We start from the raw sequence: 72,089 nt of genomic DNA on the forward strand, positions 1-72,089 counted from the left end.
AACTCTAAATTTTTCCATTCGACAGCTAGCATCAGACGAAAGAAGAATGAGATCAGAAAATTGAAAGATGAGGCAGGTAACTGGATCGACTGGAACTCAGGTTTGTCTTCTCTTATTTCTAATTACTTCAAGGACATATTCTCTTCTTCTGGTTGTGTGGCTGCTCCTGTACTGAGTCATGTTTCTTCAAAAATTTCTGTTGAGATGAATACGGAATTGTTACAACCTTATACAGAGAATGAAATTAAGAAGGCAGTATTCTCCATGCACCCAGATAAAAGCCCTGGCCTTGATGGGTTCAACCCATGCTTTTATCAACACTATTGGGGCTTGGTTGGACCGGATGTTGTTCAGTCTTGTATAAAGTGGCTAAATGAGGGGGCTTTTCCTGAGAGCATTCATGATACCAACATTGTCCTGATTCCAAAGAAGGCAACGCCTGAGAGAGTCTCTGATCTGAGACCAATTGCGTTATGCAATGTCATATACAAAATTTTGGCCAAGGTAATTGCTAATAGACTCAAAAGGGTACTGAATACCATCATCTCTCCAACCCAAAGTGCTTTTATTCCAGGGCGCCTTATTACAGACAATGTTATGCTGGCCTTTGAGGTTAATCATTACCTAGAGCATAAAACTCGAGGGCGACAAGGATATGTATCTCTTAAGCTTGACATGGCTAAAGCATATGACCGAGTGGAGTGGGGTTTTTTGGGACAGATGATGCAGAAATTGGGCTTTGATGACAGATGGATATCCCTGGTTATGTAGTGTGTTACTAAGGTCAGGTACAGTGTTATTCACAATAATCAGACTATTGGCCCCATATTGCCGCAGCGCGGACTTCGACAAGGGGGCCCTATTTCCCCGTATCTCTTTCTAATTTGTGCGGATGGGTTGTCTGCCTCTCTTCAGGCTCTTGAAGCTCACGGTCTGATTCACGGGTGTCGTATTACGAGGTCAGCTCCATCTATTTCTCATTTATTTTTTGCTGATGACAGCTACCTGTTTTTCAAAGCCAGTAGCGAGGAGAGTCTGGAGGTTCTCAATTGTTTGCACCAATATGAAGCAGCTTCTGGGCAAAAAGTGAACTTCACAAAATCATCTATCTCTTTCAGTAAGAACTGTAATGCTGACCTGCGACTTGCTTTAAGCACATTATTTGGGATCTCCCGAGGAACGGGTACTGCTACATACCTGGGTTTGCCAGTGATAGTGGGTCTTCCAGTATATTGCTGACAGGGTCAGGGCTAGAGTAACAGGATGGAAATCTAAACTCTTATCCAGGGCAGGTAAAGAAGTTCTCCTTAAATCTGTCATCCAGGCTCTTCCCTCATATGCCATGAGCTTATTTTTGCTTCCCCAACTTCTTTGTGCGGATCTGGAGCGCATGATGAACTCATTCTGGTGGGGCTCGTCAGGCACAGCTGAGAGAGGTATCCACTGGAAATCATGGGAGAAGCTGTGTTTACCAAAGGCGGAAGGAGGTTTGGGCTTCCGTAGATTACACCTGTTTAATGTTGCTCTGTTGGCTAAACAAGGCTGGCGCCTGCTTACCAGCCCGGACTCCCTATTGGCCCGTGTCTACAAAGCCAGGTACTACCCCACTACCTCTTTTCTAGAAGCTGAGGTGGGCACTAAGCCCAGCTTCATTTGGCGTAGTATTCATGCAGCCCAGTCACTTGTATCTTCTTGAGCTAGGAGAGTGGTTGGGACTGGGGAATCTATTAAAATTTGGGATGAACCTTGGCTCCCGGATCTGATTAATCCATATGTCGAATGTCATCCTCTAACTGGCTTGGATAGTGACAAGGTGGCGAGTCTTCGGTCTGTATCAGGAGGCTGGGACCTGCAACTCATAAGAGGTATTTTTGTAGAAAGAGATATCGAGCTTATTCGCAGCATTCCTCTTAGTTTACGGGCTGTTGGTGACTCGTGGGAATGGTTCTGGGACTCAAGAGGGAAATTCTCAGTGAAGAGTGCCTATTGGCAATTGCAGTTACTTCAGATCGGGCCCCAAGTGAACCCACTAGCTGCTGGATTTCAGTGGGAATCAGTCTGGTCTCTTAAGGTATCTCCTAAGATTAAAAATATGTTGTGGCGAACCTTATCCGACTGCCTCCCATCGCTGCAAGCGCTCAGATCCCGTAAGGTCCCAATTAGCAATATCTGTCCTATGTGCAATCTAATGGAGGAGGATAATCTTCATGCGCTAATTACATGTAGAAGAGCTCGGTTATTCTGGTGTTTGACAGGTTTGGTTGGTCTGATTGACGGTTGTTCGTCGTTCTTGGATTTTTGGAGGAAAGTGATGTCGAGTATACCTGGCAAGGCTGACTTGGTGGCGACGAGCTGCTGGTTTTTATGGATTAACCGCAATAATCAGGTCTGGTCACACAAATCTTCAACACCAACTTTTCTTCATGCATCTGTTCTTCAGTTTATGTCGAACTGGCGTGCCGTTCAGACCCGGCACACGGCTGCTGACGGTGGGGAGGAGCCAAACCAACTGAAGTGGCGCCGTCCGCCACTTGGGCTGCTCAAGCTAAATATGGATGGTGCGATCTTTGCAGACTGGGGTCACGCAGGCTTTGGTTTCGTCGTAAGGGGCAGTGCCGGAGAATTCATTGCAGCGAGCAACGGCACCCTACACTGTCGGCTGGACCTTTTTCTGGTTGAGGCGATGACTTGCCGAGAGGCGCTGAGCTGGTTAAAGGATGCAGGGAGACGAAATGTGTTATTGGAGACTGATTCCCAATTGCTAGTGTATGCCATCAAGCGAGAAACTAGTGGAAATTCAGCTCTGGATCTAATCATTGAGGATTGCAGACTTCTCTTGAAAGACTTAGGAGATGCTTCCCTCTCTTTTGTTCGTAAAACAGCCAATTCGGCTGTCCATTCTTTAGCTCGTGCAGTTACTTCAGGCATAGATAGGACGGTTTGGCTTTCTGACCCTCCCCCCTGTATCTGTACAGCTCTATCTTCTGATTTATAAGATTTTTTCTTTCTTTCAAAAAAAAAAAAAAAAAAGATGTAAATGATATTTAATTCTTTGAAGTCATTTGTTCGAAAGAAATTTTTTAGTATTAATCAGTAGTACATCCGACTTGTCGGGTTTTTTAATAAAACCTGATGAATCCAAATCCAGTCCATTCCGTAATAGATTGAGTCGGGTTCAGATCTAAAATATGAATCTCAAACCCATCAGTATATTAAAAAAAATACAATTAAAATGTTACAACAACTTTTCTTAATAAATAAATAGTACACGCAATACAATATTTAATAAGTTTTAAAAAATTCTAATAAGCTAATCGTTTATCGAAACATCAAATCCAAAATAAATTACAACATAAAAAAATATAATTAATTTATATTTATAAATTAATATATATATATATATATATATATATATATATATATAAATTAATATATACTGGACCGATAGAAAATTCATATAGTCCAAGCCCGTCCAGATTCTGGCGGGTTTATATGGACTTGAGCCGGATCGGGTCTGACACCAATTTCATGTGTCAAATTTCGGCTAAATGGGCCTAGGCGGGCTCGCCAGCCCATATCCAAATCTATTAATTAGTAGGCAACAAATCTTTAGAGATTATACACTCTAACCAAACAAGAATATAAAAGAAATAAAAGGACTAGCATTGGAATGAGTACTCCTAACTAAACTGTGAGCAACATTAGTCGCTAATCTAGGGTAAAACTTTACTTCACATTCTGTCATGTGAGCAATTAACTCCCTACTCTCTTGTATAACACACCCTAACTCAACCAGGTCCGGCTCCGGTGAGTGTAACTTATCATCGACCATCTTAGCATCCATTTCAAAAATAATACGAAATGGCTACAGTGACAATACCCATTCGATGCTACTCTTCAAAGCCAAAACCTCTATAATAGCAGGAATTGGCTGCCTCTGGTCCATCGTACTGCACACCGCCAGGAGACAGAAAGTTAATGTTTAGAGATGGAGAAAACTTAAAAAATGATGATTTTGAAAAATAAAAAATATAGTTCTATAGTAAATATACAACTTTAATTTTTAACTTTTTTTTTTTAATTTTGAAGTTGTTATCGGTCAAATCTGACAAAGTCAACAAAAAAAATGAAAATTTTACAAACCACACGGTTCAGTTTGTAAAAAAAATTCAAATACCGATCTATAAAAACGTGAAACTACGTGACGTTTATTTGAAATTAATTTCAAAAGAAAACAAAAATTCACTCTTTTTTTCTCGGGTAACAAGTTATTTAGTTGCAAAAACTGAGCAATATTTGGGATAACCAAATTTTAAATTTTGCTTATACAAGTAGGTAAATAATTTAGGTAAATTAAAAAGCATTTTTGTTTGAAAATTCTTCTTGAAATTCTGAAAATTTTAGATATGAATCCTGAATTTTCAGAAATTTTGGAAATTTGGAATGTTTTGAAGAGAGAAGGTAAAATATATATTTCAAATTAATGAGACCTATAAAATAGGTTAAATAATTAGTCAAATAATATCGCATCTTATTTTTATGTTAAAACTGAAATTTAATTTTCCTTAAAAAAACAACTGAAATTTAATTTAGAAAATAAAATGTAAAAAAAATATCTAAATTAGAAAGGCAAGAGTGTAATTTACACAAGAAGCGAGCAACTAGAATATAAGGTCACGTGCCATATCACGTGAGAAAACCAATTAGGGTTTCTATCGATTTCCTTCAATAAATAGCCTGCTTCAGCCCTCTCATCTCCATAAAGGTTTACCGTCTTTGTTTCGATTCAGTATTTTCCTTTCAATTTTTCTCTAGATCTATATACTCTACTTCTCTGCTATGATGAATTTTTACTGTGTACCAGATGCGGCTCTCTTATGAGTCCGTGTTTGATGGCAATACAACCCTCTAAGAAGTTATGAGCTCATTGTTTGATTTTGATGATTTCTTTCTTGTCTTCTTTTTTGTTAGTTTTCGTTTCTAAAATTAAAATTTTGAGGGTGAAGAGGCGAAGTGACGAAAGAAGTTCATCAGTACACTGATTATTGTGATGTTATTGTGAATCTCGACAGGTTCTGATCGCAATTTAACCCTCAAAAATTTAAAATTATTCTGTAAATTTTGGTCGAAAACTAGTTTATCCACTCGATTTATATTTGCTTCTGATTTGTGGATAACTGGGCATGTGATGAATCTCATGATTTAATGGGTAATTTGCGACTGAATTTTATTATTTGATGCTACATCACCTTGGAGAACTGATTCCCTTTGTCTGATTGAAATCCATAGCATAGATGATTAGGAAACGAATTGCTGCCTCTTGCTGATCTTTGTTGCACTAGATAATCCTTTTATTCTTAGATTTACAGTGAACTGGTTTACCATTCTGGTAGATTTGTGCCCTTATTTTGATGCATAATTGATAAAACTCAGATTTCCATTTCAAATAGGGCAACACTATGTTAGCGGCTTTGATTTTGGTTAGATAAAAGCTGGATTGTGTTCTGATTTATAAGAACCAAGAAATCAAACACATGATTGAATCTGAACAAGTAATTGTTGAGATAATTGTGTAAATTTGTTAGGTACATGGTTGAATCCGAACAAGCAACTTTTGTTTAGTTGCATAAAGTTTAATTTCATAAGTTTCTGTTTAGTATTATTGACTACTTCCTTTTTAGATTGACATTAACCATTATCATTGCTTTGGTGGAATTAGAATCAATTGAATCCAATTTTTCCTCAAATCATTCACTTCTGATAAGCTTGCAAAAGTGTCCTGGACTAAATCTTTTTCCTTTCTCAACAAACCTAACTTTGCCTCCATTCCTTTATTTTTGTTTAACAAAATCTTCTTTTGGTCATCAACTTTCCTCATCAATTGATCTCTTTGTTGACAAATCTGGCTACATTTTTCTCTTTCATCTTTAAGGTTAACCTTTGACTCAACAATCTCAGCTTTTAAGAACTTAATCCCATTCTCCTTCTCTGCATTCTATCTCACCAAACTTTTCGGGGGAACTCTCATTGCATCTATTTGAGTTTTGATGAAAACAAGAAACCATCTCTTCTCTATCTCCAAGCATACTCTCTTCTTACTTTCGAGAACGAATTTAGTTTCCCATTAGATTTTCTCGGCATCAGTCTGACCCAGTTAAATCTCTAAACTATCTTTGGCATGCAACAAAGATTTAACTTGAGAGGGATCAATTGGATGCTTAAATCTTTGTTGCTGAAAAAAATTTGTCATATTGCTGGAAAAAAAAAATCTATTTGGAAACTGAATTCCTTCATGAAGGTGAAGAGAGAGTATGTTTAAAGATAAATAAGAGATTTTTGTTTGATTTATGTTTCTTATGATCTTGTATATGTTCTTATGGTAGTTTGATTTATGTTTCTTATGATCTTGTATATGTTCTTATGGAAATAGAGTTTGGTTTGTACAGTTTTTTTTTTTTTTTTGTGATGAAGGTTTGTACAGTTATATGCGTATTAGATTATTCATTGTGTTGAATATTAGTTATAATAATAATGCAGTGAAATAGAGAAGCCCTATATCATTTCAAAAGATTGAAAGTATTGTTAAAACCTTGATTCAACAATATGCGAAGTCACTATTTGATGAGGTGATAAAGTATACACTTGCTTTTATGCATTCTTTTTGGTTTAACAATATATGGGGTCACACCTTTAGCAATTTTAGACACTTTTGTTCTGTTTGGCTTTTAATTTCGTGTAATTTACAAAAGTAGACCATAGAAAAAGTACATTTAAATTTGTAGACTTATTTAGACATTTGTAACAATCGCGTCTGTAAAAAGTTCTTCAAAATTCAATATGATTAAAAATTATTTACGTTCTACTATTGTAGTAACAATTAATGGGTTTAGAGATGCAACAACTTGTTCTGTTGCCAAAAATCAATTTTCTTGTAGTGGGTGAAACTTTGAAAATTTATTAGTGAAAATGATTCATTGGTTGATATGCATATAGAAAACATGAGCATTGGACTCACTTCGATGAATTATTTTCAGAAACCATTTGCCCTAATGAAATCTTAAAAAAATGGAATCTATAGATTAAGTTTTGTATAAAATACAAGTTAGGTTTATGGATCCATATTCCATGTGGATGGTAATTTCAATTCCAATTTTGCATTAAATAACAAGAAAACAATGAGACATGCTTTAATAAATTAGACAAAATACCACAACTAAAGTTCTTTGATTTGCTAATTGTGTAAGAGGTAGTTCTCATTTTACATACAATCCAAATACATGAGATCAACAATAAACGCATGCGTCTCTCATGCTAAATTATTGGACTAGCATAGAATTTGTTCGCTTTTGCAATAGAGGGCAACTATACTCGCTTGTCGACCAACAAAACAAACACTATACAATAACAAGACTCCTACACTGACTAATAATCAAACCAAACTTAGAAAAATCATCGTCATACGAATTAAAAGCATCCATTGTAACCTTTGAATCTGATTCCAAAATAACTCTTCTGTAATTTAGCTCTTCGACCAAGATAAAACTTCACAAATTCGAAAAGCCTCTACTTATCTGATGTCAAAAAAAACTTTTCTTTTTGGAAATTTTTTTTTTCCCACAATAAGTAAACTAAATGAGCCATTAACAAAATATTGAACGTTCTTGTTAAACAACCAGACACATCTATCTACCGAATCCAAGCCAACAAGTGGTAATACGGGATATTCTATGATATCTGTCACTAATTAAATTTTTAATTAGTCAAAAGATGCTAATCCATTTAATATTAGCCACACCGATTAGAATATTTTTAATAAGATATACACTATAAGAAAACAGCTAGTTAGCTACTATTTTTAGCGACCGTATGAAAATCGGTCGCTAAAATACCGTCTATTTTCGTCGTCTAAGGTGATGTATTTTGCAAATATAAAAGATTTTTTATAGTATTTTTTTTTAATAAACATACTATTGGTCTTGTACTAGTTAATAATAAATTTAATGTAAGTATTTATAGCAACATCAAAATCTATTGGATTTATATCAATGATACAACTGAATAGTAAATAGATTAATTAAATATTTATAGGGTGAATACATGACTATTTTGCTAGGGGCAGTTGAAGTTATGGGCCAAATAGAGAGACAATAAATTTATTAAGACAAAGCACAAATGAATTGATTTTCCTCACAATAAGGAGCAATGGGTCACAATAAGGAGGTCATATGTGTGGATTTTTTTGCGAGTGTTCTATATAAAGGAACTCTTGCCCAACCTGTGTCTTGTTTGATTTTCCTCACAGGGCTCTCTCTCTGGCTCCTCCCTTCTAATTTTGTAAGGGTTTGACCCTTAACCCGCCTTGTGAATCCCTTCCAATTCATTGTTGTAGGAGCAATGGGTCACAATAAGGAGGTCACATGTCTGGATTTTTTTTGCGAGTGTTCTGAATAAAGGAACTCTTGCCCAACCTGTGTCTTGTTTGATTTTCCTCCCAGGGCTCTCTCTCTGGCTCCTCCCTTCTAATTTTGTAAGGATTTGGACCCTCAACCTGTCTTGTGAATCCTTACCATCAAATACTTGCTTTCTCTTATTGAATCTGTCAATATTCTGCATAATTGAAAAGGTACAGATTGTGGCCTTTTTATAGACTTATAATGTAACAAGAAGAGAGATTATAAAGGAAAAAAAGGTGGAGGAAGTATGGGAGGAGGCGGGTCTTACTGTACAGGTAAATAGATGTGGGGATGATGCGAGCAATTTCGCAGATTTCTTTTTTAAATTGTGCAGGGCTGGTGACCAGAGTCAAGGTGAACTGTTTATGATGATTCTATGGAACTGGTGGCAAGCCCGAAATGAAAAATTCTGGAAACATATGAGTCGACCGCCACAGATAACAGTTTGAGATAGTAAGCGGATCTTGGAGGAGTGGAAAATCACAAGGAATTGCAGATTATCAAGAGGAGAATTACGTACCTTGTCGGAATGTGAGAGGAAATGGCACCGACCGCCTGCGGGATTGCTGTCCTGCTGCTCTGATTCGAGCTTCTTTACTGTGCTGGGAGTTACGGGCAGCGGAGCTGTAATTAGGAATAAAGAGGGGGTTTTTCTGCAAGCTAGAACTGCAAAGATTGAAAGGTTGATGGAAACTAGAGAAGGAGAAGCTTGGGCCTTATTAAATGCGATTAAATGGGTTAGTGAGCTCGGAATGAACAACGTAATCTTCGAGACTGACTCGCTGGAAACCGTTAATGCTATTCACTCTAAGAAAGAAGATTTATCGGAGTTTGGAGATATTATTACCCAATGTCGGTCTGCCTTGTTACTAAACAACGGTTTTTCTGTCCGCTTTATCAGAAGACAAGCAAATAGCTTTGCCCATGCTTTGGCTCGGGCGGCTAATCAATATGCTAGTCTTAAGTTTTTTAATGTCTTTCCATCTTTTATTTCTGATTCTGTATTGAACTTTTGTCATTCTGTTGCTCATTAATGAAATTTCTCTTCAAAAAAAATAAAATCCTATATTTTAGCCACTACTTATTCCCTTAACAAAATAAAGATTCAGAAAATCATATTTTAGCCACTACTTATTCCCTTAACAAACTAAAGATTCAGAAAATCAAAATCTCAACACATATGACGTGATCTCTTTTAGAGCAAAGGTTGCTCATTCTTATGGATGTAGCACAGTGCTGGTTAGGATCTTCACTTCCTGTGTACGTGGATAGTTTAGGCATTTTCTAGTTCCATGGGAAGCTTTACTCGATGATTTGTTGTAGTAGCAAGGTTTTGCTAGAAGTCACTTTCCCATCGATGCTCACTGAGGGCTTTCTTATCTAGGAATCTTTAAATTTCACAACTCATGGCTCATTTTGGTCTACCAACACTCATGGAGAAATTGGATGAGTATGCCTATCTAAGGGTTAGGCTCTCGCGAGGTGCCCGTCACTCGCCTAGGCAACTTGACCATGTTCTTCTTTTGGCCTTTCATGCTCAGTTGAGCTCTTGGTTTGGAGGAACTCCAACAATTTGTGATTGTCCTTATAGATGACCTTTTGAGCTTCAATCATCTACCTTTACATTTCACTGTATTAGTCTTGCATGGATTTAAAGCTTCGAAGAGTTTCCATTAGCTTCTCAATGCATGTTTTGACATATTCGTCTGAGTTTATTTCCACGAAGACTCTTTGCTCGAGTTTTTTTTGTTCATTGTGGATTGTTTCATTGTTTATCCTTCAGTTGTTCTAAGTTTCCCACAAGTCTTTATAATGAATTTCTATTGTCGCTTCGCCTCTTCACCCTCAAAATTTTAATTTTAGAACAAAAAACTAACAAAATAAATTCATTAAAATCAAGCAAAAAACAATTAGAATGTTGAATATCTGAGCTTTAAACTTCTTAGAGGGCTGTGTTTCCATCATAGATGGGCTTATAAAAGAATCCATCTGTCACACAGTAAAAATTCATCACAACAGAGAAGTAGAATGTATAAATCCAGAGACAAATTGAAACGAAAAAGAGTAAAAAATCAAAACAAAGACTAATAAGTTATGGAGGAGAAAAAGGCCTAAGCAGGCTATTTAATGAAAGAAAAGATAGAAACCTTAATTATTGTTGTCACGTGATATGGCACGTGATCGTGTAGATTAAGAGGCTACATAGTAACCTTACTAGTCACCTATTAGAAATGTGTTGGGGTTTAGTGTCCTATAGTCAATTGTTCTAGGATATAAACCAGTTGTAATTAAATTGTTCTTTTATATCATTTGTTTTAATAAGATATGGTTTTCAACTATATAAAGACAATTACTTTTAAGAACTAAATAAGTCAAATAAAAGGAAATCCTTAAGTTTATTTAAAGTGATTATAAAGTGTTCATACAAGTATGAAGTGAGACAAAACATTATAATAAACTAATAAACTTAAAACCACCCCAAGTCAAGTAATATGTTTGAATAGGGATTGACATAATACTGTTGAGACTTGCATGTGACAATGTCTTCTGTTGTGAACAGAAAGCTGATCTCACAAGCTTCAGATATGTAGATATCTGGGCAGTTATATGGATCCGGTGAATGAGTTTATTAGAATTGGGGACCCGACTTGAGATAACAGGATGGATGGATTTATCCTATGTCACCTGTTCATCACATTAGTATTAATAGGTATAAGTAATCCTCAGACTCAAAGGAATATTAATTAGTGATTCTGGATTATGAAATGTGATACTTTGACTCTATTCAAACACGATCCATAACAGGGATGACTCTGGAGTGTGTGCGAGCAGACGTTGGGTATCACAGGAAGTAATTGCAGAATAGTTAATATTGGATTGAGCATTTGTCACTCCTGATAAATGGGAGATATGTCCAGGGATCACTTGTGGAAGACTTAACTCTAAATCCTTGCAAGGTGATGGATTAAGGGTTAAAATACAGATTTCACTTAATCTATCTATTCAGAGTTAACTCGGTCTGTACAAGTAAAACGAACGTCTCGCTATATATGACTTGACATAATCCATAGTCATAAGATTCAGTTCAAGGATGTAACTGATAAAAGATCGAATTATACTATACTTAATACGGAAAGGTCAACGACGGAATCATTCTGTCTTCTTATAGCTTTGGGGGAATGTTTACGGTTCTGCTATTCACAGTCCGCGCACTGATTACATTATGCAAAGATTAAATATAATTTTGGGAAATTAATTTAATGGTTGTATACGGCTAGTAGCAATAAGAACCTAATGGGTCACATATAAGACTTAGAACCAAAAAGAGGAATGGATTGTAATTAATAGATGGAAGCCCAAAATAGTTTTGAAGGCCCAATAAGGAATGGGGGGGGGGGGGGGGAATTGTGCATGGATTTTGCACATGTGGGAATTAATTTTAGACAATTATGACTAGATTATAATTGTGGTTAAATTAATTATAATTAATTTAGAAGGTTTAATGTGATTATAATTCTTCTAATTATAATTTTTTTTCCAAACAGTTGTGTGCAATGCACTTACATTAAAAAAAGGAAGATTACATTAAAGAGAGAGAAAAACCCTCAACCCATCCTACCAATGTGATTCGAACCCATGACCTCTAGGGTCATAGATAAGCTCTCAACCAACAGGCTAAATTCTATCAAACAACTTAATATTATCTTTATATTTAGATATAATTATAGATAATATTAATAGAGTATTATTTAGAATAAAACTCTAAATAAGTAACCTAATTCTATCTAACTAGGGTTTAGATACAAGATGCTATTTATACCCCCTCATAGGTGAATTTTGCCCAACCCTAATCCAGGAGAGAGAGAGAGAGAGAGAGAGAGAGAGAGAGAGAGAGAGAGAGAGAGAGAATTTCGACCTCCCTACCATAGAGGACGAAATTGCTCCACTTGCTTCCATCCGATTAATTCTATCTCTTGCTTTTTCTCTTTGATCTTGTGTTGATTTATTAGAGACAATCTTTATTGATTGTTTTCTTTTGGTTGAGATTCTGACTGATTTGATCTTGTGTTTTTCTTTGTGCTCGTGAACTCAGAACTAGAGTTGAGAGCACTTCGTTAGCAACGGTAGATAGTGTTGGTCCCTGGTAATTAGTTCCAAGGGGGGGTTAGGAACTAATATAACTTTTTCTCGTTTTAATTAAGCTGACTGGAAGTTATTTTTAGAGTTTATTAACTCAGCTTATGGTCAGCTTGGTGAGATATGTTTGAAGACAGCTTTAGTCAGATGTTGACTAAAGTTGTTTTCTTGTGAGTTGAGAATTGACACTCTTGGAGGTCAGCTTCTAACTCAGCACCACTTACTTACTCAAGATCAGCTTAGGCAATTTATATGCTGAGTAAATAAAGTAAACAACACATGCAATTATAAGAGAGAGTTTAGGGATTACTCAGTATCACTTATCCTGGTTCGGCCTCTCTGCCTACGTCCAGTCCCCAGAGTCCTCCGGGATTGTTGAATCCAATACTGAGCTCTTTAAAGGTAGAGCACAAACCGATTACAAGGCAGTTGAATATGCAAGAGTACCTTCCTCTATTCGTCTACTCAACTCCTACTAAGTGCTACAACCCAGCACCTAGATTTCTCTACCACTGAAATGCTTACAGCCAAGCACTCAGCTTAACACTCTCAATATTCCTATTGATCACAGACTTGTTCTTTTTGAACTAAAGAACACTTTAGATGATTACAAATCAATCTAGCATTTACACATAGAATAGAAAAGTTGGTGTAAGATCTTTTTGTATTTGAGTGCTTTCTAGACTTTCTCTCTTGTATTTTTCTTTCAAAATGTTCCAGTGATGATCCAAGTTCATCGATTGTCCTTTTATAGAAGGAAATCTGTAGATTTGATCGTTTTGAAATGTCTTAGCCGTTAACACCAAAACTGCTCTTTTGGGGGAACAATTTCTGGACAGCTTCAGACTGCACCGCCATTCCCTTTCTCTGTTTTCATCAGGCGTCAGGTTTGTCTTCTAGCGTCTGGTTTGTCTTTTTGTGCCAGTTGTCTGTTTCCAATAATCCAACGTCCCATGACTCTTGGAATTAGTCTTTTAGGTGTCTTCGAGGTTCCAATTATTGGTGCAGAGGATTGGCAGACTTTGTTCTTTAGTGAACAGATCCTTTATGCTGTCCTGACTGTCACTCACATTCGTTTGTTCTCTTCGAGTTATTCAACGTTCATGCTGAGTTCCTTCTAGGTCGGCTCCGTTTTGTTTAACCGCTCTTGAAGAAATCTTCAACTTTAGTCAGCTTCGTTTTGTTTCTGAATTTTACTCCACTCAGCTTCCATTCTGTCATGCTGAGTTCCGTTCTACTCAGCTTCGCTTGTGCTGACTTTTGTCCTGTCTTTACTTTATATATTTTTGCACTCAATATATAACAAACATATTAGTACAATTAAATCAAAGCATCTAAATTTAATTGCCTCTTAATCATGGATGATTTTGTCAAATCAAAATCTTGTGGAAAGGTGTTTCAACAGATAGTACGTCATATAAGGTATTTCCTTCTATCATTCTTTATATGAAATAACGATTAATGAAACTTGGTTTAAGGAAATAGGTAAAAAATTTTGTATTTCCGCTGCCCTATGATTGTCTATTTTCCTTCAAAATGAAGCTTAGTTTAAAATCAAAATCTAATCTAATCTAACACAAATAATAAGTGAAAATTAAAGGCCTAATAATAATATATACACAACCCCTCCAAGTTTGGGGGGCTAGGGATTATATTCGAGGAAATTAAAGGGTAATTTATAAAAGTAAACCTTAGGAGAAGTCCATTTACATTTTTAGACCTATTTCAACATATGCTATCAAACTAGACACTTTCAATACATTTTTCCAAAAATACCCTTACAAACCCCTCATATTCTTCAACCCATCTTCTTCAACTCATCTTCTTCCCAATCTATTAGGCAGTTTAATCTAAAGAAGAACAAACAACATTCTAAAGGACCATGTTTCAATTTAAGAACAACGAAGAAAACATAAACAGAAACTAAGAACAATAAAGAACAAGTAAAAGTAAATTTTGAATATTTAGAGTAAATTTCTTCAACTTCATCTTCTTCTTCAATCCACCTTCTACATAACTTTGAATGTTTAGAGTAAATAAAATGGTTCGCATTTTACAAAAGGAGAACCCATTTGGAGTTCTCATTTCATAAAATATGAATCCAAATCATAAAATGAGAACCTCCAAATGAGTCCTTATTTCATAAAATCTGAACTTCAAATAAGTGCTCATTTCATAAAATATGAACCCATAATAAAATGCAAACCTAATGTGTTCTCATTTTATAAAAAGCGAACCCAAATCATAAAATGAGAACCTAATGAGTTTTCATTTCCTAAATCATAAAATGAGAACCTCAAACGGGTTCTCATTTCATAAAATATGAACCAAATGATAAATTGCAAATAATAAAAAAAATCCTTACTTTCTCTACCTCAAATCCATTATCTGAGTTATAAATGACTAAAGTTGAAGTGATAGGCGGAGACAGAGACCCCACTTTATAAGAATTCATCAATTTCCTACTTTTTATTTCAAGTGGGTGTCCTTTCATTAATTTATATTAATTAAAGTTTAATTTCAAAGTGATATAAATTTTAATTTAAAATTAATAAAATAATTAGAATAAATTTTTTCTAATAATATGTACTGATATTAATAAAATAATATCCAATGATGCCAAGCTAAATAGAAGTAATTATAGGGATGGTAAAGATATTTTTATTAGGTGAATTGATGTTCAAATATTAGGAAAAATTAAATTTTTTATAATTTAAATTTTTTTTTGAGTAAATAATTTATAATTTAAATTCTTTTAGAGTAAATAATTTATAATATAAAATATTTTTAGAGTAAATAATTTACTATAATTTAAATATATATTTTTTTGTCACTGAAATAATTATTTTTCTGAATTAACACACGTTTAAAATGCTCCAGACTTAAGCAGTCCAGTAGCTTAGCCCTTGTTTGGGAGGAAGTTAATGAAAGTAAATGAGAGTAATTGAGAGTAATGAAAGGTTAAGTATTAAGTTAACATTATTTGAGAGGAAGTTAATGAGAGTAATGGAAGGTTAATTTAACCTTTCTCCCCCTCCATATTTAACTCTAACCTTTAACTCTAACCTCCATTAAAACGGTGATCAACCTATATAAAGTTCTTACAAATTGGAAGAAAAAAGTTAGGAAAAACCCTAAAATCTATTGGAAGAAAAACCCCTAAAACCAGTAAGGAAAAAACCCTAAAAATCAGCCACAAAATGATGAAACTTAGATTTCGAAGTCTGGAAACTCGGACATTGGAAGTACCTGTGATCTACTCGATTCCACAGCTCAAATATCATCTATGTTATTCCCTTTTTCACCCTCCTACTTTCCCATCTTCTCTCCGTTTATCTCTCAACGAAAAGGATGAGCTTTCCTCGCCCTCTCCCCATGACTCCTTGCTCTCTACCGGCATAACCTCCGGCGACCTCATCTATTATGACTTTTCTTATTCTTCTGCTCAACAACCAGGTAATTCTCCGTCTCAAATTGAAGATATAGGTAAGAGATTGTCCGAGCCAAATTTGTTGAGGAGGGTATTATGGGAAAATATGGGTAATGATTTCAGTGATAATAAGCTTGTTTTTCTTGCTGTTCATGCTGTTCTAATAGAATCTGGCTTTGTTGGTTTCAATTCCATGTCTGGATTGAGAGTTGAGAAAGAGAAAGCTTCTTCCATGACTTTCACTATGTCAATTAGCTATACTCTTCCTCAACTTTTATCTGATGATAATGATACAACAGACTCAATTGTGCTGAAATTTCAGAATTTAGGGCATTATGTTAATGTCTACGGCTCCTTGGCCAATAGCCATTTAGGTCTGCATAAGTTGAACATAGATAAAACTAGATATGTTCCTGCTATTGGAACATTTTGGGTAACTGGTGATGGCTGTGATAGGGTGAATGAGATGGATTCAAATGCTGAAAAAGTTATTTTTGAGTTGTGGAAATTTGTCAAGGATGGGCTAGCTTTGCCTCTGTTGATTGATTTGTGTGAAAAAACTGGTTTGGATCTCCCACCTTGCTTGATTGGTCTTCCAGCAGACTTAAAGTTTAGCATTTTGGAGTTACTGCCAGGTGAAGACATTGGGAGAGTGGCATATGTTTGTAAAGAGATGATGTATTTATCTTCTAACAATGAGTTATGGAAGGAAAAGTATATGTCCGAATTTGGCACTGAGACTGGAGCTGTATCATCGCATACCTGTAATTGGAAAGCAAGGTTTGCTTCTTCTTTGAAGTGGAAGAGATTTGAACAGAAAGAACGCATACGCGTTCGCGATCTGCAATCTTTCTTACGCGTTCGCAAAGCCAAGGGTTCAATTGGTTACATAACAAGGCATCCCTATCCCATTGATCTCATTGATTAAGTGATAAAGGGTTCCATTCCTAGCAAACCTATTTAATAATAAATTGAAGGACATGGTAATATGGATCTGTATCGTGCCCACTTCAAATAAAGTGGACATTCATTTGTGAAGATGTGTGAGATATTAATATGAAGTTGACCTTTAACTATTAGCTTAACCTTTTAGTTAAACTATGAAGCTGAATGTTGTTTCTAGTGACTTTTTGCTGTGAATTTTTGCTCTGAGTAATCATATAATTGTGTTTGCAGGTAACTTTGTGATTTGTTGAACAGACTAATATATCATATTAAACCTTTTAAATGTTTAACGTGTTACTAACACCAATCAACAGATTACTCTGCCTATTTGGCTTAATGCCCATAACTGGTCACAAGTCCGGACAAAGAAGGAGAGTTTATGTACAGGTTGCAAGGTTGCAATATGTGATGGTGGTATTTGTTTTTTCCTGTTTTATTGCTTTTTATTGAGTTGTAGGTTACTGAATCTCTTTTTTTTTTTTACATGGTGATAGCCTCTGCAACTAAAAGTTGTTTTGAGGATATGCATAATATGGTTGTTTTGAGGATATGCATAATTTTGAATATTTAGTAAATTGCAAACAATAATTCATGGTACCTCTTAAGTATTTCAATAAGCGATAAAGTGCACTCCAGTGTTCATTATTTGGATAATGAGTATATCTACTCAATCTACTAACAGCATAGGCTATGTCAGGTCTAGTTTGGTTCATTAGGAACATTACACTGCCTATGATCTTAGCATATTCCTCTTGGGAGACACTATTTCCTCCCTTATTACTTGTTAAATTTACACTAAGATCATAAGGAGTTCTAGCTGGAACTACATCAAAACTGTTAAATTTTTTCAATAGTTTATCCACATAATGTGACTGTCCTAATGAAAACCCATTTTCTGTCTTAGTAATTTTGATGCCAAGAATTACATCCGCTTCTCCCATGTCTTTCATGTCAAAGTGAGAAGATAGAAATGATTTTGTATCATCAACCATATCTAAGTTTGTTCCTAAGATTAGGATGTCATCTACATATAGGCATATAATCACATAATTCGAATCACAAGACTTAGAATAGACACATGTATCCGATCCATTAACCACATACCCATTGGAAAGTAAAACACTGTTAAATTTTTCATACCATTGCTTGGGTGATTGTTTCAACCCATAGAGTGACTTTCTCAATTTGCACACTTTGTCCTCGTGTCCAGGTATGACGTGTCCTTCTGGTTGGTGTACATAGATCTCCTCTTCTAAATCCCCATTTAGAAATGCCGTCTTTACATCCATTTGATGTATCACCAGGTTATGAATTGCTGCAATTGCAATCAGAACTCTAATAGTAGAGATTTTAGTAACAGGAGAATAAGTATCAAAATAGTCAATTCCTTTCTTTTGACTATAACCCACTACAACTAATCTAGCCTTAAATTTTTCAATGGATCCGTCAGGCCTCAATTTTTGTTTAAATATCCATTTACACCTTATAGGTCCAGAGCCTTTTGGCAGATCAACCAATTCCCATGTATTGTTGGCCATAATGGAATCTATTTCACTCTTAATAGCTTCTTTCTAAAAATCAGCATTTATAGAAGTAACAACTTCTTTATATGTTTTTGGTCTTCTTCTATTAGATGGCAGACATAATCTCATCAGTAATATATGTTATCTGGATTTTCTAATAGAAAGGCTGAAATGAAATCTGGTCCAAAGCTATTTTCTATTCTTCTTATTTTGCTTCTCCTAGGTTCAAAAGCAACATCATTTTCATTCTCATCCTGAGGTAGAGATGAAGTAGACTCAATTGGAGTAGAGATAGGTAATTGATAACATCGGGATATTATCGCAAGGACCAAAAGAGATAATCGCCTCAAGTATGCCACGTGGCATAGGAAGCCGCCCGGAGGATCCCCCTGGGTTAGCTCTAAGAGATCCGCTGGCGGATCTCTATGGCGAATCTCTCTATTTACCTAAGTAACGGCTAACCGTCAACTCGGCCATAATGATCATTAAATGAATCATTAATAGTCTTAACCCGCCAGGTTAAGAGTAACTTGTAATCGCCATTAAATGAGCATTAATGGAGACTCTCTAGTTACCTAGAAGTTACAAATCCATCAAACTATAAATAGCCTACGTCTAGGCTATCGAGGTATATATATATTCTTACTCTTCGCTAAGCTTTGTCCATACAGTTTATTCTCCATATTTGTTACTGACTTTGGCATCGGAGTGTCCCCGGCCGATCCCAACGGCGCTTCACAGGGACGTGATCTGATTGGAAATTTCTCCAGTGTTATCAATTGGTGCGGTGAAGGTGGAATCCTTGGTTAAATAAAGGATTTTTTGTTCACACTGAAACATCATGACGGAGGAAAGACGAAATTCCTCCTCTGAGATTAAATCACTGATAATTACACCGCCAAGTGCTGGTCGCACAGATACGACCACTCCTGAGAATTGTTATAAATGTCACAAGGAAAATGGCTACGCGGATGCTCGCTGGGGGTTGACTCGAAAAACCAAACGACTTGGTGGACAAGGTAAATTGGATCGATTTATCCAAATAGAAGGAAGAGAAGATGATAGACTCAAGGAGGACTCGACGAAAAGGAAGAGAAAAAACATAATTAACGTTATAGCTGGCGGACCTGGTTATCAGCCAATGGCAAAGAAGGCAAGGATGACCACCCTTGAGAGAATGTCATTAAACCGCCCTTTTTCAGATACAGGTCAGAAGATTGCACCCCATGCGGACGCACTGGTTGTCACCATGAGGGTTGAAGGTTGGGAAATAAGGCGAGTAATGATTGATACGGGAAGTTCATGTAACATCATTACACGAGGAGCATTCGCCAAACTCAAAATTGATCCTGTCCGGGTAGAACCAACTGTGGTCGATATTTTAGGAGTAACTGGTCATACCATTCAGACGAAAGGTCAGGTTACTTTGGACTGCGAGCTTACTAGGGATGATCAAGTTTGGAGAGAAGATTTGGAGTTTTCGATCTTAGATGGACAATTAGCTTACAATATTATCCTTGGACGACCTTTTATCTCCGAAGTTGCAGCTCTTATCTCCATTCGCCATTTAACACTCTACATTCCCACGGCCAAGGGATGCATGATGGTCAAAGGTTGTCAAAAAGTGGCCCAAGAGACATATTCTGCATCCTTAATGATTCGCCCTCAATCTAAGGAGGAGGATGAGGAGGAACGCGTCACAATGGCTTTGGGGGAAACCGAAATGTACCCTGTGGCGGATGGGAAGCAGGTGCGGATAGCTAAAAGTCTACAAGGTGAGATCAGAGACGCAATCACCAAAGTACTTTGCGAAACTGAAGATGTTTTCGCGTGGAAGGATGAAGTACTCCCCAAGATTAGCCCAGACGTGATCACCCATAAACTCAACATTGACAAAAACGCGGTTCCTGTGGCTCAGAAGAGGAGAAACCATGGTCCGGAAAGGCAAAAAGTGATTGAGGATGAAATCGCCAAGCTCCAAAAGGCGGATGCCATCGAGGAGGTGCTTTATACCTAGTGGTTGGCGAACGTCGTACTAGTCAAGAAAGCTGGCGGGTCTTATCGTATGTGCATCGATTTCACAGATCTTAATAAAGCCTGCCCCAAAGATAATTATCCTCTACCGTGCATAGAAATGCTTGTAGATGGAACTGCCGGTCACGCAATGTATTCCTTTACTGATGTAAAGTCTAGTTATCATCAAATCCCTATGGAGCCCTCGGATAGAATCAAGACCTCGTTCGTAACACATCAGGCCACTTATTGTTTCAAAGTTATGCCCTTCGGGCTCAAGAATGCGGGAGCTACCTATCAGAGGATGATGAACAAGATATTCGCGGACAATAAAAGTGGTAATTATTCCGTCTACGTAGATGACATGATCATTAAAAGCACGACGGCAGAAAGGCATGCAGAAGATATAAAGGAAGTACTGGGCGTACTGCGACACCACAACATCAAGTTAAATCCCGAGAAATGCACTTTTGGAGCTACATATGGAAAATTTTTAGGATTCATGATCAGTGAAAAAGGAGTTAGCCCAAACCCTGACAAAGTCAAAGCAGTTCTTGAGATGCAAGCGCCCCGGAACATCAAGGAGGTACAACGCCTTAACGGGCGTATCATAGCCTTGGGCAGGTTTATTTCTTACTCAGCCCGTAGATGTCAGCATTTTTTCGAAGTTATCAAACAGCAAAAAGCATTCGAGTGGAATGAAGATTGTCAGAATGCCTTTGAAGGAATCAAGCGGTTCCTCACAGAACCACCTATGATGAGTCGACCTTTGAAGGGAGAAGATTTATACATGTATGTATCGGTCACGGATAAAGCCGTATGCACGGTCATGATACGGGAGGAGGATGGCCAACAGTTCCCAATTTATTACGTGAGCAAGGTTTTGAAAGATGCTGAAACCAGATATTCAAGACTAGATAAAATGGCACTGGCTGTTGTAACCACGGCAATACGCCTTAGGCCATATTTTCAGGCGCATACAGTAATAGTTCGTACCAATATACCAATGAGAAAAGTATTGCAGAAGCCGGACACTTCGGGAAGGTTGATGGAATGGGCGATCCGCCTAGGCGAATTTGATGTAAGATATGAAAGCAAGTCATCATTGAAAAGTCAAGTCATGGCGGACTTCGTGAATGAATTCACTGATTAGGGGATATCTCATCCCAAACCTCCGTTAGAAGAATGGTCGATGTATACCGACGGGGCTTCATCAGCGGAGGGAGCAGGGGTGGGAGTTATGATCAAGGGTCCCCATTACATAAAATTGCAGTACGCAGCAAAATTAAATTTCCATGCCATTAATAATGCTGCTGAGTACGAGGCCCTGATATTGGGTCTACGTATACTTCAAGAGATCACCCCGGAGCGGATCGTGATCTACAACGATTCAAAACTAATGGTCAACCAAGTCATCAAGAATTACGAGGTAAAAGACGAGATCCTGGCCAAATATGTAGCAGAAGTCAAAAAATTGCTAGATAACCTTGAAGCTAAAGAAGCCAGATGGGAATTGGTTCACATACCAAGAGAATCCAACACAGAGGCGGATCAATTGGCCAAAATGGCTTCTTGTGAGACAAACTGAGCAGATCCGGACTGTCCCTTCGAGGTAAAAATGGCCCCGGCATTTGTATCTGCAGAAGTAACCCTACTCACAACAGTGGAAGATGATTGGAGGACGGTTATCCGTCAATACTTGCTAAATGGAACATTACCTGAAGATAAAGAAGAGTCGCGAAGGATAATCAGAAGGGCAGCTTATTTCTCCTTGATCAACGATGGTCTTTATAGAAAATCCTTTAGCCATCCTTGGCTGAAGTGCATTCTACCTGAGGAGGGACAGCAAATCCTTAAGGAGCTACACGAGGGATCTTGTGGATCACACGAGGCATCCGCCACGATTTTGAAAAAATCCAGGTTAGCAGGTTTCTACTGGCCCACGGCCGAGTTAGACGCCCAGAGTTTGGTAGAATCTTGTCACAGTTGCCAGATTCATGCAAATGAGTCACACACCACCAAGCACATCCAAAAACCAATCATTGAAGGCCGTCCGTTCGCCCTCTGGGGAATAGACATTGTTGGCCCATTTCCTCCAACTCGCCGGCAAAAGAGGTATGTAATAGTGGCGGTGGACCATTTCACCAAATGGGTGGAAGCCGAGGCTGTTTCCTCCATTACAGCGGAGCGGATAGTGGATTTTGTTAGGGACAACATCGTGGGAAGATACGACATTCCACATACTATTATCACCGACAACGGGACATAATTTAACCGTGGCAAATTCAAGGCTTTTTGTGAGGGATTGGGCATCCTGAACAGATTCGCTTCCGTTTATTATCCTCAGTCCAATGGAATGACCGAAGTAACCAACCAAACGATTGTAAAAGTGATAAAAAAGAGACTAGGAGAACACGACAAAAAATGGGCGGATCAGCTTACGAGTGTTTTGTGGGCCTATCGTACAACTCCTAGAACTGCTACAGGAGAAACGCCATTCGCCCTTTCTCATGGAGTGGAGGCCGTAATCCCAGTTGAAATACAAGTCCCCAGTGATCAAGTGGCCTTTTATTGCGAAGAGGACAATGATAAACAGTTAAGGGACCGCCTAGATCGGGTTGAAGACCGTAAAAACCAATCCTATGTACGCATGGCAGCGTATAAGCAGCGGATTGCCTCTTATCATGACAAAAATGTCAAGCTTGTGGATTTGAAGATGGGGGATCTGGTGCTTCGTAAAGCTGATAAAATCCAATCTCGAGAAGGCAAAGGCAAGTTAGGGATCAATTGGGTAGGTCCATACCTGTAACATCCCCAAAACCCTAACATATGAGTCTTCCCACATTCATATATATTTTCATGATTGAATACATACATTTTAGATTCATCTCATTGTCAGTAGAAGTTTTGTATGCATAATGCGATTATCGTGTGATTAGTAGGCGATTAGTGTGTCGTTAACTTGGTACTGATGACCTATTTTGGTTTGTGCTCTTTACATTAGTTGTATATACATATATGTGTAATATGTTTATTGAGTAGGCAGCTCACCCCTTGCCAACAGATTTTACAGGTTAGGTGGAGTTCTTCTTGCTTAAGGTCGCACCAGCAGTGTCAGTCCATTCTCATCTAGGCATTTTGGAGTCTTGTGAATGTACTTTTGTTTTGTAAATCCTCTGTGTAGGATAATGACTTAAACGTGTATTGTAAATTATAAATGCTTTCTCTTATGTATAATATGTAAAATTTATATGAGATTGAAGTTTATATGATTGAGAATTGAAAACATGTCTATGACTGATATTGTGTGAGATATCATGTGATCCAAATGAGGGGGTTACAATACCAGATAGTGGAGAAGGTTGGACCAGCCACATTCAAAATACAAGATACGGAGGGCAATACGCTACCACGCACGTGGAATCTCCAAAACCTTCGCAAATACTTCGTCAGAAAATGAAGCACGCTCACGGTCTTGAGTACTCTTTTTTCCTTTAACAAGCTTTTTTTCCCATGTGGGTTTTCTTGTTAAACGGTTATCAAATGAAGCTCCTTTATAAAAGACCTATTCGCTGTAATAAGGTGTCTTTTCCATTAATAAACATGGTTGATCAACTTTATATCCTTTACTGTTGCAATTTCAGTATGTTACAAAGAGAACATCCCGAGTTCTCTACATTCACAATAGATCCGCCACTAGGCGGATCATGGTCACCGATAGAGTTAAAACGATCCTTGGACGCAAGGTCTCTACACTCTCATATCCTTCCCAGAGAAGGATTTATAAGTCCTGCGGGCGGATCATTTCACCTTAAAGATAGGTAACAAATTGAACCCCTGGGCAGCTTTACTTCCTCCAAGAAGGAATAGAACAGCTTCAAAACCTTCACAAAGGTTCATATAATGGAGTATGGCTGGCCACCTACTCCAATCTTTAAGTAAAAGCGGAAAAATAGGGTTATCCCCTTTCTTCTTCGCCCTCACTACTTGAGGGTCCTCCTCCACATTCATAGATTCGCCACCAGTAAAGATACCACCTAAGGGATAAAATCTAACGAACAGACGAAATCAAATCATCCGTCACAATTATGATGTCACTATATGTGCCGGCCATAAAAGAACATCGAACAAAATGCTCACAGAAGCATAGAACGGCGCGCAGAAGTCCAAAAGCCCTGAAGGACTTTAAAAGCCTTTTGAGGGGGCTTCTGATAACATCGGGATATTATCGCAAGGACCAAAAGAGATAATCGCCTCAAGTATGCCACGTGGCATAGGAAGCCGCCCGGAGGATCCCCCTGGGTTAGCTCTAAGAGATCCGCTGGCGGATCTCTATGGCGAATCTCTCCATTTACCTAAGTAACGGCTAACCGTCAACTCGGCCATAATGATCATTAAATGAATCATTAATAGTCTTAACCCGCCAGGTTAAGAGTAACTTGTAATCGCCATTAAATGAGCATTAATGGAGACTCTCTAGTTACCTAGAAGTTACAAATCCATCAAACTATAAATAGCCTACGTCTAGGCTATCGAGGTATATATATATTCTTACTCTTCGCTAAGCTTTGTCCATACAGTTTATTCTCCATATTTGTTACTGACTTTGGCATCGGAGTGTCCCCGGCCGATCCCAACGGCGCCTCACAGGGACGTGATCTGATTGGAAATTTCTCCAGTGTTATCAGTAATGAAGTAGAAGCACTAGTTGCATCACACTGTTTGTCTTTCTTTAGGGGAAAGATGTTTTCAAAAAACACTACATCTCTAGATTCACATATGCTATAGTCGTTCAGATTCATGAACCTATAAGCGGCACTATTTGAGGCATAACCAATGAAAACACAATCAAAGGTCTTGGGTCCTATGTTTGGCTTTCTAAAGGATAGAAATGCAACTTTAGCAAGACAACCCCGAACTCTCAAAAAATTCAAATTGGGTGCAAACCCCTTCCACAGTTCATAAGGAGTTTTAACTAACTTTTTATGAGGAACCCTATTCAAATGGCAACCCAATGCCTAGTATCACTAGTTAACATCTTCCATCTAAGCTTAGCAAGGAAGGCGAGATTAAACGGTCGTGTTTCATGCAACCCCAATCCTCCAAGAAGCTTTGGTCTACAGACATTAGCCTAGGCAACATGGTGAATTTTTCGATGGCCTTCAACTGAACCCCACAAAAACGCTCGATTGTAGCGATCAATGCGTCGACAGATGCTCATCAGTATTAGAGCAGTTTGCATAGCATAACTGGGTATAGAGGAGGTGACAGACCGAATTAAAGTGGCCCGACCCGCCAACGACAAGCATTTAGACTTCCACCCCATAAGTCTATTCTGAACCCGATCAACGACAAGCTGATACGTCTCCCTAGTCACACGAGAATGGATCAGCGACATCCCCAAATACTTCCCTAACTCTGTGGTACTCGCAAAGCCCAGAATGTCACACATAGCACGCTTGTCATCCTCCAATACATTCGAAGAGAAGAAGACACAAGACTTATTCAAACTAACCTTTTGCCCCGAAGCACTACAAAAACAGTCCAAAATATTAGTGATAACATGGGTCTGGTAGGAGACTTGCGGTCCGCCCTACGGATGCTCATCGGTTTCCACTGCTTACTAGCAACTGCATCCTCGATCATATGACTGAGTCTCTCCAAGCACAAGACAAACAAATATGGGGATAGAGGATCACATTGTCTAAAGCCTCTTGACGGAGTGAATCCATGAAGTTTTTCCCCATTCCACAGAACATTCATAGCCGAATCAGAAACACAGTTCAAGATAAGCTGAATCCAAAGCGGGCTCAACCTCAAGAGAGGAAGAGTATCCTTCAGAAAAGACCAACTTATTCAATCATACGTTTTTTCAAGGTCCAACTTCAGGATCATAGTACCTATTCGACTCATTTGGATAATATAGAGAAATATTTAAAGAAAAAAACAAAAATTTCACTCTTTGGGGAACAAGTTATTTAGTTACAAAAACTGAGCAATATTTGGGAGCAATGTAGCCAAATTTTGAATTGTGCTTGTACAACTAGGTAAATAACTTATGTAAAAAAAAATTCATTGGTGTTTTTCCATTTGTTTGTTAAAAAGCTAAGTGAGATAAATGCATTTATCTGTTTGAAAAGTGTTGTTCTTGAAAATTTGAAAATTGTGGAAATTCTAGATATCAATCCTCGAATTCAGAAATTTTGGAAATTTTTAGAATTGAATTCAAAACAAAAAATAAGTTGTACAAATTTTATCCACGGCTATAAAACCTTAACAGAATTAAAGTCTATTTCTTAAATAAATGCGGCTAAAATTTGTTTATTTTTTTCTTTTGGATAGATTTAGTTTTAGGCTAAAATTAATTAAATCCTATATCTTTCAAAATTAACAATCAATCTCCAATTATTTAGCCTAATTTTTTTTTATTAATTTCAAATTAGTACAAATTTAAAGATTGAATTTTGATATAATATATGAAATTATTTTTATTTATTTTCTTTACCTTTTGAACTCATTTTTTTTTAAACTTTTGAGACTTAAAAATATGAGAAATTTAAAAATCAAAATAAAAAGATATATATTTTGTTTCTCTTGAAGATTAGATAATTTTAATTTTTTAACACTTAACACACTAAAACGGTAAAATTTTAATATATTCGATAGGAAAAAAAGTTCTCGGACTGAAGGCTGCTCTTCAAATGTGGAGTCCTCGCTTCCACACATAACTTACATTTTTTTTTTATGTTAAAAACTGAAATTTAATTTAGATAATAAAATGAAAAATGTATATTCAAAATAGAAAGGCAAGAGTGTAATTTACCAAGAAGCGATCAACTAGAATACAAGGTCACGTGCCATATCACGTGATAAAACAAATTAGGTTTCTATCGTTTCCTTCTATAAATAGCTTGCTTCAGCCCCTCTTTTCTCCATAATTTAGGTTTACCGTCTTTGTTTCGATTCTGTATTTTCCTTTTAATTTTTCTCTAGATCTATGTATTCAACTTCTCTGCTATGATGAATTTTTACTGTGTACCAGATGCGGTTCTCTTATGAGTCCGTGTTTGATGGCAATACAACCTTCTAAGAAGTTCTGAGCTCATTGTTTGATTTTGATGATTTCTTTCTTTTCTTCTTTTTTTTTTGTTATTTTTCGTTTCTAAAATTAAAATTTTGAGGGTGAAGAGGCGAAGTGACGAAAGAAGTTCATCAGTTCACTGATTATTGTGATGTTATTGTGAATCTCGACAGGTTCTGATCGCAATTTAACCCTCAAAATTTAAAATTATTCTGTATATTTTGGTTGAAATCTAGGTTATCCACTCGATTTATTTTTGTTTCTGGTTTGTGGATTACTGGGTGTATGATGAATCTCATGTTTTAATGGGTAATTTGCGACTGAATTTTATTATTTGATGCTAAATCACCTTGGAGAACTGATGCCCTTCGTCTGATTGAAATTCACTTTCGGAGATGATTAGGAAACGAATTGCTGCCTCTTGCCGATCTTTGTTGAGTTAGATAATCCTTCTATTCTTAGATTTACAGTGAACTGGTTTACCATTCTGGTAGATTTGTTCCCTTATTTTGATGCATAATTGATAAAATTCAGGTTTGCATTACCTCTGTTTCCATTTCAAATAGGGCAACACTATTTTAGTGGCTTTGATTTTGGTTAGATTAAAGTTGGATTGTGTTCTGTTTGATTTATAAGAAAAAAATCAAACAAATGATTGAATCTGAACAAGTAATTGTTATGATTGAATCTGAACAAGTAATTGTTGAGATAATTGTGTAAATTTGTTGGGTAAATGGTTGAATCCAACAACAACTTTTATTTAGTTGCATAAAGTTTAATTTCATCAAGTTTCTGTTTAGTATTATTGACTACTTCCTTTTTAGATGGACATTAACCATGATCATTGCTTTGGTGGAATTAGAATCAATTGAGTGTCCTGGACTAAATCTTTTTCCTTCCTCAACAGATCTAACTTTGCCCTCCATTCCCTTATTTTTGTTTAACTAAATCTTCTTTTGGTCCTCACCTTTCCTCATTAATTGATCCATTTGTTGACAAATCTGGCTACATTTGTCTCTTTCATCTTTAAGGTTAACCTTTGACTCAACAATTTGACCCTTTAAGAACCTAATCCCATTCTCCTTCTCTGCATTCTATCTCACCAAACCTTTTGGGGAACTCCCATTGCATCTATTTGAGTTTTGATGAAAACAAGAAACAATCCATTCTTTATCTCCAAGTATACTCTCTTCTCACTTTCGAGAACGAATTTAGTTTCCAAATAGATATTTTCGGCATCAGTTTGACCTAGTTAAAACTGTAAACTATGTTTGGCTTGCAACAAAGATTTAACTTGCTGAGCGATTCCTCAAGAGAGGGATCAATTGGATGCTTAAATCTTTGTTGCAGGAATTTTTTTGTCATTGCTGTGAAAAAAGATCTATTTGGAAACTGAATTCCTTTGTGAAGGTGAGGAGAGAGCATGTTTAAAGATAAATAAGAGATTTTTTTCCTGTTTTCATCGAAACAGGAATGGTTGTAACTAGACTTCTTGTGAGAAGTTTTGTGAGAGAGGATGGACAGAAGGAGAATGGGATCGAGTTCTTTAAGGATAAGATTCATGGTTTAAAGGCTCATCTTGAAGATGAAAAAAGATAAATATAGCAGTATTTGTCAATAGATAGCTCATTTAATGGGGTAAGTTGATGTCTCAAAGAAGATTTTTTTAGAAGAAAAGAGAGAATTGAGGGTCAAGTTGGTTTATTGATGAAGGAAAAAATTTGGAATCAATTGATTCTAATTCCACTGGTCACGGTTAACAAAACTGCAGAGTTGATATGTCTTCTAAAAATGGAAGGGAAGTATATTTTAGTATTGAATTGAAATTTGGTGAAATTCAACCTTATGCAACTAAAATTGAACTTATCAAAAGTGCATTTAGGATCAATGAGACATTAGTTGAGGAAATTAAGCATCAAATAGAATTACCACAGAATTTAGAAGGGCTTATTGGTCATTATTTCTTCTGCAACAGCATTTTTGTTTGCAGTCTCTATTGCATTGTATGTTGCTAGACTTTGTTGAGTTTTGATGATCTTGTATATGTTCCTATGGTAGTTTGATTTATGTGTTTACATGGATGGAACATCATGGAAATAGAGTTTGGTTTGTACAGTTATATGCGTATTAGATTATTCATTGTGTTGAATATTAGTTATTATAATAATAATGCAGTGCAATGATATAGGGCTTCTCTATTTAACCTACTGTTAACCTCTGCAAGTTGTTACCAAAAGATTGAAAGTTGATTCAACAATATATGAAGTCACTCTTTAATGAGGTGATAAAGTATACACTTGCTTTTATGCATTATTTTGGGTTTAACAATATACGGGGTCACACCTTTAGCAATTTTAGACCCTTTTGATCTGTTTGGCTTTTAATTTCGGGTAATATACAAAATAGACCATAGAAAAAGTACATTTATATTTGTAGACTTATTTAGATATTTACTAAACTACACTCTTCCAATGCATTTTTTTCAAAAATACCTTTACAGAACAGCAACAACATTCTAAAGGACTATGTTTCTATCTAAAAACAACAAAGAAAACAAAAATAGAAACTAAGAACAATGAACAATACGGCTTCCTATGAGTTCTCATTCTTGATAAAAAAGCTTTGGTTGATGATCTGAATTTTCATTTTTAATCTTTCATGTTTGCATTTTATGAAATGAGAATCCATTTCGGGTTTTCATTTTATGGTCGGGGTTGGCATGTCATTATGCTTGGTTTTTGTTTTCTTCGGTTCTTAGGAAGTAGAAATTTATTTTAAACATTTAGAAGATAGGTCGATGATGAAGATGAGTTGAAGAAAATGAAGAGCTTGTGAGGGTATTTTTGAAAAATTGTATGGAAGTATCTAGTTTAGTAGTATATTTCTAAATGAGTCTAAAAGTGTAAACGGATTTCTTCTAATGTTAAACAGTAAATGTGTAAACACGGGTTAAGAGGCTTGTTAATTCAGAAAAAGTCTAAATTATAAATTATTTACTCTAAAATGTGTGATGTGTCATATACCATATCATTCGTGCATCTAATTGTATGACTAAAATTTATCAAGAAAAATAAAAATAATTCTTTTAAATAATTATTGTAACTGCATCCGTTAAATAATTTAATTTTGCTAATATTTGAACATCAATTGACCAAACAATAATTGATAATGTTTCAAGTCTCTACTCGGTTAGAAATATGTTCAAATTATTTTATTAATTCTAAATGAAAATTCATATTATTTTGAAGTTGGCCTTTAATTAGTATAAATAATGAAAGGACAACCACGGAAATTGATGAATTCTTACAAAGATATATAATATAGGCTAAATTAGCTAAAAAAAAAATTCATGGTTAGATTTATCCTAGAATTGGTTATTCTAGTTTTCGGTTATTCTAGTTTTCTTGGATGGAAAATGAGAATTGTCTTTTACACTGTTAGTAAATCCAAGAATTTTATTAGTTGACACTGTTATAAATATTGATATGGAAATCACATTTTTGTCCAATGTATTGAAATATGTACCATTGTTTTCTTATTTTTTACTGTAAAATTGGAATTGAAATTACCAACAATATACATGGAAATTTACGTCAACTTTTGCTAATAATACATGTAACTTTTGCTAATAATACATGTAACAATCGCGTCTGTAAAAAGTTCTTCAAAATTCAAATTGATTAAAAATTATTTATGTTCTACTATTGTAGTAACAATTTATGGGTTTAGAGATGGAGGTAGTGACATGGTTGTGTGCCGGATGAGGTGGAACTTTGAAAATTTATTAGTGAAAATGATTGATTGGTAGATATGCATATAGAAAACATGAGCATTGGACTCGCTTCGACTGAATTATTTTTTAAAACCATTTGCCCTAATAAAATCTTAAAAAAATGGACTCTATAAATTAAGTTTTATATAAAATACAAGTTAGGTTTATGGATCCATATTCCATGTATGTGGATGGTCATTTCAATTCCAATTTTACAGTAAAAAGAAGAAAACAATCAGACATGCTTCAATAAATTGGACAAAATACCACATCAATATTTATAACATTTTAACTAAAATTCTTTGATTTGCTAACTGTGTAAGAGGTAGTTCTCATTTTACATACAATCCAAATACATGAGATCACCAACAAACGCAGGCGTCTCTCATACCAAATTATTGGACTAGCATAGAATTTGTCCGCTTTTGCAATAAAGGGCAACTATATTCGCTTGTCGACCAACAAAACAAACACTATACAACAACAAGACTCCTACACTGACTAATAATGAAACCAAAATTAGAAAAATCATCGTCATACAAATTAAAGCATCCACTGTAACCTTTGAATCTAATTCCAAAATAACTCTTCTGTAATTCAGCTCTTCGACCAAGATAAAACTTCACAAATTCGAAAAGCCTCTGCTTATTTGATGTCAAAATAACTTTTCTTTTTGGAAAAACATTTTTTCTCACAACAAGTAAACTAAATGAGCCCTTAACAAAATATTGAGCGTTCTTGTTAAACAACCGGACACATCTATCTACCGAATCCAAGCCAACAAGTGGTAATATGGGATATTCTATGATATCTGTCACTAATTAAATTTTTAATTAGTCAAAAGATTCTAATCCATTTAATCTTAGCCACACCGATTAGGATATTATTAACAAGATATACACTATAAGAAAACAACTAGTTAGCTACTATTTTTAGCGACCGTATGAAAATCGGTCGCTAAAATACCGACTATTTTCATCGTCTAAGATGATGTATTTTGCAAATATAAAAGATTTTTCATAGTATTTTTTTTAATAAACATACTGTTGGTCTTGTACTAGTTAATAATAAGTTTAATGTAGGTGTTTATAGCATCATCAAAATCTATTGGAATTTATAGCAATGATACAACTAAATAGGAAATAGATTAATTAAATATTTATAGGGCGAATACATGACTATTTCGCTAGGGGTAGTTGAAGCTATGGATCAAATAGAGGGAGAATAAATTTATTAAGACAAAATTCCAAATGACAATAAATTTTCCTTTCAATTTTTCTCTAGATCTATATACTCTACTTCTCTGTTATGATGAATTTTTACTGTGTACCAGATGCGGCTCTCTTATGAGTCCGTGTTTGATGGCAATACAACCCTCTAAGAAGTTCTGAGCTCATTGTTTGATTTTGATGATTTCTTTCTTTTCTTCTTTTTTTGTTAGTTTTCGTTTCTAAAATTAAAATTTTGAGGGTTAAGAGGCGAAGTGACGAAAGAAGTTCATCAGTTCACTGATTATGGTGGTGTTATTGTGAATCTCGACAGGTTCTGATCGCAAATTAACCCTCAAATTTAAAATTATTCTGTAAATTTTGGTTCAAACCTAGTTTATCCACTCGATTTTTTTGTTTGTTTCTGGTTTGTGGATTACTGGGCATATGATGAATCTCATGTTTTAATTGGTAATTTGCGACTGAATTTTATTATTTGATGCTACATCACCTTGGAGAACTGATGCTCTTTGTCTGATTGAAATCCATAGCGGAGATGATTAGGAAACGAATTGCTTTGTTGAGTTAGGCAATCCTTTTATTCTTAGATTTACAGTGAACTGGTTTAGCATTCTGGTAGATTTGTGCCCTTGTTCTGATGCATAATTGATAAAATTCAGATTTCCATTAACTCTGTTTCCATTTCCAGTAGGACAACACTATGTTAGCGGCTTTGATTTTGGTTAGATAAAAGCTGGATTGTTTTCTGTTTGATTTATAAGAAAAAAAAATCAAACAAATGATTGAATCTGAACACGTAAATTGTATCTGAACAAGTAATTGTTGAGATAGTTGTGTAAATTTGTTGGGAACATGGTTGAATCCGAACAACAACTTTTATTTAGTTGCATAAAGTTTAATTTCATCAAGTTTCTGTTTAGTATTATTGACTACTTCCTTTTTAGATTGACATTAACCATGATCATTGCTTTGGCGGAATTAGAGTCAATTGAGTCCAATTTTTCCTCAAATCATTCACTTAAGCTTGCGAAAGAGTGTCCTGGACTAAATCTTTTTCCTTCAACAAACCTAACTGTGCCCTCCATTCCCTTATTTTCGTTTAACAAAATCTTCTTTTGGTCCTCAACTTTCCTCATCAATTGGTCCATTTGTTGACAAATTCGGTTACATTTTTCTCTTTTATCTTTAAGGTTAACCTTTGACTCAACAATCTCACCCTTTAAGAACCTAATCCCATTCTCCTTCTCTGCATTCTATCTCACCGAACTTATCGGGGGAACTCGCTTTGCATCTATTTGTTTTTTTGACGAAAACAAGAAACCATCTCTTCTATCTTCAAACATACTCTCTTCTTACTTTCGAGAACGAATTTAGTTTCCCATTAGATTTTTTCGGCATCAGTCTGACCTAGCTAAATCTCTAAACTATGTTTGGCATGCAACAAAGATTTAACTTGCTGAGGGATTCCTCAAGAGAGGGATGAATTGGATGTTTAAATCTTTGTTGCAGGTAAATTTTTGTCATATTGTTGGAATTCCTTCGTGAAGGTGAGGAGAGAGTATGTTTAAAGATAAATAAGAGATTTTTTTCTTGTTTTCATCGAAACATGGATGGTTGCAATGAGACTTCTCGTGAGAAGTTCGGTGAGAGAGGATGGACAGAAGGAGAATGGGATCGAGTTCTTTAAGGATTAGATTCATGGTTTAAAGGCTCACCTTGAAGATGAAAAAAGATAAATATAGCAGTATTTGTCAATAGATAGATCATTTAATGAGGTAAGTTGACGTCTCAAAAAAGATTTTGTTAGAAGAAAAGAGGGAATTGAGAGTCAAGTTTGTTTATTGATGAACGAAAAAGATTCTGTCTATAACACTTTTTTGCAAGCTCAACCACAAGTAAATGATTTGAGGAAAAAATTTGTAATCAATTGCTTCTAATTCCACTGGTCATGGTTAAGAAAACTGAGTTGATATCTCCTAAAAATGGAAGGGAAGTATTTTTTAGTATTGAATTGAAATTTGAAGAAATTGAACCTTATATATGATCATATATATGATCATGTATATGTACATGTGGTAGTTTGATTTATATGTTTGTTGAGTTTTTATGATCTTGTATATGTTCCTATGGTAGTTTGATTTATATGTTTCCATGGATGGAAGATCATGGAAAGTAGAGTTTGGTTTGTACGGTTATATGCGTATTAGATTATTCATTGTGTTGAATATTATTTATAATAATAATGTAGCCCAATGATATTGAGCTTCTTTATTTCCCCTACTATTAACCTCTGCAGGTTGTGTAGATCTGTTTGGTAAAAATTAGCTGATTGATAATAGCGGTTTATGCAAAAAGATGAGTAAGGGCATTTTTTTTAATACATAAAAATATATTTAAAATAATTAGGGTTAAAGAAGTCCATTAATTTTAATATTGCAAAGCGTTAATTGTATAGGAGCTTTTTCTAAATTAGCGTTTTCATTCCAAACCTCTCTCCACCAAACACTCCAAATATATGAGGTCACACCTTTAGCAATTTTAGATACTTTTGATCTGTTTGGTCTTTAATTTCCGGTAATTTACAAATGTAGATCATAGAAGTACATTTATATTTCTGGACTCATTATTTATATTTCTAGACTCATTTAGACATTTACCAAATTAGATTCTTTCGATACATTTTTTTTCAAAAATACATTTGTAAACCTTTCATCTTCTTCAACCTTATCTTCTTCAATCCTCTTCTTCCTAATCTAGTAGACAATTTATAATAGGCAATTTAAACTAAAGAAGAGCAAATAACACTCTAAAGGACAATGTTTCTATTTAAAAGCAATGAAGAAAACAAAAACAGAAACTAAGAACAATGAAGAATATGTAAAAGTAAATTTTGAATGTAAACATTATAGCGTCCTATGAGTTCTCATTATTCTTAATAAAAAGTTTTGGTTAATGATTTCAATCCTCATTTACAATCTTTCATATTCGTATTTTATTATATGGATACAAATTTTATTAAATGAGAACCCTAATGAGTTTAATTTTATTAAATGTGAACCCTAATGGATTCTTATTTTATGATTAGAGTTCGCATTTCATAAAATGCTAGTCAATTGGGGTTTGTATTTTATGATATGAGTTCACATTTTATGAAATGAGAACCCATTTAGGGTTCTTATTTTATGATTGGGGTTGGTATGTTATTGTGTTTGGTTTTTGTTTTCTTCGTTTTTTTTTAGATTGTAGAAATTTACTCTAAACTATCCCTAGTGTTAAGTGGTAAATGTGTAAACACGAGTTAAGAGATTTGTTAATTCAGAAAAAAAAGTTTAAAATTATAAATTATTTACTCTAAAATGTGTGATGTGTCATATACCATAGAAATATGTTTACCATCATTGGATATTACGCTCTACATATTACTAGAAAAAATTCGTTCAAATTGTTTTATTAATTCTAATGAAAATTTATATCACTTTGGAGTTAGCCTTTAATTAGTATAAATAATGAAAGGACAACCACTTGAAATGAAAAGTTGAAAATTGATGAATTCTTACAAAGATATATAATATAGGCTAAATTAGTTTAGAAAAAAAAAATATCATGCGGCTAGATTTATTCCAAAATTGGTTATTCTGGTTTTCTTGCATGTAAAATGAGAATAATCTTTTGCATCATTAGCAAATCCAAGAATTTTATTAGCCGACACTGTTATAAATACTGACATGGAAATCACATTTTAGTTCAATTTATTGAAACTTGTCTCATTGTTTTTTTCCTTTTTAGTGTACAATTGGAATTGAAATTACCATCAACTAGGGATGGCAACGGGTACCCTACCCGCGGGTATCCGGTACTACCCGACCCTAATGAGACTACCCGTGCCCTGTGTACAAGGGTATGGGACGGGTATGGGATCAAAATCATTACCCGTTAGGGTAATGGGACGGGTATGGGAAGACCCCCTAGGGTACCCGGTACCCGTTACCCGTCATAATTTTTTATATATTAAAAAATATTATTGTGTTTTAGATATAAAATGTGAGATTTGAACACCAACCTTTTGTTCTTCGACCATTAAGTGATAACACTAAGCTATTTTATTTTTATTGATTAAGGTTCAATTTGTTCAATTTTTAAATAAATGATTTATTAAATTTATACTTTGTTAAATTTGTAATATTTTTTATTTTATTTAGTGATTCTTAACGGGTAAGGGTACCCATGGGTACCCGTGAATTAAATGGGACGGGTAATTAAACAATAAACGGATAAGGGTTTGAGATTGTCATTATCCGCAGGTACCCTACCCGTTGCCATCCCTACCATCAACATATAAGGAAATTTACGTTTTATTATATCAACTTTTGCTAACAATACATGTAACAATCGCGTCTAGTAAAAAGTTTTTCAAAATTCAAATTGATTAAAATTTATTTACGTTCTACTATTCTAGTAACAATTCATGGGTTTAAAAATGGAAGTAGTGGCACGGTTGTGTGCCGAATGAGGTGAAACTTTGAAAATTTATTAGTGAAAATGATTCATTAGTAGTAGATATGCATATAGAAAACATGAGCATTGGACTCACTTCGATGAATTATTTTCAGAAACCATTTGCCCTAATGAAATCTTTAAAAAATGGACTCTATAGATTAAGTTTTGTATAAAATACAAGTTAGGTTTATGAATCCATATTATGTGGATGGTAATTCCAATTCCAATTTTACAGTAAAAAAGAAGAAAACAATAAGACATGTTTCAATAAATTGGACAAACAAAACAAACACTATACAACTAGACTCCTACATTGACTAATAATGAAACCAAACTTAGAAAAATCATCGTCATACAAATTAAAAGCATCTATGGTAACCTTTGAATCTGATTCCAAAATAACTCTTCTGTAATTCAGCTCTTCGACTAAGATAAAACTTCACAAATTCATAAAGCCTCTGCTTATCTGATGTCTAAATAACTTTTCTTTTTGGAAAAACATTTTTTCCCACAACAAGTAAACTAAATGAGCCATTAACAAAATATTGAGCGTGCTTGTTAAACAACCAGACACATCTATCTACTGAATCCAAGCCAACAAGTGGTAATACGAGATATTATATGATATCTGTCACTAATTAAATTTTGAATTAGTCAGAAGATGCTAATCCATTTAATCTTAGCCACACAGACTAGGATATTTTTAACAACATATACACTATAAAAAAATAGCTAGTTAGCTACTATTTTTAGCGACCGTATGAAAATCGGTTGCTAAAATACTGACTTTTTTCGTTGTCTAAAGTGATGTATTTTGCAAATATAAAAGATTTTTCATAGTATTTTTTTTAATAAACATAATGTTGGTCTTGTACTAGTTAATAATAAGTTTAATATAGATATTTACAGCAACATCAAAATCTATTGGAATTTATAGCAATGATACAACTGAATAGTAAATAGATTAATTAAATATTTATAGGGCGAATACATGACTATTGCACTAGGGCAGTTGAAGTTATGGGTAAAATAGAGGGACAATAAATTTATTAAGACAAAATTCCAAATGACATACTTGACCATTGAAAAGGTACAGATTGTCGCATTTCTATAGGCTTATAATGTAACAAGAAGAGAGATTATAAAGGAAATAATAAAATCCTATGTTTTAGCCACTACTTATCCCCTAACAAAATAAAGAACCAGTAAAACTAGACCTAGTAAAAAACAACTTTGAATCAGAAAATCAAAATGTCAACACATATGACATGATCTCTTTTAGAGCAAAGGTTGCTCATGTTTATGAATGTAGCACATTGCTGGTTAGGATCTTCACATTGCTGGTTAGGATCTTCACTTCCTTTGTTGTAGTAGCAAGATTTTGCTGGAAGTCACTTTCCCATCGATGCTCACCGAGGGCTTTTTTTTATATAGGAATCTTTAAATTTCACAACTCATGGCTCATTTTGGTCTACCAACACTCATGGAGAAATTGGATGAGTATGCCCATCTAAGGGTTAGGCTCCCGCGAGGTGCCCGTTGCTCGCCTAGGCAACTTGACCATGTTCTTATTCTGGCCTTTCCTGCTCAGTTAAGCTCTTGGTTTGGAGGAATTCCAACAATTTGTGATTGTCCTTATGGATGACCTTTTGAGCTTCAATCATCTACCTTTACATTTCACCGTATTAGTCTTGCATTGATTTAAAGTTTCGAAGAGTTTCCATTAGCTTCTCAATGCATGTTTTGACATCTTTGTCTGAGTTTATTTCCACGAAGACTCTTTGCTCGAGTTTTTTTTGTTGATTGTGGATTGTTTCATTGTTTATCCTTCGGTTGTTCTAAGTTTCCCACAAGTCTTTATATGAATTTCTATCGTCACTTCGCCTCTTCACCCTTAAAATTTTAATTTTAGAACCAAAAACTAACAAAATAAATTCATCAAAATCAAGCAAAGAACAATTAGAATGTTGAATATCTGAGCTTTAAACTTCTAAGTGGGTCGTGTTTCCATCATAGATGGGCTCATAAGAGAATCCATATGTCAAAAGGTCAAAATTCATCACAACAGAGAAGTAGAATGTATAAATCCATAGACAAATTGAAACGAAAAAGAGTACAGAATGAAAACAAAGACTAATAACTCTAGACCTAAGTTATGGCGGAGAAAAAGGCTCAAACAGGCTATTTAATGAAGAAAATGATAGAAACCTTAATTGTTGTTGTCACGTGATATGGCACGTGACCGTGTAGATTAAGAGGCTACAATGAGAAAGCAACCGGCCGGAGATAACCAAGGAGAGGGGTGGGAGAGATGAAGACGAGCTGCACGAAACCTAGTTAGGGATTTGGAATGAGAGAGGGGTTTATATATGAGCTGGAATTTCAGTCAAACCCATTGAGCGCGATAAGTTTTCGTTGGCGGTGTAAGTAAAAATTTAATTGCCATTTTTTTTTGTTTTCCGCAAACAATGATAGTTATTTATAACGACTGTCATCTAATGATTAAGTAAATTTTGACTTAAATGCGCGCTTTTTATAGATGACAGACTTGTGTCATCGGAAGGCCACAACGAAATTGAGTTGATTTAAACTTACACTTTAAGATGATAGAATTTTAATATACTGTCACGAAAAATAATCAGACGACATGAAACAAATCTCTGTCATGTATATTGTGTCATGTGAAAGAGAAAATGGCATAGTGAACTTCTTATAGCGTCTTCTATCACGCAGTTTACCAACCATGGCTAATTTGGAATGGAGGCACAACTCTCTCGCTAAATTCTGTCCGATCTGTAAACAGCCCAGTGAAGATGAAACTCACGCCTTCCTCATATGCGAGTTAGCAACAAGAGTATGGGAAATCCACTTCGGGATAGTCGAATGTTACAAATCTAGTCTTGCCTTGAATGGGTATCGACTGAGCTTTCTGGAAGCAATAGCGAAGAGCTATCAAAAGTAGCTAGCCTATTATAGATCCTTTGGCGAAATCGGAATCAAACAGTTTGGAAAGGGTTTTCAGAGACGACTACCAGGATAGTCGAAATGGCTGGTTTAGAGGTAAATAATTGGAACTCTGTTCACAGATCCAGATCTAAACAAAGAACTAGCAAGCCCCCCAATTACACGATGGCAATACCCACAGGCCAACTCACTAGCTTGCAACGTCGACGTAGGTATCTTCAACGAACAAGGCTACAACTCTTACGACTTTTTACTTTGGGACTCATCTGACACCTGTACTTTTGCTACTCATGCTGCTATGGTTGGTCTACACGAGCCTATTGTTGCCGAAGCAATGACTGTTAAGGAGACCCTGTCATGGTTGAAGGAGAACAACTTAAGCAACGTGGAGATTAGATCTGACTGCCTATCCGTGGTTCAAGCAATCAACAATTCATCTTTTAATCTTCTTATTCATACAGAATTATTTCCGATTGTATTTCTTTAATGCGAGCATTAAACAATGTCTCAATTTCTTTTGTCAAACGATCAGCGAACTCTGCAGCATATAGCTTAGCAAAGGCTGTAGAGTCACATTCTGTTCGTATGGAGTGGGATGGTCCCCCTCATTTTTTGTCCGATATTCTTTTTATCTAATTCTCATTAATAAAGTTCTTATTATTTAAAAAAAAAATAGAAGTAACTATAGGGATGGTAAATATATTTTTATTAGGTCAATTGATGTTCAAATATTAGGAAAATTAAATTATTTATAATTTAATTTTTTCAGAGTAAATAATTTTTTTGTCACTGAGATAATTATTTTTCTGAATTAACATGTTTAAAATGCTTGAGACTTAAGCAGTCCAGTAGCTTAGCTAAGAAGCTGAATAAGTCGGTGATCAACCTATATAAAGTTATTATAAACTAGTCTAAAACCCGTGCGATGCACGAGATATGAAACTTTTATATAATTTAGATAAATAAATAAATTGACATATTTACTTTTAAGTAATTTTATACCATGCCATGAAATTTTTTTATATTATGTATATTGGAAATTAATATATATATTTTTTATTAATAAATCAAATTAAATCAATTTTGAAAATAATTCATTAATTTTTTTTATAGAATTTTAATTAAAGGTGAATGATTTATTTATTTTTACAAAATTCAATGGTTTGTACTTTTTAGTAATTTTAATACATTTTCATATTTTTGTTATAACTGGAATTCTGTGAAACAATAATAATAATAAAATAGGAGATTAATTATGAAATATATTAGAATATAATAAAAAACCAAAAATTCAATTAAACTAAAATTAAAATTAAATATTATATCTGTGATACAAAAAATTATAATCCATGTTAAGCAAAAATTGAATTAAACTACAATTACAATTAAATGTTATATCTGCGATACAAAAGAATTATTACAATCTATGTTAAAATGGAAGCAACATCAATATATTATGCTATAAACTATTACAACCAATACTTTTAATGTTGCAAATGAAGAAACTTTATTAATTCAATATGTTACATATAAAATAAATAAAATTCATAAGAATTAGTCACAAATTCATTACTTGATGAAATTTCATGATCACTAAGTATTCGAATTCAATTATTCATTATGCTACAATAACCCAATATATCCAATTGAATCAGATTAAGATGATGGTTTCTCCCATTTTAATCTCGTAAAATCTCATCAAGACATTCAATCAATTTGTTCTTCATTCTTTCACTGTATAGAATATTAGTCACGCTCGCAGATATCAGTATTTGACTTCATTAATATTTTATAATAATTATATATTCTTGAATTTCGTAAGCAAGAAAAACAAACAAAGAATAGAAAACAAAAATGAAAGGACAAAAAAGATAATTATTAGGAGAGAACTATCTTCCTCTCGTTTATTTCGAAAATAAGAGAGAATGTCAAGATATAAGCATATAAAAAGGAGAGTGGAAATATTTTTTTCCTATTAATTAATCTTTTTTAATGAAGTATTAAGTCCATAAATTAATTTTAGTTAAATAGAATTAAATCGCAATTGTAACCACTCAGTACAAAAAAAAAGGGTTTTAATTAATATGTGAAATTAATTCTATTAATTAGAATCATTATGCTCAACATGTAAGAATTTGAAGAGATTCAAATAATAATATTTTTTAATTATTATTTTCCAACAACTTGTCCTATGATCATGTTTCATTTTCATCTGTTAAAAACGCTTGAAATATTAACAATTTTGTACAAACCACAATATAATAGTTAAAAACTATATAAGCCAATGTAGCAAAAACAATTATCTCAATATCCCATTGTTAATGTACATTATTAGGATTTTGAGCATCAAAATTTATTTTTATTTACCTTCATTTTGAATTTGTATCTAGCATAATTCAAATTCTTCAAGAATAAAGATCTTATCAAGTGTATTAGACGCTTACAATCTCTTTATCTAGAGAATTGAGAAAAATTAACTTAATAATAATAATAATATAATATAATATAATATATAATTGAAATAAACTTCATTGTAAGTATAATATTTCAATACCTCTTTAATATTTTCTTCAATATGTCTCCAACTTCAATGAACAACTATTGTGTGAAACTTTATATCTATTTGTACCAAAATGTATAAAAATAAAAAATACAATCCACATCCGTTAGATAAACTCAAACTAAAAAATGAGTGAGTTTAAACAGGTTCCGAATTAGAAAAATTATAACTTCAATTAAAGCTAACAATTGAGTTCATATAAAGCCGAAAATCTAAATTTTAATTAGAGTTAATAATCGAAACGATAACACTTAGCAACACATACTAAAAAAGAATGCAAATATATAAAATCTTTATTTTAGTCATTTTGGAAAAAAAAGACAAATAAAAAAGAAAATATGGATAAAGTAGCGAGAGGTATGAAACCTGAGTAACGACAGAAATGGAATTTCATATCTGAAAGATGAAACTATAACAACTATTGTTTAATAAAAATAAAATAACACCACAATTGAGAATAAAAACAACTACAACATATAAAAAAATCGAATAACTACCTTGAGAAATATAAGAATTTCTTGTAATTTTTGGCACCTTTTGTGTTTCCTAATTTTAGTTGTCCATGTATCTTCTGTTCCTATCGGATTTTTTCAATTGGAGATATCAGTTTGAAAGAAAAAGACAAATAAAAAAGAAAACATGGATAAGGTAGTAAGACTATAGAATTTGGGTAACGACAAAAATGAATCAGAAAGATGAAAAAATAACAACTATTGGTTAATAAAAATAAAACACCACAAAATAACTATAACATATAAAAAAATCGAATAATTACCTTGAGAAATATAAGAATTTCTTGTAATTTTTGACACCTTTGTGTTTCTCGATTTTAGTTGTCCATACATCTTTTATTTTTATCGGATTTCTTCAATTGGATATATGAGTTTGAAAAAAAAAACAAATAAAAAACAAAACAGGGATAAGGTAGTGAGATGTATAGAACCTGGATAACGACAGAAATGGATCTGAAAGATGAAACTATAACAACTATTGTTTAATAAAAATAAAACAACAACACAATTAAGAACAAAATAACTACAAAATATGAAAAAAAATCGAATAATTACTTTTAGAAATATAATACTATCTATCCTGACCAATGCATATAATGGTGGAAAAAACTATCTATCATTCATTATATAGAAATTTATTTGTGGCTTTTGGATTTCCTTTGCTTTTTGTTTTTTCATCTTCCCCTAACTTTACTTTCTTTTATTATTTTAATTAATGAGTTATAATTATTTAATATATAAATATGTTATTTTTAATTAATTAAATTTTTTTAATTTTGATTTTTTACTACGTTACAACTCATCAAAAATGTCTCTCAAACATTTCTTTTCATTTCCAGCTTCCACTGTTATATATATAGTATAGATTGGAAGAAAAAAATTTAGGAAAAACCCTAAAATCAATTGGAAGAAAAACCTCTAAAACCAGTAAGGAAAAAACCCTAAAAATCAGCACAAAATGATGAAGCTTAGATTTTGAAGCCTGCAATCCAAAGAAACTCGGACATTGGAAGTACCTGTGATCTACTCGATTCCACAGCTCAAATATCACCTATGTTATTCCCTTTTTCACCCTCCTACTTTCCCATCTTCTCTCCGTTTATCTCTCAACGAAAAGGATGAGCTTTCCTCGCCCTCTCCCCATGACTCCTTGCTCTCTCTCGGCATAACCTCCGGCGACCTCATCTATTATGACTTTTCTTCTTCTTCTGCTCAACAACCAGGTAATTCTCCGTCTCAAATTGAAGATATAGGTGGGGAATGTATTGATCTTGAAATTGGAAAGAGATTATCCGAGCCAAATTTGTTGAGGAGGGTATTATCTGAAAATATGGGTAATGATTTCAGTGATAATAAGCTTGTTTTTCTTGCTATTCATGCCGTTCTCATAGAATCTGGCTTTGTTGGTTTCAATTCCATGTCTGGATTGAAAAAGAAAGAGAAAGCTTCAATGAATTTCACTACCTCAGTTAGCTATACTCTTCCTCAACTTTTATCTGATGATATTAATGATACAAAAGAGTCAATTGTGCTGAAATTTCAGAATTTAGGGCATTATGTTAATGTCTACGGCTCCTTGGCCAATAGCCAGTTAGGTCTGCATAAGTTGAACATAGATAAAAGTAGATTTGTTCCTGCTATTGGAACTTTTTGGGTAACTGGTGATGGCTGTGATAGGGTGAATGAGATGGATTCAAATGCTGAAAAAGTTATTTTTGAGTTGTGGAAATTTGTCAAGGATGGGCTAGCTTTGCCTCTGTTGATTGATTTATGTGAAAAAACTGGTTTGGATCTCCCCCCTTGCTTGATTGGTCTTCCAGCAGACTTAAAGTTTAGCATTTTGGAGTTACTGCCCGGTCAAGATATAGCTAGAGTGGCATGTGTTTGTAAAGAGATGAAGTATTTATCTTCTAACAATGAGTTATGGAAGGAAAAACATATGTCCGAATTTGGCACTGGAGCTGTATCATCGCATACCTGTAATTGGAAAGCAAGGTTTGCTTCTTCTTTGAAGTGGAAGAGATTTGAACAGAAACAACGCATACGCGTTCGCAAAGCCAAGGGTTCAATTGGTTACATAACAAGGCATCCCTATGTCATTGATCTCATTGATTAAGTGATCAAGGGTTTCATTCTTAGCAAACCTATTTAATAATAAATTGAAGGACATGGTAATATGGATCTGTATCGTACCCACTTCAAATACAGTGGACATTCGTTTGTGAAGATGTGTCAGATATTAATATGAAGTTGACCTTTAACTATTAGCTTAACCTTTTAGTTAAACTATGGAGTTGGATGTTGTTTCTGGTGACTTTTTGCTGTGAATTTTTGCTCTGAGTAATCATATAATTGTGTTTGCAGGTAACTTTGTGATTTGTTGAACAGACTAATATATCATATTAAACCTTTTAAATATTTAGCGTGTTACTAACACCAATCAACAGATTACTCTGCCTATTTGGCTTAATGCCCATAACTGGTCCCAAGCGCGGACAAAAGAGGAGAGTTTATTTACAGGTTGCAATATGTGATGGTGGTATTTGTTTTTTCCTGTTTTGTTGCTTTTTATTGAGTTGTAGGTTACTGCATCTCCTTTTTTTACATGGTGATAGCCTATGTAACTATATAGTTTTTTCTTTTTTCTTTTGGGAAATGAGTAAATATGGTGGAAGATCAACAACTGAATGTTTTAGTGCTACTTGTGAAGAATATCAGATCGATAGATGCATATAAATCCTAGTGGTGATGCTTGGCTAGTGGACAGATTGAGTTTTGATTCTGGACACATTACATTTCCGTATGCGCTATCTGACTATCACGTGTCAATTATTTTTATGAAGAAAAAAAACATATTTTAGTTGTTTTCATAAAAATAACTGACACGTGGATACATCGTTCTGGTCAAAGATCTAAGTTGAATGCTGATGTGTCAGTCATAACGTCATTTTGATGTTTTTTAACCACTGAAATCGCCGGAGTGATCTAATTAAAACAAAACTCAAAGTTGAGTGATTTTATTGAGACAAATTGAAATTGAGTGACCATTTTAAAACAACCATATAAGTTCACTGACCAATGTGCATTTAATCCATGTTTGTTGGGTATAACTTTGGTTATAGTAAAAGTGATATATTTTATTTAAGTACTCTAATTATTCAACAAGTGGTATCAGAGCGGGAAGTAAAACCCAAAGTCGAGTGTATCAGAAGTTCACAATCCAGGATATCCTTTTCTATATAATCAAATGAACTTCATGACATAGAAACGTTTGACGAGGGTCGCAAGGATTGAAAAAGCTCATCCCAGGTTCCTAACACTGTCATATTTACAGATATTGCAAATAAGTAAAGGAAATAAAAATACATAATTGACATGAGAATTGATGAAAAAAATGGTATGCTTTATTGATGTAAAAGTAGTATGAGTACAAATGTTCAAAGAAATGCTTTGTTGACTATCTTTGTTCACATCATATGCAATGTCAAGGCGAGTAATCGTAGCATATTGTAGGCCACCAACTATGCTTCGATAAAGACCCGGGTTATCAAATGGCTCACCAATAGCTGGAGATAGTTTGATTGAAGTGCATGCTGGTGTATAGACACCTTTAGATTCATGCATAGAGGCGCGAGCAAGAAGATCATGGATGTACTTGTGCTGGTGGAGAGACAAAGTCTGAGAACCCCAATGAGCCTCAATGCCAAGGAAATAAGACAATTTCCCAAGATCACGGATTGCAAACTTGGTTTGGAGATAGTCAAGAAGACGAGTCACATTGATGGAGCTGCTGCCAATGACCAAAATGTCATCAACATAAATTAAACAAAAGATGCGAACACCTTTGGAACTGAGGTAAGTGAAGAATATGCTTTCGAGCAAGTAAAACCGAAATCAAGTAAGGCATTTGTCAAGCATTTATGCCACATTCTTGGAGCTTGTTTAAGACCATATAAGCTCTTTTTCAGTTTACACACATGAGTTGGAAATTGAGGGTTAACAAAATCAGGAGGTTGCTCCATAAACACAAGCTCATCAAGGGTGCCATGTAAAAAGGCATTGGACACGTCTAACTGGTGAATAAACCATCCGTGAGAAACTGCAAGACTTAATAGAAGTCGGATAGTTGCGGGTTTGATCACAAGACTGTATGTTTGCTAAAAATCAACTCCAGGTCATTGGTGAAACCTTTTGGCAACAAGCCGGGCTTTATATGCCTATTGAATATTAACAATAATATCTTATCATTTATTTTGCTGGTCTACAAGTGAATATAGTTGCCCTCTTGCAAAAGCGGACAAATTCTATGCTAGTCCGATAATTTGGCATGAGAGACGCCTATGTTTGTGGGGGATTGTATGTAAAATGGGAATTGCCTCTAACACAGTTAACAAATCAAAGAATTTTAGCTGACATTATTATAAATATTGACGTGGCATTTTGTCCAATTTATTGAAGCATGTCCCATTGTTTTCTTCCTTTTTACTGTAAAATTAGAATTGAAATTACCATCCACATCCATAAACCTAACTTGTGTTCTATACGAAACTTAGTCTATGGAGTCCATTTTTTAACATTTCATTAGGGCAAATGGTTTTTGAAAATTATTCACTGAAGTGAGCCAATGCTCATATTTTCTATATACATTTTGATCTACCAATGAGTCATTTTGACTAATAAATTTTTAAAGTTTCACCTCATTCGGCACACAACCGTGCCACTCTTAAACCCATAAATTCTTACTATGATAGTAGAACGTAAATAATTTTTAATCAATTTGAATGTTGAAGAACTTTTTACAGACGCGATTGTTACATGTATTGTTAGCAAAAGTTGATAAATAATAAAACATAAATTTCCATGTATGTTGATGGTAATTCCATTTCAATTTTACAGTAAAAAGGAAGAAAATAAATTGGACAAAAATGTGATTTTCCATATCAGTATTTATAACGGTGTTAGCTAAAATTCTTGGATTTGCTAACGGTGCAAAATATGATTCTCATTTTACATCTACAATTTATTCTAGAATAAATCTAACCACATGATATTTTTTATAGCTAATTTACCTTGTATTATATATATATATATATATATATATATATATATATATATATATATATATATATATATATATATATATATATATATATATATCGATTTCCAACTTTTCATTTCAAGTGGTTGTCCTTTCATTGTTTATACTAATTCAAGGCTAATTCCAAAGTGATATAAATTTTCATTTAGAATTAATAAAAATAATTTGAATAATTTTTTCTAGTAATATAATATGTAGAGAGTAATATCCAATGATGGTAAACATATTGCTATCCGAGTAGAGACTTGAAACATTATCTTTGAGAATGTTTGTCATCAATTATTATTAGGTCAATTGATGTTCAAATATTAGTAAATTAGGAATAAAGTATCAAAATAGGTCTATAGTTTTTAGGAAAGTATCAATTTAGGCTCCACGTCCAAAATAACACCTATATAAGCTTAACATTTAAAAAAGGTATCAATTTAGGCTTTGAAAACGGATTGGACAAGTCATTTCTATATTACTCTGTTAAGTTCTGATTTCTCTCTCCATGTACAATTAGGGATGTTCAAAAGCCGAATCGGACCGAAATAACCGACCGAACCGATGAATTTCGATTTTTCAATTCGGTTTTCGGTCTAATAGGTTTGGTTTCAGTTTGTAATATTGAAACATATCGATAATATCGGTTGGTTTGGTTTTTTTAACTAAATAACCGAAATAACCGAACCGAACCGAAATAAGAATTAATTAAATTTATTATATATTAATTAATAGTTATCTACTGTATTAATTATCTAATTAGGTTTAAACTTTTAATTTTTGAATGGACAACTGTTCAGTTACCTCTTCAAATTCAAAACCACAACGATTATTAATATGATAAAAAAACCTTATTTTTATATTCAAGAAGTTTAAGAGTCTCTGTAACTCTATTTTCATTTATAAAGTTACAATTTTAGTTTTATTGTATTAATTGAATTGATGTTCCAAATTGTATGTGTTGCACTGCATATATTGATAATAAATTGTACAAAACAGTAATTATACATGCATGAGTTTTAAATTTAGTTTGCATATTTGATTTAGTTTTGCAATTCATAGGTAATGGTGAAACTATTTAATGCCCTTATCAAATAGTGTGTCGGCAATTGTTGGGCCTTAAGATATAGGTAAAAAGCATCATTAGGCTCCTGATTTTTTATTTTTTGGTTCATTAAGTCCTTGATTTTTTATTTGGATACATTAAGCCACTGATCATTTATTTTTTGTCTCATTAAGCCCTTAATGACCAAATTAGTAAGTTGTAAACATATAATTCTATTAAAAATATGTTATTAACATCATCTGTATTTGAAATTATTAAAAAATATATTTTTTACTGTTTGAATTAAGGTTTGTACAGTCTTCCCTATAGACACATTACACATCCAAAACTGCTTTAAACAGTAAAAAAAATACAAATTTCGAATGCAAGTACAATGAATAACAGTCTGTTAACTGTATTTTATATTCACAACTTACTAATTTGGTCATCAGGGGCTTAATGTATCCAAATAAAAGATCAAGGGCTTAATGAATAAAAAAAATGAAAGATCAGTGGCCTAATGATACTTTTTGCCTAAGATATATGTCAACATTTGTATATTTAAATTAACGTAAAAAGTAACTAAAATCCTAAAAAAAATTGTTTAACAAATTCCATAACCGAAAACCGAACCGAACCGAAATACTCGGTTCGGTTTGTAATATTATTCGGTTAGGTTCGGTTTTAATTTTAGGTCTTATTCGGTTATTTCGGTTCGGTTCGGTTTTTAGACCGAACTGACCGATGAACACCCCTATGTACAATTGACAGAACTTAACGGAATAATATCAATGACGTGTCTCGTTCCGTTATCAAGGCCTAAATTGGTGCCTTTTTTAAATGTTAAGCTTACATTAGTGCTATTTTGTACGTTGAGCCTAAATTGATACTTTTTCAAAAACCATAGGCCTATTTTGGTACCTTATCTCATTAAATTATTTAACGGATGCGAGAGTTATTATGCAAGAATTATAAAGAGCTTTAATTATTAAAAGAGTTATGTTTATTTTTCTTGATAAATTTTAGCGTATGATTAGGTGTACGGATGATATATGGTATGTGACACGTCACGCATGTCAAACATTTTAGAGTGAATAATTTATAAGCCTTAATACATCATTTGTCCTATGAACTTGCATAAAATGTTCATTTAACCCCTTGAACTTACACAAGATGTAGTGAATTGATCACTCAATTGTAAAAAAAGTAAGTTAAATGCGGAAAATGTATTGTACGAGTCTTAAAAAAAAGTAAAACGACCAAAACTGGGGTATGCGATTCTAATATTAGAGAAGACAAGTTGTATAGTTGATCAAGTAATAACTTCATTTTTAATTTATTTTTGAATTATGTAATAACATTCTAAGATGCGTGGAATACATCTTCCGCATTTAACTTACTTTTTTTTTTTTTGCGACCAAGTGATCAATTGATTACATTTTACGTATGTTCAGGGGCTACTTAAACATTTTATGCAAGTTTAGAGGGGCTATCGGGACACTTTGAAAGCTCAGGGAGCCAATCAAGCTTTTTGGACAAGTTCAGAGGACAAATGATGTATTAAGCCAATTTATAATTTTAAACTTTTTTTTTTCTGAATTAACAAGTCTCTTAACCCCCTGTTTACACATTTACCCTAACATTAGGGGTAAATTACAAAACTAGACCTTATGAGAAATCCATTTAATTTACATTTGTAAGACTCATTTAGACATATGATACTAAACTAGATACTTCCATACAATTTTTCAAAAATACCCTTACAAACTCCTCATTTTCTTGAACCCATCTTCTTCTTCAACCTATCTTCTAATGTTTAGAGTAAATTTCTACAACCTAAAAACAATAAAGAAAACAAAAACTAAGCAAAATAAAATGTGAACCCCAATCATAAAATGAGAACCTCAAATGAGTTCTTATTTTATAAAATGCGAACCCCAATGAGTTATCATTTTATGAAATGCGAATATAAAAGATTGAAAATGAGGACTTAGATCATCAACCAAAGCTTTTTATTAAGATGAGAACCCATGGAAAGCTGTAATGTTCACATTCAAAATTTACTTCTACTTGTTTTTCATTGTTCCTAGTTTCTGTTTCCGTTTTCTTTGTTGTTCTTAGATTGAAACATGGTCCTTTAGAGTGTTGTTTGCTATTCTTTAGTTTAAATTGTCTACTAGATTGAGAAGAAGATGGGTTGAGTAAGATAAGGTTGAAGAAGATGAAAGGTTTGTAAGGGTATTGGAAGAGTCTAGTTTGGTATATATGTCTAAATGAGTCTACAAATATAAATAGACTTATCATAAGATCTACTTTTGTAAATTACTCTAACATTTGGGTAGCTTAAATAAGAAGCTACTAAATAAAGGGTAATTTATACAACTAGATCTTAAGAGAAGTCCATTTACATTTTTAGACCTCTTTCAACATATGCTACCAAACTAGATACTTCCAATATATTTTTCTAAAAATATCATTACAAACCCCTCATCTTCTTCAACCCATCTTCTTCCCAATTTAGTAGGCATTTTAATCTAAAGAAGAGCAGACAACATTGTAAAGGACCATGTTTCAATCTAAGAACAAAAAAAAAAACAGAAACAGAAACTAAGAACAATGAAGAATGAGTAGAAGTAAATTTTGAATGTTTAGAGTAAATTTCTTCAACCTCATCTTTTTCTTCGATCCATCTTCTACGTAATTTTGAATGTTTAGAGTAAGTGAAATGGTTCGCAAATATGATATCGGTTTGCATTTTACAAACTGAGAACCCATTTGGAGTTCCCATTTTAAATGCGAATCCAAATCATAAAATGAGAACCCCCAAATAGGTCCTTATTTCATAAATTGTGAACCTCAAATGAGTTCTCATTTCATAAACTGCAAACCCAATGTGTTCTCATTTCATAAAAAGCAAACCCGAATCATAAAATGAGAACCTTAAACAAGTTCTTATTTCATAAAATGCGAACCAAAATAATAATTTGCAAACAATAAAAAAATCCATACTTTTCAAATCCATTGTGTGAGTTATATTTGACTAAAATTGAAGTTACCGTCCACCGAAATTAGCTTAACATGTGGATATACGGTTGAAAGTTAGAGAAATTTTTGCAGAATTCAACAATTTGGAAAGTTGGGGAGATAAGAAGTTGAAGAATCTAAAAGTATTTTGGATATAATTAAAAGTGTCTAATTTGATAACATATGTTGAAATAGATTTAAAAATGTAAATAGACTTATCCTAAAGTCTAGGTTTGTAAATTACCTACTAAATAAGGCGGTGGTCAACATATATAAAGTTATATGTCTGTTGAAAAAAAAACCTATCATTCAGCAAAAACCCTAAAATCAATTGGAAGAAAAACCCTAAAAATCAGCCACAAAATGATGAAACTTAGATTTCGGTGCAATCCGAAGAAACTCGGACATTGGAAGTACCTGTGATCTACTCGATTCCACAGCTCAAATATCATCTATGTTATTCCCTTTTTCACCCTCCTACTTTCCCATCTTCTCTCCGTTTATCTCTCACCGGAAAGGATGAACTTTCCTCGCCCTCTCCCCATGACTCCTTGCTCTCTCTCGGCATAACCTCCGGCGACCTCATCTATTATGACTTTTCTTCTTCTTCTGCTCAACAACCAGGTAATTCTCCGTCTCAAATTGAAGATATAGGTGGGGAATGTAATGATCTTGAAATTGGAAAGAGATTATCCGAGCCAAATTTGTTGAGGAGGGTATTATCTGAAAATATGGGTAATGATTTCAGTGATAATAAGCTTGTTTTTCTTGCTATTCATGCCGTTCTCATAGAATCTGGCTTTGTTGGTTTCAATTCCATGTCTGGATTGAAAAAGAAAGAGAAAGCTTCAATGACTTTCACTATGTCAATTAGCTATACTCTTCCTCAACTTTTATCTGATGATAATGATACAACAGACTCAATTGTGCTGAAATTTCAGAATTTAGGACATTATGTTAATGTTAATGTCTACGGCTCCTTGGCCAATAGTCATTTAGGTCTGCATAAGTTGAACATAGATAAAAGTAGATTTGTTCCTGCTATTGGAACTTTTTGGGTAACTGGTGATGGCTGTGATAGGGTGAATGAGATGGATTCAAATGCTGAAAAAGTTATTTTTGAGTTGTGGAAATTTGTCAAGGATGGGCTAGCTTTGCCTCTGTTGATTGATTTGTGTGAAAAAACTGGTTTGGATCCCCCACCTTGCTTGATTGGCCTTCCAGCAGACTTAAAGTTTAGCATTCTGGAGTTACTGCCAGGTCAAGGCATTGGGAGAGTGGCATGTGGTTGTAAAGAGATGAAGTATTTGTCTTCTAACAATGAGTTATGGAAGGAAAAATATATGTCCGAATTTGGCACTGAGACTGGAGCTGTATCATTGCATACCTGTAATTGGAAAGCAAGGTTTGCTTCTTCTTTGAAGCGGAAGAGATTTGAACAGAAACAACGCATACGTGTTCGCGATCGCGATCTGCAACCTTTCTTATGCGTCCGACGAGGGTTCACTGGTTCCATAATAAGGCATCAGTACCTCATTGATCTCATTGATTAAGTATCAAGGGTTCGATTCCTAGCAAGCCCATTAAATTGAAGGATACAGTAATATGGATCTGTATTGTGTCCACTTTAAATACAGAAGATGTGTCAGATATTAATATGAAGTTGACCTTTAACTATTAGCTTAACTTTTTAGTTAAATTATGGAGCTGTATGTTGTTTTTGGTGATTTTTCACTACAAGAAAAAGGGGATTTAATGATGGGGAAAACCATCATTAAAAGTCTAGTTCCACTCACTAAACGTTTTTAATGAGCGGAATTTTCCCCTTGAGGAAGCACTTCTTACTAAAAGTATTAATGAGCGGAATAATTCCGCTCATTAGTAACTTACAGTGAGTGGATATTTACCCTTACTAGAAACTATATAATGATTAAAGATACGCTCATTAGAAGTATTTACAATGATTAAAAATACACTCATTATACGTATTTATAATGATTAAAAATATTTATAATAATTAAAAACCGTCTCGTTAAAAATATTTATAATGTTTTGGATTGAAGAGAGCTACTCTAAATTAAATATATTCCACTCTGAGACAAATTAAAATAGCATTAAACTTCCAAGGAAATCATCACATATCAAAGATTGAAGGTATATAGCAAATAAGCTATAATCACATTCAAAGTATTGAGAACTCCTACAAATTAATTAAATCAGAATTCTATTAAGTAGTCAAAGTAAAGAAATCTCCAAAGAATAGAGTTAAATACCAAAAAAAATTGTGCACATCAGCGAAAAGATGATGTTTATAGGAAAAATGGAGTTGAGGTGTTAGCAACATGAGTAAAAGCCAACAACAGAGAAATACAGCTCCCCACATACAATGTATTTTTCCTCTTTCTATTTCTGCCTGTTTACTATTACCAATAAAGGATGTGAAGTTATACTTGTGGAAACATTTGCTACTGCATTTTCCAATCCTTCAAAGTGACTCGATAAAGAGAAATAGGGCCCGTCAAGTTCGTGAGCTCCGTCGCAACTCCAAGTGAGCATCCAAGGTCAAAGGGGACGGAGACTATGCTCTTCCATTAATATGTTCACTATGGTTCTGATTGCAAAGGTTTTCACATATTAACACCTGATTGTAAAAGGTATTCTGTTAGAAGTCAAAACTATATATCCATTTGTTGCATTTAAAACTATCTACACAGTTATCATATATATTTTTTCTTTTCATTTATGTTTGGAAGCCTGAAATGTCTTACATATAGATAAAAATTTTGCAATCAAATATATGCAGCTCAAGTTCCCTATGTGGATGTAATTAACAATAATAAACTACTTTAATGACAGTGCAGTATATACTTCCCAATCACTAACCTTTTGAATAATATAAGCCAAGTGGATGATCATTATTCAGCCATGCTTGCTACTTAAGGCTGATTAACTACACAAACCCAAGACATCACATGCTTAGCATATAAAGTAACATTAATCTAAAATGACATCCAAAGTGTTAAATCTTAACATAAGATTACTGAACTCCAGCAAAACAGAAAAGGGGTACTATAAGAACCTTCATGCATATACACAGAACCTTCATACACCTGTATCGAAACAATAACAGAGAGGGCTAAGCAATAAAATTCAGGAGTAAATTTGCCTAATTCATTTGATTGGATATATTCCCAACCTCTTAATTTCATTGCATAAATCATGACTTGCCACCTCATCCACCTAACTATTGAAATTCCCCTTCGTTTTCAGAATAATTTCTTACTATTTCTTTCTAGTGCTATTGTCGAATTTAGTACGAGGCACAATAAAGTATTTGCCATAAACAGATACTTTTATCTTATTTATTTTTATGTAGAAAAAATAATCCCACATTGAAGGAATTAGAAATGTTTAATTATGAAAACCAACCCAACCGAACCAAGAAATGTAAGCTGAGGCTACTCACTACACTACATTCACTTATTGATATTAGCTAACACATGACTGGACTGGACCACCAAACATATCCTCCTGTGTATTCAAAGTGACACTTGGGTTGGTTGGGCAGGCAACAACTCAATATCTGATTATTGTTGTATGTAAAATACTCAAGATAAATACTCAACAATCAAACCTGACCCCGAGTTGCTAAGTCCAACTTGCAGTGGTTTCAATGGCTGCAATTATAATATCATTAGCTTCTTAGATTGCAAAAAGTTTGGTGCATAAAATTGCTCCTTATTAGGAATTGCCTAAATTAGAATTGTAACCTCAGATAACAATGATTCACACCAATCACTAAGTTAGAATTTCCAAAGGAAATCTAAATTAATAGAAACATAACGAATTGCAAAAAGATATTCAATGAACATTATAATAACCACACACTCAAGCAAAACAACCAAATCATGCAATTTTAATGAAACAGAGCAAGAGTAGGTAATACTCATCTCATCTATTGTAATCTAGAGAGACATATAACCAGTCTCAGAATAACTAAAAACGAGAGCTTTGGAGAGTATAGGGAATGTAAGAGACCAGCACCTTATCCCTGTGGAGTTCCCTATGCCAATAGCAGCTTTGGAGAGTATAGGGAATATAAGAGACCAGTACCTTAACCTCATACGAAACCATAGCTCCTTCAATAACTAAAACCGAAAGCTTCTCTTCTCACGTCCCAGCACCTGAACTGGAGCCGTGAAAGCTGTTGATACTCTAAGTCAGCGGTTCACCTTAGATAAAAGAAGAGTAAAACATCAGTGGAAGAAGGACCTCTGCATGAATGAAAGGATCAACTGTCTTTTTGCTCGCTACTTGCAGTGCTATCTTCCTTCATGCCCCATTTTGGCAGATAGAATTGCTCACAGTCGTTTTTAGTCATTGAGAAAATTGAGAAACAGTAAGAGGTTCATGTACAAGTTGAGAGATTGCAAAGATTCAAAAGGAGAAATTTGATGAACAAAACAGAAGCATAACTGTAGAGATAGAGAGGGTAATTACCAAAGGAATAAGCAGAGATGGCAAAAAAAAAAAAGCTTTGGTTGATTCTATATTTGGACTGCATATCTGACAATTGACCTAATTAGAATTTTGACAAACCCCAATGGCATGAGTAGGTCCACGAAGATCATCAGGAATAACCCCACAAAAACAAATGGTGTTTTACCTGAAAGGCACAAAAGATGAAAAGATGTACTCAAATAGCACCATTACAAAATTTTCATATAGATAGCATTTTTATAAAATGCAACCCACAATGTAGCATGATTTAACAAAAAAGGCATTCATATCAAACATAAAGATAACTCCAACAAAATCTCTGTACTTTTTGTTATCCATTTTATAATCTCTGTTTATTAATGCTCTGCTTATTAATGTTGTACTATATAAAAGGGCGGCCCGGTCGCACTACGCGTCCCCGCTGAACGAGGGTCCGGACAACAACGTTTACCGTTGCGCCAAGGCTCCCCCTCTATTAATGTTGTACTATATTTCAACAAAATCTCAACACTTTCTGATAATAAAATAAATTTTTACATATTAAGCACTTGAAAATCCAATAATTAGATATAATAAATTGGTTATCATTTTCACTAAAATTCATATATAGCCTAAAAGATCAAAATTTGTTAGTGCTCACATGAAATCAAGGACTTCTTTTGAATTAGTTCTCCTATTCTCATATTTTCAAGAAAGGGGGCAGAGCAGAGAATATAACATAGCACAACATCGATTAATTGAAATTTGTAAGATCAATTAAAAACAACTCTAACGTGATCTCATATATTCATATTTCCTTCATAGTGATCAATTAAAAACCACAAATCTAACAGAAAGCCATCAAGCATATATAGGTTCGAAATCCAGATGTGCAAATTGTGCTAAAGAGAAGTATTACCTAGTCTAAATTGGCTAAGCATATGAAGTTGTCAAACATGAAAAAATGGACAAGAGTTAAATCCTGTCATGTCAAAGAAATTTTAAAACCAATTGGAAATTTCAGCATGTTCTGTCAATGAAACTCTATAACCAAAGATACTTAAATACCCAAATCAACAATTTCTAACCTCCATAAAAAGAATTATCTTCCAATCGCCCTACCATAATAATGAAGTACGCTGATTGCCCATGCGTTCAGCAAACCCATTCCTTCTAGTTCTTTAAGGAACTTTTATTCAACCTCAAAAAAAAAAAAAACCATTTATAGATATCAAACAGAAATAAACATCAAGATGTGTCATGAAGGTAAACATAAACACATAAATTAATTGGTGTCTCAATAATTAGTGTCTTTTGTAAAGTAATTGGTTAATACATGAACCCATTTTATCAACAAAATATAATAATTAATCCACTGCTAAAAGTAACTTCCATATGTCATTGTTCAAAAAATTAAAACCAGCAAAGTAAAACTAAAATAAATGAAATCCTACTCAAAAACCATTCAACAAAACGAGTAACTTAATACAAATAATAAAACATATTGAACATATACCTAAGCAGATGCAGCGGTGGTGCAGGTAGCAGCACCGTAGAAGTAGCAGAGAAGACAAGGCAGATGATGTGTGGTGAAATCAGAAATGCTGCGTTTTATCAGTTATTTTAAGCGTTTTAGTTAAATAATGGCCTGTTTGAGTTATGCTTTAAGCCACTGCGTTTGGCTCGTTTTGTCTTTATTAAGTTTGTTATTAGTTAGTTACAAGAGAGAGAGAAGAATGACGCGTGTCTGGTCATGGTGATGTAAACTGCTATATTTAGCTGTCATTGTAATCTGTGGAAAGGCATAAAAAGAAATACAATCAGCAATCTTCTTCTCCTTTTAGCTTCTTCTTTTTCTTTCTATCTCTCCTTCTTTTCCCAGAAACTCTACCGACAACATTTGGTATCAGAGCTCGATTCTGCAGACCTCCAATCTCCCATCACATCCAAATCCATGGCAGAAGGAACACGAGCTAATGAATTCAAAAAAATGGAAGAAAATGTCAGAAAAATGGTTCAGGATATGCTTACTGAGCAGAGTAAGAAGCAGGAGCTAGCTCTCAGCGAGCTTCTCATCACCATTAAAGCGATGATGCCAGAATCGCCAGTTAATACATCACCTGGTTCTTCAAACAGCTACAATCGAGGGCCAACTCCAGAAAACACTTATCAGTTGGCAACAAGGTTTGCAAAAATAGAATTTCCTAAGTTTGACGGCGGAGACCTGAATGGATGGTTATTTCGCTGCGAGCATTTCTTTCAAATTGACAACACTCCCACTGCAACTAAGGTGCGATTGGCTTCTTTACATCTATCTGACAAGGCCTTGGAATGGCATCAATCTTACTTAAAGAATCGAGGAGACACTGGTGATCCAGAATGGGGCGAATACGTACTGGCTCTCAAAAATAGATTTGGAGAACGAGCTTATGAAGATCCAATGTCAGATCTGAAACGCCTTACTCATACAGGTACTCTTTTAGAATATATTGAGGCTTTTGATACCTGTGCTCATAAAGTGAATCTATCTGAAGAAAATGTGCTAAGTTGTTATTTGAGTGGCCTTAAGGATGAAGTTGGGTACCCAGTTTTGATGCAAGGGCCTAAGACATTACAGCAAGCTTATGCATTATCCATGATTCAGGATGCTTATCTTAGTGCTATTAAACCAGGAAAAACCTTCGCTAATAAGCCCCAAACTAACTATACTATGCCTCAAATCGCACCAAATCCGCAACCAAACTCTAAATTACCTCTATTACCTACACCAGCTATCCCAAAATCTACTTTCCCTCCAGCATCAAACACACACAAACCTAATCAACCCAATTCAACCCACCCCAGGAGATTGACAGAGGCTGAACTAGCTGATAAGAGAGCGAAAAATTTATGTTTCTGGTGCGATGAGAAGTTTGCACCTGGACATCAATGTAAAAAAAAGTATATGCACATGATTATGGTTCAGGAGTGTCCTGAGGAGGAATTTGAATCCATCAATCAAACCAATGAAGAAGTTCAGCAAGAGGAGGGGCCTATTATTTCCTTATATGCAATGGGAGGCTTGCAGGATGCATCTCTTCAAACCATGAGATTACAGGGAGCATATAAAAAGCAGGTGATACACATCCTTATTGATTCTGGAAGCACTTATAATGTATTGGACCACACTGTTGCTAAAGGGTTGGGATGCATGCTTAAGTCTATTCCACCTATTAATATTACTGTAGCTAATGGTCAAGTTGTGAAGTGTAGCCATATTTGTGAAAATTTTACTTGGACCATGCAGGGGTATAAATTCATAGCAGATTTCCTTATTATGTCACTTGGGGGTTGTGAAATGGTTTTAGGAGTCTAATGGTTAGCTACCTTAGGGAACATTCAATGGAATTTTCATTCTCTATCTATGTCATTCATCATTAATTCTATCCCTCATACCTTACAAGGTCTGTCTCACACAACTATCAAATTTGTTTCTGAGCAAAATGTCCTCAAAATGCTAAACCATGGTCATGTTGCTTTCCTAGCCCAAATTCAACACATTCCTTCCTGTCAATTACCAACTTCAGACATTCCTGCAGTCCTTGAACCTCTTTTAGAAGAATATAGGTTCCTGTTTGATAAGATTACTGCTTTGCCTCCCCAGAGATCTCATGATCATAAAATCACCTTGATTGAGGGCTCTACCCCAGTCAACATCAGGCCTTACAAACACTCTCCTCTTCAGAAAGATGTGGTTGAAAAAATGGTCCAGGAACTGCTAGACAATGGAACCATTCAACATAGTGTCAGTCCCTATTCCTCTCTAGTTATCCTTGTCAAGAAAAAAGACTCCACTTGGAGGATGTGCATAGATTATAGGGAGCTTAACAGCAAAACCATAAAAGACAGGTTTCCTATTGCCATAATTGAGGAGCTTTTTGATGAACTGCACAGTGCTAGGGTTTTCTCTAAAATAGACCTTACTTCTGGTTATTACCAAATAAGAATGCATCCCTTAGATATCCATAAAACTGCTTTTAGGACTCATGAGGGTCATTATGAGTTTATTGGCTTAACAAATGCTCCCTCTACTTTTCAAAGTCTAATGAATGAGTTGTTTAAACCATTTTTAAGGAAGTTTGTCCTGGTCTTCTTTGATGACATCTTAGTATATAGTCCTGATATGGACACTCACTTAATTCATCTCCAAGCTGTTTTTGAAGTTCTTAGAGCTAACAAATTATTAGCGAAGAAAAGCAAGTGTTCTTTTGGCAGCTCTTCTGTAGAATACTTGGGGCACATCATACATAAAGGAGGAGTGTCAACAGATCCAAAGAAGATTGAAGCAGTGCTTAAGTGGCCTATTCCAGTCAACCTAAAGCAGCTAAGAGGGTTTTTGGGTCTGGCAGGGTACTATAGAAGGTTTATACAGCAGTATGGAGTGAAGATCAAGGCCCTTACTGATCTCCTAAAAAAAGATCAATTTGTGTGGAATGATGCAGCTACTGCAGCTTTTGAAGTGCTGAAGCAAGCCTTGACCTCTGCTCCAGTTTTGGCCTTACCTGCACCAAACAAGAAATTTGTGGTGGAGACTGATGCCTGTGACATAGGCATTGGTGCAGTTTTGATGCAGGAGGGGCACCCTATTGCTTACATTAGTAAAGCATTAGCTCCAAGGCACCAGGGATTATCTGTATATGAAAAAGAGCTGCTGGCTGTAGTACATGCTGTCAAGAAGTGGGATCATTACCTAAGTCACAAAAGGTTCTTAATTAAGACAGATCATATGAGCTTGAAGTTTTTGCTAGAACAACGGATCACAACATCTCACCAACAGAAATACATAGCCAAACTCTTTGGTTATGACTTCGAAATTACATACAAGCAAGGGAAGGAAAACATTGCTGCTGAGGTTCTTTCTAGATTGCCTGTTGCTGAACTGGCTGCCTTGACCATCTCAACTCCAGCTGCAAGTTTGATGCCTGAGATTGAGGAAAGTTGGAATGAGGATCCTGCTCTACAAGCAATAATACAGGAGCTTAGTACTGGTCAAGAATTGGAAGGCCCTTACACATGGGAGGGATCTTTACTCAGGAGAAAAGGAAAGTTAGTGGTGGGAAGTAAACCGGGCCTACGATTGAAATTGATCCAATTAATGCATGATACAGCTTTGGGAGGACATTCTGGCATGCAAGCCACCTATAGAAGATTGCACATGCTGTTTTACTGGAAAGGCATGGAGAAGGATGTGAGGAATTACATCAGGGCTTGCAGTGTTTGTCAATCATGCAAGTATGAACCAATTAAGCCTCCTGGTCTGCTGCAGCCTCTGCCAATTCCTGAGGGGATCTGGATAGACATCAGTATGGATTTCATTGAAGGGCTCCCTCAATCCAATGGTAAGACAGTAATTATGGTAGTGGTAGATAGGCTCAACAAGTATGCTCACTTCTTGAGCTTAAGCCATCCATACACAGCTCAATCTGTGGCTAAGATGTTTCTGAAACACATTTATAAACTGCATGGGCTGCCAACCACAATGGTAAGTGACAGAGATCCAGTGTTTGTGAGTTCCTTTTGGGAGGAGTTGTTTAATTTGCAGGGAGTGGAAATAGCTCATTCATCTGCTTATCACCCACAATCTGATGGTCAGACAGAAGTGGTCAACAGATGCCTCGAGACCTACTTAAGTTGCATGTCGCATGAACATCCTAGCCAGCGGGAAAACTGGTTGCTATTGGCTGAATGGTGGTACAACACCACATACCACACCTCTACACAACTTACTCCTTTTGAAGTGGTCTATGGGGTTCCACCTCCTATCCATATTCCTTATTTTGCTGGAGATTCCAAGATAGAGTCAGTGGATCAGCTACTTAAAGATAGGGAAATGGCCTTAGGGGTAATGAAACAGCAATTGAACAAGGCTCAGCACAGGATGAAACAACAAGAAGATGGAAACAGGACTGAGAGGTCACTTGACATTGGTGATATGGTTTATGTTAAGTTGCAGCCTTACAGACAGCAAAGTGTAGTGCACAGAGGAAACCAAAAGCTTTCACCATTATACTATGGTCCTTATCGAGTTGAAGACAAAATAGGACATGTAGCCTATAAACTACAGCTTCCTTCACATTCCACAATCCACCCAGTTTTCCATGTGTCACAACTCAAAAAGAAGCTTGCTGTTGGTCAAGTAACAACAACTAACCTGCGAGAGGATCCAATTCCATTGCCAATGCCTTTGAAAATACTGGATAGAAGGATGGTAAAACGTGGACACCAAGCTGCAACTAAATTATTGATTCAGTGGATGGGAGAAGAAGCTGACAATGCGACTTGGGAATTTGCTTATGAATTGCAAAAAAGGTATCCTGAGTTTAATCTCGAGGAAGGGTCTTAAGAGGAGTGGAATGATGTGTGGTGAAATCAGAAATGCTGCGTTTTATCAGTTATTTTAAGCGTTTTAGTTAAATAATGGCCTGTTTGCGTTTTATGCTTTAAGCCACTGCGTTTGGCTCATTTTGTCTTTATTAAGTTTGTTATTAGTTAGTTACAAGAGAGAGAGAAGAATGACGCATGTCTGGTCATGGTGATGTAAACGGCTATATTTAGCTGTCATTGTAATCTGTGGAAAGGCATCAAAAGAAATACAATCAACAATCTTCTTCTCCTTTTAGCTTCTTCTTTTTCTTTCTATCTCTCCTTTTTTTCCCAGAAACTCTACCCACAACAGCAGAGGAGAAGAAAAGATTCCTTTGGAGATTCTTTCTTCCATTACCGTCGCCAGATCTATAAAGGTAGAGGAGAAAGAAAAAAGAAGAATAGAGAGAAATTGGGGGTATATCAGCGTATTAAGTGGAATGGTCGTTTATGGTGATGAAACGACCGGAGCCGTTGTAGGGGAGGAAGAGGTGGGTCGGAGTCTCGATGATGGTCTGAATGACTGGATTTGGAGAAGCGATGGATAACCATCAATGTCTGATTTTGGGTGTAAAGCAAAAAAAATTCACTACAAGAAATTTGGTATATAACGAGAGTTAATCCTGTAGTTAATTATATAAATACCGTCGTTATTAAATTATAACGACCGTATATACCGTTGTCGACTCTCGTTAAAACCTTTGACGTTAAAGGTATTAACGACAGTATACCGTATCCCGTCGTTAAAACTAAACAACGACGGTATGCAGCTTATCCTTCCTGCTCAATAATTAGGACAGTAATGACCATCGTTATTAACAAATTTCACCGTCGTTATTAAAACATTTTAGTGAGTGAATATACGGTTGTTATTTACATAATTCACCATCGTTATTATGACATTTTAATTAGTGAATATACGATCGTTTTTTCTATTCTTCACTGTCGTTATTATAAAATTTTAATGAGTGAATAAACAATCGCTATTTTAACAATTCACCGTCGTTATTATTGCATTTTAATGAGTGAATAGGCAATCGTCGTCGTTATTATAACATTTTTAATGAGAAAATAAACCATCATTATTATAACGTTTTCATGGAATGATAGTTCCAACTACAAAATCGGTAATTATTTCACGAATTAATGCGCTGACACGATAGTTATCTAAATATTTAACACAATAAATACAAAATCAATAATTGAAACATAAATTCAATAAAATATGACCAAATTTGTCATTTAACAAAATTGAGAACATAAGTGCCAAACTATGAACCCAAATGCGTTCTTATTCTTTCTGATATAGTAAAACAAATCAACTTGTTTCGTACATAACATGATAGAATCAAATGAATAAACAACCTCCATTACGTCTGGAAAGCTACTTCAATAATTTGTTCAAAATCTCTTCTCAGAAGAACAATCCAAATGATAATGCTAGAGACTTTTGATAATTTAAAGAATTAGGGCCATGGCTATGCGCATCAAGGAGTGGACTCTCAGCTAAACGCTGAGTTGAGGTTACTCGCTGCCAAAAGAGAAGATTTAGGTTGTTAAACGAATAACAAAAGCTCGAAAAACTTGCATTTTTTTAGCTTAATAGATTTTAATATTGCATACTAATAAAACTGGAAATCTATGAATTGCATTTGAATATCATATTATCTCGTGATCATTAGATAGCTCTGATAAAACTAAATGTTTGTATCAGAAACATTACCAGTGCAGACTTGTCTGACAAAACAGAGTCTGTTAAGAATAGATAAATTAAGGCATGCAAGATGCAAGTCTGCCAAACTGATTATACAAATTTAGAATTTTTAAACAAAAGTATTAGATACCAGTGCAGACTTGTCTGACAAAACAGAGTCTGCTAAGAATAGATAAATTAAGGCATTCAAGCTGCAAGTCTGCCGAACTGGTTATACAAATTTTAGAATTTTTAAACACAAATAGTTCTGAAAATTAGCAATGACTTCTCAAAGCTGAATATATTCTAAGCCTGAGTACTCAGACCCTTCAAGACATTGTGAAGAGAAAGCAATTTGGACATGGTCCCAACCTTGAGCAAATCTCCTTCAAGTTTACCATCTTCATTGACAATAATATAAAACAAACTAAAGATTTTTTTTTCAATATGTCTTCCATCTCTAGATCCATATATTTGACAAATTATCTATCATCCAAATATGCATCTATCAACTAGCAGGATATTAGTGTACAAACCATCAGATGTGACTAAGCTGAAGATCAAACACAACATGGATCATGTGACATAATGGTAGCATTAAAACAAGACAGGAAGATCTTTACACTCACCTGCTATTCGATGAAGGGTCACAATAGAGTTGTGCAAAAGCAATTAAGCTCGGATTAGAAGAAAAAGTATTGACCAACTGATCAACTGTACCAGAACCCATTCCTCTGGAAATTGAATTGCATGTTCTTGTATCAAACCAAGTACCTGATAAAAGAAAATTAGGCAAATTGATAAGAATTGGATCAGAATTGACAATAGTAATTTAATTTGCAACCATTCAATCTAATTATGATTAAGGATTTACCTTGAACTTTGAATTGTTGTTTTCAGCTTCCGCTTCTAATACACAACACGAACATGCAGTAGTCAAAACCTGGATCAAATGCTAATAATTAACTGGCAATTAATCAATAACACTAGGGGGTATAATTAGGATTTTACCTAGAAATTTGGTGGGATTGTTCTGCTTCTAATCCACTTGACCAAAGTAAGCTTTCTTAGAAACACGATGCAATGGTTAAATGGAGAACAAGGTCAGAGAGAATACAAGAGATTTGGAAAGTGGACGCAGATACAATAATGAAGGAGATCAATGGCAGATAATTAAAAACAGTTTAGGCCTTTTGCTTCTTTTCTTCCTGTAATAATTACTGTGTCTTTGAGCTAACAAAATGGAGAGGAAAAAATGAACAGATTTGGAAAAGATGACAACAATTAGTTCCACGGCATATTACAAGTTCCCAAGCTCCATTATATGCCAAGAAGCTTTGAAAAAAACATTAGGGGGTCCTTAATTTTTCATTGTTCGGTGCATTAAACTTCCCAAATATGTTCAAATGTAATTTGACATGGGATTAAGAAGCCTCCAATTACCCAACCTCCAACAGTTAGCCAATTTATGCTTCTTTTGTCTCCTTCTCTTTTATTAATATCTCCTCATTGTTATTGTTCTCAACCTCCTCATCTGCTCCTTCCTGTCCAATCATTCCACATACATTTAGATAACAAGGGAACTTTTGGTTACATTTTAGAAATCAGATAACTAATGATTCCTTACCTCAATCTCAGACTCTTCTGGCTCATTCCTCATATCTGAGATAACAATTCAAGAGATATCAGTCGCCAACATCGCCAACGTCACTGCACACCAGATAAAAATAACATATATATGTAAAATATAAAAAGATTGAAACGCGTTTCCAAAAGACGAAAACGTTTCAGTATCTGAACTCTTTAACAGAAAATTAAGTTTAGAATTTCCTAAATATTTTAGTTGGTGTGCAAGATACTGAGAAGTAAAAAGAAACCATAAAACAAAATGTCATTTTCCTTCATATAGTTCTTCCACTTAAATTTATAGACAAGTGGTCTTTGCAACTATTTATATTAGAACATATTAGTCTTTGCAATTATATTATGATGAAAAGAAAAATAAATTACATCAATCCAATACTCGATTCCATACGGCAACATTAGTCAAGGACCAAAAAAAGTCTCATAATCTTTGAAAATCAAATAATTAAATTTCATAGTTGTAAAAGGAAACAGATCAAACACATGGTGGGTACCCAAATATTAGTTGATAATAGAGCCAGGGAAACCATTACAGGTACGAAAATAAGTGCCCCTGTTAAGAGAAGAAAGAACCCAATTTGCAATTCAAACACGGAGAAGTAATGCTATTTTATGTGGACTTCAATTTAACATCAGCATACACTTAGTAGTGCAATTGGATTTAACAATTAAGCAGCTTCAAAACCTAGTATACCAACAAAAAGAAAATCTCAGATACAATTATTTTCTGAATAGATTAGATATTCCGTGACTACAAATTATGGAAATGCAAAAACTTAACTAACATACCTCAAGAGAGAAGGATGACACGAAAGGCTACACTAATGACAAAAGAAGGTTAACCAGTTCTATATAACAGCTGGTTTACTACCAGTTCTGTTATACAGAACTGGTTCCAGTAATTTTTATTCGTTCAGGTTAGGTCTCAGTTCAGATCACTAACTAACAGATTCGAATACATTTTTTACTTAAATATTCATTAATCAAGGATTATATGCGTCTCTGATCAAGATAAGTAATAAAAAGATGATCGTTTTGTGTTTTCTAATTTATTTAGTTCTTTTTTACCTCAACTGTTTCTTCCATGTATATATTTGAGCCCATAAAGAAGCTATTAGCAATTTATGTCGTTGATTCATAGTTCTGTATAACAGACTGGTAGTAAACCAGTTCTATTATACAGAACTGGAACCAGTTACAACTGGTTCCAGTTCTGTATACAGAACTGCTACAGAACTGGTTCCAGTAACTAAACTAGTCATAATAGTCATGCTGCAAGAATGAATAGTTAGGTTCATGTGTAGATTACAAATTTCTATACAGGGAACAAGAACACCATACTCTAACTACTAGACATGAAATTGCCACTAAACTTCAACAGTCTAACTACCTAAGTGAAAAATAGAAAATTAATGTTTCTTCCAAAATTAATGGTTCTTCCACTTAAATTACTATGTGACTCCATCCGCCTGAAAATTATAAACTTCATTAAAGTGTAATATCAGCTGAACTGCAAACCTGATTTAGGTAAAGTCTAGTTTTAACAATACTAGATCTCCCAGCATTTTTGAGAAAAAGCAGCTAAGCTTTTACGGGTCAAGTATCCTGCAGGAACACACACGCACAAAAAAAAAAAAAAGGAAACATCTAAAACTGAACATAAAAATAGCCTAATACATCAATTGAAGGAAAATTTGGTATTTCGACTTTTCCAAGTTAATTGATCTAATATGGTTGCTATTCTCTTCAGCTCTTCTAGCTCTAGAAACCTCATGCTATGTTTCATTTATCTTAAAACAACACTCGTCCTCAATAATGCTTAGATAATTAAGATGGAAACACATAATATACAAAGCACTTATACATATAATTATATGCAAAATCTCAAGCTAATGTATGCTCTGTATCTTAGCTAGAGAAAGAACAAATTTGATTATCTAAAGAGTGCTTCAGTTAACTATTCAAGTAAAGAGTGCTTCAGTTAATTATATGCAAAATCTCAAGCTAATCTGCTAGCATAGCCTCATGTTTCTTAATATAAAGGAACTAGACCACAAATTCACCTAAAAACAATGTTAATATGAAGAATGAAGCTAGTCAAACCTAAAAGCAGTTAAAATTTGAACAAATGAAATAAAAACTAAGAAGCCATAGAAGTGACGATAAAACCATGATCTAAACAGAGCTAAGCAACAGCATTATTGGGAGTAGAATGTAGAGCGATTAGGAGGATAAATTGATTACCTGTAACAGAGATTGACGAGGCCGCTACAAAATCTCTTTACTCACTGTGCAGAACCCTCTGAGGCAGAAACCCTAAAACACATAGAACTAAGCTCAAAACACAAATAAAATTAGTAATCAAAACAGAGTATTAAGCAGTCAGCGTAAACCTAACAAATAATCGAAGTACCTGAGTGATATGAATGTCGGCTTGAATTGGTTTTCTTGTGCTTCGACACTGATTCTTATAAAGCGGTAAAGGAGGAGGAGATGGAACTAAAGGGGTTGCGGGCGGTGGAGATGGTAATAGCGTGGGCGGCGGTGGAGATGGTAATAGCCGGTTGCTGCCGGTGGTGCGGGTGGAATCCTTCATCTAGGAGGAATTGATAAAAAGGCTAAAGGATTGGGATAAGGGATTGAACAATTGTTCAGAAACCAAACGGTTTTGAGATCGCAAATTTCATTAGCGCTCGAAAGGGTTTAGGTTTTCACTGACTCAAATTAGATTAGCGGGAGTAATTTCAGCAAAATAAAATATAAAAAATATTGAAAAAATACATACTTTTAATGTTTATTTTAGCGCCAAATACCCCCAAAACTTATTGGGAGGGTAGTTTAATAATAGTGACGTTTTTTTTTTTTTGGTGTGGTTAATAAATGGTATATCAACAACGAGAGTAATATATATTAATAACAACAATTTTTAACATTTTTTATTATTGGGGCTGGATCTTCTCTAAACCGGTGGAGCTTGTTGAGCTTGTAGCGGTTTTATGGTGGATCATTTGGTGTTATAGAAATGACATTGTGTGGAATCGGAAGGGTTCACATGTCTCGATCCTGTACCATTCGGCTGGCTCCTTTTTACAGGCCTGGAAGAAAGCGCAGGCGTCTGTTTCTTCTTCAGGCAGTCCGGCTGTGCCAAGCCTGACGGTGTGGCAGCGTCCTCCAACAGGCTTCCTAAAATTGAATGTGGATGGTGCGTCATTCGCGGACGAGAATGTGGCTGGGTTTGGGTGTATTGTTCGGGATGAGTCGGGCCGTTTTGTTGCGGCTAAAAATGGAACCTTGCAGAATTATCAAGATGCATCGTTCATTGAAGCGCTATCGGTCCGTGAAGCTCTTAGTTGGATCAAAGACCGCGGATGGAAGGATGTAATCATTGAATCAGATTCTTTGATCGTGGTACAGTCTATGGCCCGCCCGTTAGAGGTTTCATCTCCTTTTAACGCCTTAGCCAATGATTGTCATTTTTCATTGAACGAGTCTTTTAATTGCTCTATTCGTTTTGTCTGTCGTTCTGCAAACTCTGTTGCTCATTTGTTAGCTAGAAGTAGTATTTTACCTTTACATCGGGGTGAGTGGTTTTCTGTACCCCCTGATTTTATTTGTAATATGTTTTTTCTTGATTCTTAATATATACTTCTTTGGTTGTAAAAAAAACAACAATTTTTATTTACGGTCGTTAATATTATAATTTTTAACGAGGGTAATTTTTTACCCATGTAGAAAGGCATTTTTAACGAGAGTATCAAATGTACCTTCGTTAAATTTGGTTGTTATAGAATGAATTTCTTGTAGTAATTGGGGGGATGTCTAAATGTGAAACCCTTTAAAAATTGGGAAAATTTTGGGGGAAACAGAACCGCACTAGGATGAAAAGTGAAAAGGAGGATTTAATGAGTGGAATTTTAATGAAATTTAGAAAAAAAATACATTTTAGTCAATAATAGTATAGTTGTATAATTTCTACTCATTAAACATATTGATAACATATTTTTAATGAGTGTATTTTTAACCCACATTAAATTTTGCTCATTAAAACCTCTTTTTAATGAGACTGGAGTTGTATCATTGCATACCTGTAATTGGAAAGCAAGGTTTGCTTCTTCTTTGAAGTGGAAGAGATTTGAACAGAAACAACGCATACGCGTTCGAGATCTACAATCTTTCTTACGCGTTCAAAAAGCCAAAGGTTCATTGGTTCCATAATAAGGCATCAGTACCTCATTGATCTCATTGATCAAGTATCAAGGGTTCGATTCCTAGCAAGCCCATTAAATTGAAGGATACGGTAATATGGATCTGTATTGTGTCCACTTCAAATACAGTGGACATTTGTTTGTGAAGATGTGTCAGATATTAATATGAAGTTGACCTTTAACTATTAGCTTAACTTTTTAGTTAAATTATGGAGCTGCATGTTGTTTTTGGTGATTTTTTGCTGTGAATTTTTGCCCAGGGTAATAATATAATTGTGTTTGTATGTAACTTTGCGATTTGTTATTAATATATCACATTAAACCTTTTAAATATCCATTATATCTAAAATATTTAGCATGTTACTAACACCAATCAACATACTACTCTGCCTATTTGGCTTAATGCCCATAACCAGTCATAAGACCGAACAAAGGAGGAGAGTTTATATACAGGTTGCAATATGTGATGGTGGTATTTGTTTTTTCGTGTTTTGTTGTGTTTTATTGAGTTGTGGGTTAGTGAATCTTCTTGTTTTACATGGTGATAGCCTCTGTAACTAAAAGTTGTTTTGAGGATATGCATAATAGTTTTTTCTTTTTCTTAGTGATACCTGTGAAGAATATGATATGGATAGATGCATACAAAAAAATAAAAGTAACTAACACGTGGATATATTGTTTTGGTCAAAAATTTGAGTTGACTTATACTGATGACGTGTCAATCATGACATCATTTCGATGTATTTTAACTACTTAAATCGCTGAAATGATCTAATTAGGACAAAACTTAAAATTGAGTAATTTTATTGAGAGAAATTGAAGTTGAGTGACTTTTTTGAAATAAACATATAAATTCAATGACCAACGGCGCATTTTAACCCCTGTTCGTTGGGTATAACTTTGGTTATAGTAGAAGTGCTATAATTAATTTAGTCACTCTAATTATTCAACAAGTGATATCAGAGTGGGCGGTATACCTGTACGTGATCGAGGACAAACATACGTTGAGATCAGGAGTTGAGTGCTTCAGAAAGTTGGCGATGCAGGATATGTTTTTATATAATCAAATCATCTTCACGACATAGATGCATCTAGACAGCCTTTACACATTAAGATAAAGGGTAATATGCATTATCTTGTTTTTGTGATATTAAAAATACAAATTTTAAACATAAATAAATTTTGTGTTAATTGAATTTTGTGTTCATTTTTATAATTTTAAAATCACCCAAGAAAAAAAGCTAAAAAATTTAATGTGTTGAATGAAAAATCAGGAATTAGATAGATTGACCAACCATGATGCTTTATGGTCTATCTTATTTTTATATACAAGCATGTTAAACATATGGTTGATGGGTAACTTAGGGATAATTACTATATATCATTGTAATAAAATGA

The 72,089-nt window shown here is 34.6% G+C and overlaps 2 protein-coding genes, 1 long non-coding RNA gene and 9 other non-coding genes across 16 annotated transcripts; 11 read left to right on the plus strand and 1 right to left on the minus strand.

The window, feature by feature from the left end:
* The first annotated feature begins 4,834 nt into the window (after nt 1–4,834).
* Nucleotides 4,835–4,926, plus strand: LOC136228352 (small nucleolar RNA U61). The gene has a single exon (XR_010688677.1). It is a non-coding gene; the product is annotated as a small nucleolar RNA U61 (small nucleolar RNA).
* Nucleotides 4,927–5,008: 82 nt separating this feature from the next.
* Nucleotides 5,009–5,083, plus strand: LOC136228356 (small nucleolar RNA snoR14). Its single transcript, XR_010688680.1, has one exon. It is a non-coding gene; the product is annotated as a small nucleolar RNA snoR14 (small nucleolar RNA).
* A 93-nt stretch (nt 5,084–5,176) lies between these two features.
* LOC136228347 (small nucleolar RNA Z101) lies at nt 5,177–5,270 on the plus strand. Its single transcript, XR_010688672.1, has one exon. It is a non-coding gene; the product is annotated as a small nucleolar RNA Z101 (small nucleolar RNA).
* A 10,460-nt stretch (nt 5,271–15,730) lies between these two features.
* Nucleotides 15,731–17,051, plus strand: LOC136227767 (F-box protein SKIP22-like). The gene has a single exon (XM_066016507.1). It carries the CDS (start codon nt 15,791–15,793, stop codon nt 16,946–16,948), a length of 1,158 nt encoding a protein of 385 aa, XP_065872579.1. The 5' UTR covers nt 15,731–15,790; the 3' UTR covers nt 16,949–17,051.
* A 10,462-nt stretch (nt 17,052–27,513) lies between these two features.
* On the plus strand, nt 27,514–27,605 carry LOC136228351 (small nucleolar RNA U61). Its single transcript, XR_010688676.1, has one exon. It is a non-coding gene; the product is annotated as a small nucleolar RNA U61 (small nucleolar RNA).
* Nucleotides 27,606–27,691: 86 nt separating this feature from the next.
* Nucleotides 27,692–27,766, plus strand: LOC136228355 (small nucleolar RNA snoR14). The gene has a single exon (XR_010688679.1). It is a non-coding gene; the product is annotated as a small nucleolar RNA snoR14 (small nucleolar RNA).
* A 92-nt stretch (nt 27,767–27,858) lies between these two features.
* On the plus strand, nt 27,859–27,952 carry LOC136228346 (small nucleolar RNA Z101). The gene has a single exon (XR_010688671.1). It is a non-coding gene; the product is annotated as a small nucleolar RNA Z101 (small nucleolar RNA).
* Nucleotides 27,953–32,657: 4,705 nt separating this feature from the next.
* LOC136228353 (small nucleolar RNA U61) lies at nt 32,658–32,749 on the plus strand. The gene has a single exon (XR_010688678.1). It is a non-coding gene; the product is annotated as a small nucleolar RNA U61 (small nucleolar RNA).
* An 83-nt stretch (nt 32,750–32,832) lies between these two features.
* LOC136228357 (small nucleolar RNA snoR14) lies at nt 32,833–32,907 on the plus strand. Its single transcript, XR_010688681.1, has one exon. It is a non-coding gene; the product is annotated as a small nucleolar RNA snoR14 (small nucleolar RNA).
* A 93-nt stretch (nt 32,908–33,000) lies between these two features.
* On the plus strand, nt 33,001–33,094 carry LOC136228345 (small nucleolar RNA Z101). Its single transcript, XR_010688670.1, has one exon. It is a non-coding gene; the product is annotated as a small nucleolar RNA Z101 (small nucleolar RNA).
* Nucleotides 33,095–44,095: 11,001 nt separating this feature from the next.
* On the plus strand, nt 44,096–45,486 carry LOC136227681 (F-box protein SKIP22-like; the record flags this gene model as incomplete). The annotated part of the gene is made up of 1 exon (XM_066016409.1): nt 44,096–45,486. A coding segment is annotated over one exon (1,137 nt), but the record flags the coding sequence as incomplete, so codon positions are not given.
* Nucleotides 45,487–64,348: 18,862 nt separating this feature from the next.
* Nucleotides 64,349–69,215, minus strand: LOC136225566 (uncharacterized). Of its 5 annotated transcripts, XR_010687161.1 has the most exons (9): nt 68,900–69,215; nt 68,731–68,802; nt 68,005–68,091; nt 66,981–67,039; nt 66,470–66,552; nt 65,854–66,386; nt 65,717–65,785; nt 65,472–65,616; nt 64,349–64,680 (listed from the first exon to the last, which is right to left on the minus strand). It is a non-coding gene; the product is annotated as an uncharacterized lncRNA (long non-coding RNA). The 5 variants fall into 5 exon arrangements; XR_010687160.1 differs by lacking the exon at nt 66,981–67,039; XR_010687162.1 differs by lacking the exon at nt 66,981–67,039 and having other exon boundaries at nt 68,731–68,817.
* Between the last annotated feature and the right edge of the window lie 2,874 nt (nt 69,216–72,089).

The sequence above is a fragment of the Euphorbia lathyris genome, chromosome 4, assembly GCF_963576675.1.
Source record: "Euphorbia lathyris chromosome 4, ddEupLath1.1, whole genome shotgun sequence".
Taxonomy (NCBI): Eukaryota; Viridiplantae; Streptophyta; class Magnoliopsida; order Malpighiales; family Euphorbiaceae; genus Euphorbia; species Euphorbia lathyris.

Excerpts from the sequence above, each read along its gene's own strand:
- LOC136227767 (XM_066016507.1), top strand. The coding sequence starts at position 15,791 with ATGATGAAACTTAGATTTCGAAGTCTGGAAACTCGGACATTGGAAGTA.